At 39.3% G+C, this 61,338-nt stretch overlaps 2 protein-coding genes across 7 annotated transcripts; both read left to right on the forward strand.

The window, feature by feature from the left end:
- Window positions 1-6,265: 6,265 nt before the first annotated feature.
- Window positions 6,266-54,648, forward strand: USP3 (ubiquitin specific peptidase 3). 6 transcript variants are annotated; one of them, XR_012652832.1, is made up of 16 exons: window positions 6,266-6,480; window positions 23,412-23,472; window positions 25,820-25,951; window positions 33,057-33,140; window positions 34,594-34,675; window positions 37,271-37,353; window positions 38,260-38,373; window positions 39,070-39,183; window positions 43,332-43,481; window positions 45,484-45,590; window positions 45,757-45,837; window positions 46,811-46,929; window positions 47,104-47,217; window positions 47,334-47,401; window positions 48,969-49,703; window positions 53,700-54,648. XR_012652832.1 is itself a non-coding variant. In XM_075045528.1 (15 exons), exons 1-15 carry the CDS (start codon window positions 6,390-6,392, stop codon window positions 49,132-49,134), a joined length of 1,566 nt encoding a protein of 521 aa, XP_074901629.1. In that variant the 5' UTR covers window positions 6,266-6,389; the 3' UTR covers window positions 49,135-53,197. The 6 variants fall into 6 exon arrangements, 5 of the variants coding, with proteins under 5 accessions (XP_074901629.1, XP_074901632.1, XP_074901631.1 ...); XM_075045528.1 differs by lacking the exon at window positions 53,700-54,648 and having other exon boundaries at window positions 48,969-53,197; XM_075045531.1 differs by lacking the exons at window positions 6,266-6,480; window positions 53,700-54,648 and adding an exon at window positions 6,914-7,261.
- Window positions 54,649-54,841: 193 nt separating this feature from the next.
- Window positions 54,842-58,902, forward strand: FBXL22 (F-box and leucine rich repeat protein 22). Its single transcript, XM_075045540.1, has 2 exons — window positions 54,842-55,333; window positions 58,143-58,902. Exons 1-2 carry the CDS (start codon window positions 54,999-55,001, stop codon window positions 58,486-58,488), a joined length of 681 nt encoding a protein of 226 aa, XP_074901641.1. The 5' UTR covers window positions 54,842-54,998; the 3' UTR covers window positions 58,489-58,902.
- Window positions 58,903-61,338: the final 2,436 nt, after the last annotated feature.

Here is a 61,338-nt window from a genome sequence, read left to right on the forward strand (position 1 = left end):
AATACCTTTTCCAAAATGTCTACTTCTAGGAACTGGATTTTGCAAGCATGCTCAGCAATGGGAAAATCAAATCTGTTACAATAGACTTCATGGAATACCGGTTTGGAGTCAAGGCCCAGAAAACGCTTGATCTCTTTGGGCAAACATAAACTGTGGAAAAGGACGTGTGACAGTTACACATTAACAAATTGTGCCTTTGGCCCATTCTGACTCATGGGCTTGGAGGAAGAGTGAAACAACCTGTTGATTTCATTTGAAAGAAACGAAGGCAGCTTCTCAGCTAGTCTGGACTCAATAGAACAACTCCAGTGTATACCACCTGGGGAATCTGATCCGTAGTTCTGATTGTGTGAAGGGACATTCTTCTAGAGAAACATATATATATACACACATGCAGAGGAAAATATACAAGGAAAAAAACCCCATATATATGTGTGTGTGCATGTTTGTACACACTCCAGGCCACATGGATCCTATCGATAGCATGCAGTTTCTTTGGCCAGTTTCCTTCTTTTCTGTGTGTTTTAGGGACCACAGCTGCTCTGTAGACCTCAGGTACATTCTTGAATTAGACTTAAAAAAAGGTAATCTTCTGCTCTGATGGAATCTATATCAGCCTAATACAATTGTACTGCTATAGTCAACGTTATTCCCCACAAGAAGCAACTCATTAAGAAATGGGAGATCTGTCCTTAGCACTGAAGAGAACCATTAATCCAATGGAAGTAGAAGTTCACGTAGTGTAAGCAGCGGGGAATGAAGAACACTTCTGTCCTTTGGCACTACCCGGTACCTTTGCACAATACTTTGTGTCACACCGCCCCCTCAAGGTATGTGTACAGATGTGTCGTGGACGTGCTTTGAAGGGAGTCATGCCTATTTACACTCTTTAATCTTATGTTCTAAATACTGTCACAGATGCTTGCTCTGGTCATTTGCCTAGTTCTAAATTTTTGTCCTTCATCTTGGGCATCTTGCCTTTTAGAGAAGAATTTTGAACCTTGTAGAGGGAGTCACTTGTGGTGTTATGATCAAACACTGAATAAGTGTGTAACCTTTATTTTCAGAGGACATGCAGGAAATGGAAGTAGATTTGGTAATGAGACAACATGCTGCCGGAAATGTGCTTGTGGTATTTAATGTGCTGTAGCATAGTTTCATACACAGATGCATGCAGCTAAGCTTCTGTCCGCTGCAGAGATGGTATATAAGTCGCAGAGCTGCTAGGCCAGCCTCTAGTAAAGGTTTTCTTAAGCTGAGACCCTGTATTAGAACTTACATATATTCTGATGCTTTCTGTTGATATTTTCCATGCCAGTTGTCTGCCTCAGAGTTGCATCTGCACTAAGTAAAGAATTCATTTCCTTGTGGTGGGTTTCTGTGTAGTTTCCCTTGTTATCGCCATCATATCTGAATGTTTCACTTTTACACCTTTGGGAAATAAGAGGTGAAAGCCCAGTCTATCAAGTTTCTGCTAGGTCTGCATTGGCATGTAGTGTTTTCTATGTGTTTACTGCTTTGTGTGTTCAGAGCAAAAGGCTTGCTAATATCCTTTCCAGTTGAGTGTTCAGAGCATCTGCCAATCTCATTCCACACATTCTGAGTTTACCACTTAGAAAAGAAAAAACTTGCCATGGGAGATGATATTGTCTCTATGCCTTTAATCTAGAAATTGAGGATGGATGTTTAGCCATAGAGACAGGAGGACTCCAAAAGGTGTGCTCTGAGCAGAGCTGGCCTCTTTTCCTCAGCTGTAGCTGAGAAGAAGGTTAGACTTCTAACTTAAGCAAACAGATCTACTTAGTAAAAAAATCTGTTTAAATAACTTGCCAGGTGGCATGCAAGAATTGTCTGGCAAAGACTGAATTAGATTCTAGTTCTTCAGGCTAGCATTCATTCCACTCCTCCAGCGTCGTCCCTTCTTCATTCCATGCTCTCCAGTTTCTATAGCAAATGAGGAAATCATCTAAGGCAACAAGCTGCTTCAGTTGATCCATTGAGTGCTGTTCATCTAGTGATTTTCAAGGAAGCCAAGATCACATGGAAAATTATGCTACTGCATCATTAGACCATATCACAATACATACACAAGGGAGGCAAGTTAATGTTTTCAAATATTTAAGACCACAGATTTTATTTCTGAGAAATACAGCAGAACTAAAGAACCCTCCAAGCAAACTTCCCCACTGTAAATTGTTAGCATATATGCAAGCTACAAATTCAGGGCCAAAGTGTAAGCTCAGATGCTTTCAGATGGAGCCTATAGCATAGATGGATGACTACATATATCCCACAAGAGGTTGTTGTGTGGAATAGCTCTGTTGTAGTAGAGATGATGATGTGCTATATTAAATAGAAATTTCTTATTTATAATGCTAATTCACAGGCTCCTGTTCTGCACTGATTGCACTCATTGTGAGCATGCCTATAGAATTTATTTTAGCTATCATCTAAATTACTCTGATCTGAGGAAAGATGGGAGCAAGAGATGGGACTCCAGTTCCAAATCAAGGGATTTGTGCTCAAGAAATTGCACTGAAAAAGCAAACTGAAAAGGAAAATTATACCCAGAGCTTCTACTCCAGTTTTCCTCTGCATTCAACATATATGCCTCACTGCAAGCCACTTAAAACTAAACTTGTAGTAGTGCTTTTGAGATCCAAGTGCTCATAGAATTGCATTATTGATCCATTATTTTTCAGTAGGCAAAGAGGCTGCATTACAAATATACTTATTACTCTTCTAAATTGTCCTTATGCATCCTCACATATGTGATAACTAACTGCTATGCATCATGACTCCCTAACAGATTGAATCATCCTTACTTGAGTATTTCTCTTGGCAACCAAAGATAAAAAATTTAAAGGCTACCACATTTGCTGTGGGCATGGCAACTAAAACAAGAAACATGCAAGTGTTTGGACAAAATTACACTTTTAAAAGAGTTTCACTAAACAGCTGTCAACCCGCAAATGAAAGGAGGAATAAAACTCCATTATTATCTTGCAAAGGAACAAGGTGTCACAGTGTGGATGGGTTTGGCCCCTAAACATGAAACATCAGGGATGGAAGATGAAGGGCCTATCTTGGTAAGCTGACACCTTTTTATTTAGTAGTTTTTCACAGCTAAATGCTGCCCAGAGAAGTTATAACTGATGTCTGTCATTCTAGGAAATGCTGGGCTTAGCAGAGTTATGCAGTCCCTCCCAACCTCCTGCAACTCCAAGCACTTTTTTAAAAGGGATCTTAATAACTTCACAGCAGGGGAGAAAGGACATTTTTTCTTTGTGTGTTATATTGCAAGTTGAACAGTTTCATCTTGAAATAAAGGTAATAGATGGTGATCAAAGGCCTCTTAAATTAAACCAAAGTTATGTGGTTTTTTTTCTTTCAGAAGTCTGCAAGTTTGCATCCTTCTGGACTAAAAAGAGGAACTCTAAGAGAAAGCAGTACATAGGCCTTATATCTCTAGACATTTTTGAGGATGTCTTTCACAGTCCGCTATGTTTATTAGAGTTTTACTGCAATGGATCATGCCTTTTCATCTTCATCTTCTTTTAAAGATACTACTAGCACTCCACCCCCCCCCATCCCCACCAAAATAGTAACACTCATTCCTATCTGCTACCCCATTCAGACTGTTATTCTGTTAAGTCCATGAGGGGCTTGGGGAAATAAGATGGCAATCTCCTATTGACTCTTACTTCGTACTTGGATCTAGTAGTATCTTGCCAGAAGATACTCTTCCAACATGGCTATGCTTATAAGAACTGTTCTAATATAAGGTATTGTAGCTCTACTGATTTCAATACATTGCCTTTGGTAGAGATGTAGTAGTTCATACTGGCAGAGGTTCAACTCCAGTGACTGTGCAAGGCCATACTGTTCTTTTGGGACACCCTCAACTGTAAAGTAATGAATGGGAGTGCTAAAATGAAAGCAGATAATTAAAAGTATTTAAACATGTTTATTTTACCATATTTAATCATTATTAACCAGCTCTTTACTTCTGAAAGACTAAATATACTACTAACAATCCACACAGTGAGATAAGAACTGACTGTTTTGGTTAAACTCTGGTTGCAAAAGACTATTGAGAGAAGGCCAAGTGACACTGCTACATAGGGGAAAATGAGAAGGGCAGATCCAGTTGAGGTTTCTTTCTCATCGTTTGTGTGTAAGGATGGGTGGGGCATGACGAGAATTAAATGTGTGCATTGGTTAGAAAAGAGAGAAAGCAACTGCAGTCAAACTGCTGCTTTAATTTAATGTATGTCTTTGTTATACATTGTGGCAGAGGGTGGAGAAGACACAAAAGGACCCCTTGGCTAATATATAAACATGCTAACCTGACCACCTTTTTGCTCCTTAAACTTGTATAAGTGATTCTTAGGTGTATATCAAAGTTGTGTTGTATGAAACAATTTTTAAAATTCTGTCCTCCCAATTAATTTTTTCTCTATTTATATAGTATTTGTTAGAAAACTCTACAAATACATGCTTTCTGTAGAACCTGTAAAATATATGTTGGGAATGTTACTTACCTGATTGATCAAATTGACAGTTTTGAAGGACGGGGAATATGTGAGGAAGCACCATGGTTTTGTGTCAAGATAACATTTGCAGCCATTTAATTCACAGTTTGGTATTGATGAACTAATTCTGTTTCTAACTACACAGCTAGAAATACAAACTGCACTGAGTGTAGTCGAAGTAGTTTCTGATGCTGTGGAAAACTGGATCTTTCATGCTCTCAATTTTCCCCCCTGTAAACACAGTAAAAAAGAACAAAGCGGGTAAAGAACAGCGTTCTGCCAAGTAGATTTGTGACCATGAAGACATCTTTGATATTATCTCATCTGAAAATCCATACAGAACTGTCAATTTCTAAAGTAATCTTCTATGAAATAGTGCTGTGCCATGTAAAATACATGGAGATAGATGCTTTTCCTGTGTATATGCAGATCACACAGTGGGCAAAACTAGTGGCAAAATTGTATTTCTCCCATTAGTTATGGTAAGAGAAAATGTCTAAAACTCCTAATATGCAGGAGGAGTCACAGTTCCTTAGATTAAAAAAATCCCCACTTTTTCAGGTATTACGGTGGTGGCAGACTTTACTTGCTACGTTTGAAAAGGAACTGAGTATTTTCAATACAACATTTGTATTGATCCAGCATAAGCACGCAAACTGCTGAGCCGTACAATTGTTAACTCTACATTGTCTGGAAAAGCTCTAAGACCACATCTGTACTTCTACTGCTGCTGAACTTAAAGGTTACAGCCACAGAGTGGGAAACTCAGTAACAAGCTAAATTCGAGGCCAGGTAACTCTTTAAAAAAACAGCGTGAGGCAAAGGTATTTGCAACTAATCAGCAGAGACACAAGATGACCACGACTGCCCGTTGTCTCTGGGGAGAAGTTAAACCACGGAGCTGCTGAAGGCAGAGCTCAGGAAGGAAGGGTACGCCATCGGCTGTGCATGGTAAGGAACCGATGGCTTGAACACAGCACCTGCCTTACCGCGTACGCAGAGCCGTACCGTTTTTGTGAGCGGAGCGCACGGGAACCCTTGCGGTCCGCCGTGGGGTGGGACGTGCCCGTCGCAGGCAGACCCGGCAGCGGCCGCACGGCTGCCCCAGCCTGCGCTCGGGTCTGCGATTCGTGCCCCAAGTAACCACCAGGAGAGAGCGTGGGGCCGGCACTGCCTTTCGGTGCGGACACCTGCGGCAGAGAGCTGTCAGACGTTTCGGACGAGGAGATGGGAGGGACAGAGCTCCGCCGCACCCCTGGCCTTCGCCAGGACCCGATAACAGCCCGCCGCAGGCCTCCGCCTGGCAGCCCTTTGCTGCCTGCGCGTCCCCTCAGCGACCCCAGCGGCTGCACGCCGGCCTTGCAAGAGCGGGGCCTCTCTCTCTCCCCCCCCGCCCCCCGCCTCAAGCGGCGACCGCGGGGATCCGAGCGCCCCGCCGGGAACGAGCCCCGCGCGGCACCCACAGCACGCGCCCGGGGGAGGCGGGGCGGGGCGCAGCGCGGCGCGCCGGGCCTCCCCCGCCACGCGCGACAGCAACCGGCGGCCGCCCGCTCGCAAGGCTCGACGCCGCGCCCCTCCGCCTCGCCCGGACGGGAGGCGACGGCGGCAGCGCGGAAAGCCCGGCGGGCGGAGCGGCGGACGGGAGGCCGGTTCCTCGGAAAGCCCGGCGGGCGGCGGCGAGGCGGGCTGAGGGAGCCGCTGGGCGCGGACGGGAGGGCGGCTGCCCGCAAAGCCCGGCGCGCGGATCGCGAGCTTGGCCCTAAGATGGCTGTTGTGCGCGGGGCACCGTTGCTGTAGCGCCGCGAGGAGCCGCCCGCCGCGCGCCCCCCCCCCCCCGCCACCTCCTCGCCCGCCATGGAGTGTCCGCACCTCGGCTCCAGCGTCTGCATCGCACCCGACTCGGCCAAGTTCCCGCAGGGCTCGCCCTCCTCCTGGTGCTGCAGCGGTGAGTGCGCCCGGCGCGGCCTAGCCTGCGCCGGCCCTCCCGGCCTGAGGTGGGCCGGCCGCCCCGCGGCCCCCGGCCGCCTCTCGCCGCCGCCCCGCCGCTCCTTTGTTCCCCGCGGCCGGCGCGGGCCTCGCGGGGCATCGCTGCCCCCTCGGCGGGACGGCGCCCCGCGGCCGGGGGAGGGCCCGGGGGTACGGGGGAGGGAGGGAGGCTGCCCCGGCCCCCCCCAGCCCGGCGGGGGCCGCCCCGCGGGATCTCCTCTCCGGGGGCGTTGGGGGACGGTGGGGGACGCCGCTGCGCTGCTCTTTCCACTCCTTCTGCTCCCCGCGGAGCGGCCGCCACATGTCTCGGGGGGGGGGGGGGGCAGCCCCCGCTCCTGCCCCGGCCCTGGCCTTGCCTGCGCAGCTCTGTCGGCGCGGGAGCGCGGCCGGCCGGTCCGCCCGGGGCGGGCAGCAGACTTTGTCTTCGCCGGGGGCCGGCGCCCCCAGCCCCGCCGGGCGCGGAGGAATGCGACATCGCGGCTCCTGGCTCCTTTTGTCTGCCGGAGGAGCTGCGTGCTTCGCCCTGCCCAGGGGAAGCCTGGCCGCGGGGGCCGGGGCGGAGAGGAGAGGAGCTGGTGGCTGCTGCAGCGTCAGTGTGTTCTTTAAATCAGTCTGAGATGACTTTTTTTCCTTAATATACATTTTTGAAAGAGCTTTGGAGAGTGTAGTTGTAATTGGACTGCCGAGGCTGAAGGTGACGCGTGGGCCCCCCCCTCGATCCACGGAGCAGCTCAGTGAAGGTGGTCTTTGGGGGGTCTGGGAGTCATGCTCAGCTACTGTGCTGTGTGGGTCCGTAGGAGTGTAGAGGTCATCTTTTTTTAGTACTTTGCTCACTGATATAGTAATGCAAATTACCATCTTTGAAATTTATCCTGTCTTCAGTAGTGTCCCTCTCATGATCTTGTTTGTTCGGGGGCTTTTTTTTAAATGTGCCATGCCCAAGGTGTTTTAAATTTAGCTTTCTAATGGATTATCGCACGCTTCTGCAAAAATAACTGCAGATGATTGCTGTCATTTTTGGTACGTGTTTTTGTTTGCTGTAACTGTAATGTGTTTAGTTAATGCTCGGTATGGAAGTAGACATGACCAAGTGCGTTTAACATAGGAAGTAGGCCCCACTTTGAGCAGCAGCGTGACTTGTGCCTATGGGCACCGGAGAGAAAGCCTCGTTTGGGAATGACTGATCAGGGAGCACCAAAATCCTAGATTTATTTTAAGGTGTTCCTTTTTTTAAAGGAAAGATGGTTGTCCTTTGTCTCGCAGTATCGGTGCTTTCGTGTGGGAAGGCTGTTGCTTACTTGAGTTCTTCCCTGATTGCAGTTTCCTGGAGCCAAGGTGTGGTAGTGCCACTGCTTCCTTTGGCAAAACCAGTTATTTTACTCTGTAATGCTTTTGATTTTAGAGGGAGTACACTTTACAGTGGAATAATGTGGAGAACGATTAGAAGGAAAGGAGGAGTATAGGAAAATCTGTTGTCCCTAATGTTTCTTTACTGAAAAAAAATTAATGACAAGAAGTCTAACTCTGTAGGTCCATCTTTTATCTTCAGAGTATCAAGGGTAAGCAAAGTTGTCAACCAGAAGCATATGGCAGTAGGGAACCACCCTTTGGAGAACTTTAAAAAGATAAAATTGTCAAAACTAAAAATATATGCTCAGGTATTAATATGACTTTCCAATTTCAAAAATTAGCCAGTTTACAGCTACAGGACCCTGTTAGGCATGCTGCTTCTCAACAAAGAAGTTCAGCAATTAGAACAAATTTTTCTTTGTTGTTCAGAGGTGTTTTTCCCAAAGCAGCACTTACAGGGAGAACCAGTTGCTGAGCAATCAACTGATTTATTACAGGAGCTGAATAGATTGATGAGGATACCATGTCTAGGGCAGTGTCTCTGTTTGCTATGCTTTTTAAGAAAATTAAGATAATGAGTCACACAATACTCACATAGATAACTATTGAATTCTTAACAAGTGGATAGAGAAAAAGGTAGATGCATTGAATTTAGAACATTCCAATGAACAAATAGCAGAGTCTTGTTAATTTAAAGCAAATGAAAATTGTTCTTTTTAAAAATGAATTTTGTGTTCTTACTAGTATGGTAAAATGTAGTGCCTCCCTTTTCAGTTCCAGCTAGTGATACGTGATTATTGTTACATTAACTCCCTAATGGTATATAGAGTACTGTCTCTTGTTGGTGCTCATTTTAGTGAGATTAATCTTTTTAAAGATGTGTAGTACTTGTTTCTGTCAATTCACAATAAATACCATTTCTTATTTTCTGGTTTTGCTGCAACTTGGTAATATAAAATTAAAGAGAGAAAATGCCATGTATATCTTGTCAATTTAATGCATTTTCTGTTGCTTTTGATGCTGTGTTTTCTAAAGTTCTGCGGGCTTAGTTGTTTTTGTTGGTGGTGTTGCCTCAGTTGGAGAAAAATATTTAGAAGGTAATTTTCTGCAGTCTGTAATAATAAGGCATCTCTCATCAAGCACGTCGTCTCAAAATGATTCAGAACTTGTTGTCAATCCTGTTCTGCGTTGCTGCTGACCTTTCCAGAAAAGGAGAGTAAGTGAAGATACTGATACAGGAAGCTTTCTGGCAGTCACATGACCTGCCAGTGATAGCAAAACATTGCAGAATAGGTTGGAGAGCGAGTTCTTGGTTGAGACTGCCAGTGGCTATTTTTATCATTATCTTGCGTTTCTGTGATTTAAGGAGCTGGAATTGTCATGCTGAGTGATGCCTGTTGGTTAAGTACCTTTTTCTCGCCTCTCCACAAAAACTCTCCTGATTGCAACATTAACTTCACAAGGTAATATGGAGGCATTTTGGAATATTGTTTTTTGATATTGAATATTGTGTCATCGTATAATGGAGGGGTGTTGCATTTGATGATATTTGGAAGCTACCTTTACTGAAGTTAGGGAATTGATCAGAGGAGCATGTGCACCAGCCTGAATTGCTCTTTTGGCCTAAATCAGTTCCCCTTGAAGCTATCTGACAAAGTTGTTATGGAGGCCTTATGATGAAGGAAGACTCTTAAGCAGTGAGAGGAAGCATTAACAAGTGTGTTGATCCAAGTATGAATGTTTTTGCTCCAAATTAAAGAGTAATGATGTATGTTCATTTTAATGTGTCTCTAGAATGTCTGTTATGTTACTGTTATGTAGTTTGGAAGCCTGAGAGTTTAAGCACTCCTGTTTAGAAAATGGCATGCTTTCCCCTGAGTATTTAGTCCGGTCAAGCGTGCTCTGTACAGTAAGCGATGCAGAAAGTGGCATGCATTTGCTTTGAGGAGCTCTATCTAAGACTATCAAAAGAGAGCACAGAATGCCTTTTTGCAGATCCAGAGGCAGTTTGTTTTTGTTGTTACTGTAATGGGGCATTTGAGAAGAGAGGAGATGAATATATAATGTAGAAATTGTACAGAAACTGAAAATGGCTTTTAATCAGTGCTGTCACGTGAAATACTGTATGCAGATGTCTGCTAATTCCAATTACAGTGCAGTCTTTCAATGCACTTTAATTTCTGAAGCTTCTGCTGAAGTTGGAAACAGAGTAGCTGGAGGCATTGGCAAGACTGCAAAGTGTCACAGACTGAATCAGTTGAATTTGTATGATGTGCCACACCTTCAGCACTGTTGTGCAAATCATGTAATTATGAAAAGTACTCTGGAACAGCTCAGATGTGGTATTTCTCAACAACTTTTCATAGGCTCATGAAACCGCAGGGATTCATGCCTCACCTAAGTGAGATTGCAATCTTCTAAGCACACCTGTGCAAGTCTGAAGTGTTTTTCCAACTTTTATTTTCTGTGTGGTTGAGGATTCATTAGTTCTCGCTGAACTCATTGATTGTTCACTGTATAATTTGAAGTTCTTTCTTTAGAAGAACAACTTCAGACAGATAGGATTGTGTCTGCTGAAAGGGAGATTTGGTGATTTATATTTTTATTTTTGTAAAGGAGAATTGTACTTCTGAAGTATGCTTAAAACTTGCTTTCCAGCTCACTGTCAGCCGAATACATTTTTTTTTCTTAAATAACATAATTTTGTTAGATATTGAAGAGCAATTCTGGCTGTAGACTGGTATTTCCTGTAAATGCTAAATATATTTGCCTGGCATCTGTTTCTTGCATTCTAAGTTCTGTTGAATAAGAGCTGTAATTTCACAGTTGGTCAGAAACATACATTGTGGCATTTGCAAATGACGCTGGGACCATAAAAAGTACAGAGGAGAGCTAGCATGAGGAAGCTGTTTGAGGCCTAGTGAACGATGATTATGGTGGAAATCCACGTGCTGAATTAATGACATTTTTTCTGTGTTTGAAGTAATGTACTAAATTACTTGGTAAATTCAGTTAGTTCAGAATAACCCTGAATATCACTGAATACTTCATTTATATGTGAGAGCAAATGTTTTCAGCCGAGTAGAACTTTCAAGAGCATGACTGAACTGGGTCAGACTGCTTTTGATGTGGTTTTTTTTTTTTTGTTTGCCCCCCTCCCCCTCAGTTTTTGTTTTTGTTTTCTCAGTTAGATCAGTTACACTGTTCTCTTTCCACTGGGGTAGGTAACAGCATTCTGCCACACTGTGTTTTTTGGCGTTGGACTGTTGCAGTCAGTGCCAAAATAAATACACTGTAAAAGCTCAGGTACACTGACTTTAACCTTCTTGGCTTTCCTTTTCATCTCAGCTCCTCGTTAGTGTTTCTTTTCCATCTCCATGAGTATTTGTCTCTCCTTTTGCTTTTTCCTTTTTATTACTAGAGGCCCTAATTTCCTCTTTCCTTCCATTCTTACTAGAGTAAAGGAGAAGCAGAGACAACTCAGTGAAACTGGAGAAGGGTGGGTAGGGCCTTCTTCCTGTGAAAAATTCTGTTCAGTCAGCTGTAGACTCAGGGTAAGCTCATGGACAGTGTGTGGACCTAATGGTCTGTATGTATGAGGGTTATTTATCACCCTATTGGAAAATTAATTTGGCCTGGAAACTACTAGATTTATTCTGAAATGTAAATGACAAAATAAGTATGTAAAAAAAATTACCTTTTTTTTTTTTAATTCAGTCACTTAATTTCAAAGTTGGGTAGTCTTTCATCTGTTTCTCTGGGTCACTGCAAGGCAGGAATGCTTGTTAGTAACTCTGCAGACTTTATAGGTTGTTATATCTCCTTAAATTAATTCCCTGGCTGTCTTTTTTAAGTAAAGCTTGTTAGATTTGTTTTTTTTTCAGACTCAGCCTTGTTTTCCTTAAAACTGTTGATGTTTTGTTTTGGTTTTTTTTCCCATTTAAATTGGTTACTGATGTATGAGCTAACCATGGGGGCAGTAGTTACCTTTGCCTGTGTGATAGAGCATAGTGCTTTGGAACTGATTCTGTTAGAAGATGCACGCTTATTGAGATGGGGTAAGGGTCTCAATTTCGGCCTCATAAGCTAGACCTAATTGTCCTTTTAATTACAAAAAAAAGGGAGTCTTTGTTTTCACATACTTGGTATCTTTTAAAAGTCAATAAACTTAAGTTGATGGTGATTAATATTTCCTAGATTTTCTCTTCAAAAATATGTTTGTACTTTCTACTCAACAGAATCACAGTCAGTCACAAAACTTGAATGTTAGCTGAGGAAAGAGACTGCTTCAGAGGAAAGTAGTCAGACATTTAATACAGTGTCTTTGTTTAGAAACTAGATCTCATCTTCGTGATGATTTTGAATATAAACTTTGAAGGACAAATTTTATTACTGACTGTTCAAAAGTATTTATGATCTAACTAAAAACCAATGTTTTGAAAATATTCTTCAAAGTATACCATATGGTAAGGAGACAGGATAGTCTGAGGCTTTGTGGAAGTGGGATATATAAGGCACACACAAGTGTGTGGGAGAGAGACTCATGTGCATGGCAGACTCTTGATTTATCCACAGATTAGTGCAAATCTCATTACAGCTGGTTTAAATGTAAGCAGGATAATAATTTTCACCTTCCTTTCCCAAGACCTTCAAGATGTCCAGGTGTTAAACAAGATCAATGCATTATTCTTTGATTCTCTGATTGTTGCAAGGTGCTAAGGCCGACAGAGTTAGACTAGTTAATTTTTTTGTGGCATCTGTGTCTGAGGTTCATAGAGTGAAAGTTTCAGACCCAATGTTTGGAATGAAATTAAGCTTTGAGCTATTTCTCATTTGATCAGTGCCACTCCATTTAGTAATCTGTTCATGCTTTGTTTTCTGTTTTAACAAACGTTTGTTACCTAGGTAAAAAGTGGTTAAAGGCCATTAATTAAAATATTCCATGGAAGTTAGAAAGTGCAACTTAATCAGAAATGTAGATCTGAAAACTAGTTAAGGCTTTTCTGATTTTTATTTTGAGATTATTGGAGGAAACGGTTTTTATTGTAGTGTGAATTAGAATTACATCTGATAAAATATTCATTGCTTTATGGTGTCCTTGTTATGGGAGCAGTGCAAGATTTTGTGTTCTTAATGATTCATTTCTTTGATTATAAGAGGGTGTTTTAAACTGTACATGACACGATGAATACAATCAGCATTCAGCAATCTTAACTGGTATGTCAGAGAAGTCCTCTAGTGGTTGGGTCCCCCCTGCTCCGGAATATCTTGTGTAATTTTGGATCTTGTAAATGTAGTTATGAAATTTCTTTGACAGATTTTATTACCCATTGGAATCCAATCACAATACCCACAGGCAACCTCGCAAAATAAGGTGATTATTCTCGAAGTTAGCCTGCCCCCCAATATTGCAAGCAGACAGCTTTTTAACTTAAAAGTGACATGGTACTATCAGGCTTGGGGATGGGGCTTGGAGGTCCTTATCAATACCAAACAGGCAGATACTGATTTTTCAAGGTAATTCATAGGTACATCATTTAGGATTCTGTGTGAATGTGAGTGTCTGCTTGTCCATGTCAAAATACAGGTGCATTTTCTCAAGATAGCCATGACCCTTTAAAAAGATTTTTTTAAACTTTGGTTCATAAGTTTTTCATTTGGTAATGTTTTTGTCCACTGAGCATTTGATTTCTTTCCTTTTTGTTCACAGGGATGGTTAGTAATGTGCTTTTGCTAGTATTGGGGAAGTAAGAATGAAATAGTGGGGACTCAAATAAGTAGATTAATTACTAGGTTATATAAAGAAAGCAAGAAGTCTTCTTGCTGTCTTTCTCCTCTTTTCCCTTTTATTTCCAGCTCAAATGTTTTGACCTGCGATTGATTGCTGACTGACTCAAGAAGATTCCTTTCTTTAAGGGTTTAAAAATTACGTTACACTGTTGGCTTTGCTGTGTTTTTTCTGGCTGCTGTTTGAAAATGAATATTTGTATGTCTCACTCTAACATAAAGATTGAATAATTTTTTTTTTTTCCCCTTGGCATTCTGCTACTATAATGAGAAACAGTATCTGTTTTGCTGTGAGGACTAGAAAGCATTTAATTTAAAAATATGTAAGTATATATGTGTGTGTATGTATGTATTTAAATTTGGATACTAGTTAGTTATCAAAGTAGCCAAACCACTAGAAATTGGTTTTAGACTGTAAAGATGAAATAGAGGCAATAATTCCTGCTACTGATGTGTTACATCTTAATCTTCCTTCCTTGCTTTCTTCCTTCCTTGCTTTCTTCCTTCCTTGCTTTCTTCCTTCCTTGCTTTCTTCCTTCCTTGCTTTCTTCCTTCCTTGCTTTCTTCCTTCCTTGCTTTCTTCCTTCCTTGCTTTCTTCCTTCCTTGCTTTCTTCCTTCCTTGCTTTCTTCCTTCCTTGCTTTCTTCCTTCCTTGCTTTCTTCCTTCCTTGCTTTCTTCCTTCCTTGCTTTCAGGTAGGATGTGATTTATGTGGTATATGCAGGAAGATCAACTGCTGACATTTCTTGACCTGAAGTTTGACTTGACATGTAGAAAGATGAAATTAGCAAAAAATATGGCACTACTGTAGCCAGAGAGCTAAGCATCTATGTGTGAGATTGGTAGTGCTAAGTGACCTTATTTCTTTACCATAACAGAAGCAGCAGCGCAGCATGCTTTATGTGTCCTCAGGAACTGACATGTCTGTTTACACTGGTTGAAAGAAGTTTTCCTTACCTACCTGTCTGCTTTTCCATTCCTAGACTAAGAATATAGGCAAATAAAAATGCATACTTTTTTAACTTCCAAGTTTTTCAGTGTGGAATTCTGATTGCATAATCAAAATACCGAACTGTAAGCCAATGTGGTTGAGTGTAACTGGGGAGGTGAATTACATGCGGATGAAGCTAATCATGTTGTTCTCTGACAAACTTTCTTCAATGTTAGGAATGTGTTTGGGACTTCAATGACCTATTTATTCTATGAAAAATTGTTTACCTACCCGTGTTTTATATTCATACTCAGTTGTTGTTTAGAGTGTCTGAATTATATATGGTCTTCCATTGCAATAGAGTGGTTTACTGTAACCATCTGTGAAATTTCTTATGTGAGACTGAGCAATGCTTTTTTTTTAGTGACAAAGAGGAGGAAACCACATGTACCATTATGCATGAACACAAATATTATTTGATTTCATAAGATCACTCACTGTCACTTATTATTTGTTTTCTCACTAAAAACTTAATCTTTCTGGTTTGGGTTGAAAGATAATAGAAGAAATAACTGGTTTTTTTCCATAGCTGTAAAGTTAGGGTTGGTTTGTTTCTTTCTTCCTTTCTTTTTTTAAATGTTCTTCAGAGTTTGAATTCTCTTACATTTGAATGTGATTTGAGTCAGGCTAAGACTTGATACTGTTGAGAATTCTGTTCATTGTGCATCTCTTTGTTATGAGGGTATGAAGCTCTGAAAGAATGGTTAACATTTTTGTATTGTTAGTAATGCTTACCAGGAAACTTGCTTTCTTGTAAATTCTCTTGCTTTGATTGAAATGTAATTTAAATTTCATCTTTTCTTATCTTTTCGCCTAGTACGTGGGTGTTAGCTGATTTTGAAACAAAACATTTTAAATAGTATAATTAAAACCCATTTCCTCTTCTGTCTGGTTTCACTTTGACTAGAATGCTCTTTTTCTAAAATGGGCAATAAAGATGTCTAACAAATGAAACTGATTTAAAATATTGTTAAATAGAATATTTATTTTTCTAATATCAAACAGTTTAGAACAAGTGCAGTCCATTTATGAACTCCTTGTAATGGGGCTGAGGAGGAAGAAGGAAGAGCTTTATGTGAAATGAAGTTTGAAAACAAATGGGAATACTCTTTAAAACCTAAACAGTAAAAACAGCTGGCTCATAAGGTGTAGAACATGTCTCTAGTTTTCAAAGCCTGTAACGTTCCTTTTTCCTGCATTCTGTGTTTAGAAAGGGGCTTTAGCCTACTCAAAGGTTTAAAAAATAGTCTTGTAACATTTACTTCCTTTTTCAGTCACCTGGTTTTCATTACAGTTACTCATCTGGAATTGACTAGCCTTAAGTTCTTAAAATGTAGAGCAGATACTTACCAGATGTGTATACAGTTTAAACCCCACCCCACCCCCAAAAAACCCAACCCCAAACAAACAAAACCAACGAATGATCAACAACCATAGATGTTTAACTTGGTATTTAAGTTCTGGAACCTACTCCTAGATTATAAAATAATGTTAACGTTCTGCTTGGAATGTGCTTCTGTATATGTTAATGCCTGCAGTGCCTTACGATTTTACCAACATGTTTAGTTGAGGTACTCATTTGAGTATTTTTGATTCCTCCTGAATGTAAATGGACAATAGGGTCAGATAATAAAGCTTGTGTGGATACTTGTAGCAACTGCCTTTTTAAATACACGAAAGAATTTGAAGTCAAAAAGCAGGAACATGATCAGATGTGTTAATACATGTGTACTCTAGTACCAAGTACCTTATATTGCCTGTTATGAATCTTTACATGTAAAAATACTGACTTAGCTTGGAGGATACCTATATTTTTTTTTAGGCTTCTTTAATTCTGCTAATAAAATGTTTTTTCAGTGCCAGAGTGTCCAATTCTGCACATATCCAGATGTCCTGTAGTCTGGACTGTTCTGTGATGAGTAAGACTTCTAATTTTTACCCTGAGAAGCTGTTTTATTGTCCATGCTGGTTTATAACCAAGTTTGTGGCCCAGAAGGAAAGAATGGACGTGGCTCTGTAATGTTGTGATTTGGACAGTTACATCATTTTAAGTGGAAAATCCTTGGTTCCAGTCTCAATTCTAATGACTGAATGTTTTGTCTGGTGGATTTTGAATATAGAATGCATGGACATTCATTGCTGGGGAGACTGCAGGCTGGATAAAAGCTGTAAATGCTAGGCTTGGTGAAAGTCACGGTCTCTCTTGCTTTGTCTTGCTGTTCCCCCAAATAACTGCTTACTTCTAGGAAGTGCTGGCTTTAACAGAAGTAATTGTCAGTCCTCCCTCAGCACTTAAGAGCAGTCTGGAAGGAAGGTCTTCCAAGGGTAGGAGGTATGTGCATTAAACTTGAGGCATTCACATCTTGAATGAATGGGAATTGCGGAGAAAACTCAGCTGATATAGTCAGTCTTCAAAAAGACGTCATTTGGGCATCCAGAGGGAGTTTTACAGCTGTAAATTCCAGTGGTGGGCAGGGCCTTTTTGCAACCCCAGCATGTAAGCCTGGAGGAGGGACCACATCCAACAAGTTTGTCTCCTTGATATTTCTCCTAGGCTTCAGCAATTCCCTACTTAGAATACTGGCTTTCATAGATGACACTCTCAGATGCCTGATAAGCCCTGGTATATAGCATATGGGAAGTTTTAGGTGTTTAATTTAGAGCTGTTTTGGCAAGTCACCTTAAAAGGTTTGTGTAGAGTGCTAAGTTTTGGGATGCTTTTACTCTTGCCTGCAAGTAAAATGACATAAAGGACTCGCGTCTTAGGGCTAGTAGGCTCAGTTCTGATCTATGCTGATAAAATTCTTGTGGTAAATTATTCGATCTCTCATTCTTCATTTTTCATTCTGTAAATGGAAGTCGGCTCTCTGAGAAACGCTCTGAATCCTGTGACTGAAAACTTTGCATTTGAAATGTTATTACTAAAGGGGTTTGCATAATTTTGGTTAAATTTTTGTGCAGATTTTTGTATTCCCACCACTTGTGATAGTTTCCCAGGATTTTTGCTTGCAAGTTTCTCTCACCTTTACTTCCAGATCTTTGGAGGAGGCACCTTTAAGTCTGGTTCCTTAGGCATGTGTCACAGACAGAAGGGTTATGTTTCACAAAACAGGGGTTTCACATTTTGATATACGGATTGTTGCTTCTTTTTTCTTCACATGATATTAATGGACACTGCCCAGCTCTTTTTTTGCTGCATTTGTCAGGTTCTTTTAGGAGCAAAATGTAGAGTAACATTGTCCTGCTACCAAATCTTAATTAAACAGGGCACTGAGGGATTGTTAGGCAAAGTTAAGTTAAAGGTATGGGAAAGGAAAAGTAAGTCTATTTCTCTAAAATACTTTATAACAGTATTGCTTTTTTTTATATATGCACATTTATGTGTGTGTATACACACATGCATACATATAGCATGGGTATACATGCTACACATACAGCATGTTATACTTATGTAGCATATATATGTTTGTCACCAAGTGCTTATGTTTGTGGGACAATTTGCTCAGCACAGTATCAGTATACCAGTGCAGCTGCAACTATTTAAATACTGTTCCCTGTGCAGATGCTGAGTGAACAGTGGCCTTTTTCAGTTTAGCTTATATCAGTATAGCTGACCCACTATGTCAACATAAACTGAACAGAAAAAAAGGTCACTTAGTCCAAAGACATTTCTGTGCAGGTCATTATGTTACTTTAGTTTAACCATACAATTATACAAGTAGGATAGTAGTGTTGGTACAGCTCCTTTTGAGAACAAAATCTAGGCCATCTTGTAAAGGCTGTGGAGACTACTGGAAAGAGTCTAATGATGCTAATCTTGTTTCCATTCAATGTGCTCTTAACAGAAGGACCAAAGTATTGCTCTTATTGTGTTGATATTTTGTGCCCTTTTCTTTAGTGATGTAATAAAGAACTGTTTTAAAACTTGGATGTAGGCACAGTTCTGTAGTAGCTATGGCCTCAGGTCACTTGTGCTCCTGTGACTGGCAAAGTCACCAGTTTGCGTTGATCACATGGCTGCGCTACTGCCAGTTCTTTGGTGGACAGTGTATCTTGCAGGTTTCTTAACTTGGCTGCCTTACAGAAACTGCTTCCTGTTTGTCTCCTCCTCTTCCTGCTTCTTTTTTCTTTTGCCAGTTTCTAAATTATGCAGTGTGCTATTTAAACAATACTATTAGTTTCATGGGTTGTTTGTATACTTCTACATAGTTGTAACTTTCCTGCAGTGGAAATCTACAGCTTTCTTCTGTAAGGAATACAGTGTTTGCCAGGAGCATTCATGCTTCACAAGACTGCACTTGGAGTCAGTTTTCAGTAAGGAAAAAAAAGAAGGTCAAGATTCATAAGTACACATTTGAGTGATCATGAGGGTAAGATGGGGTGGGGCCCCTGTGATGAGATTGCCAAACTGATTAACCATATCTTACTCATTCTACTTGGCGTAACTTGATGAATGTTATCAGGATGATTTACAGAAAGTGGAAGCTGGAGGGACGTCTCTGAATGTTCCCATAGTTAGGTATGTGTCTGTATGTAGTGGTGTTTGATTGCTCTCTTGGGGATGGATTGATACTCCATTTACAGAGGGCTTTGTAGGCTGTATAACAAATGAGTATTCAGATTTCTCTTAGAGAAAGATAAAGTAAAAGATAGTATTTCCCCTTCCTATTACGTGATGAAAAATTATGTTTCTAAGCTTCTGAATAAGCCAATACTGATGTAAAATGGCAAGTTACTTACTGCTTCAGACAACATTGTGGCATTGCAGATTTACTTTCCCTTTTCTTTTGACATGTTAGTATCATATTTGCCTAACCACTTGAAGCTATTCTAAAAATATAGCAAAATGAGGCAGTTGATAACTGTTGCAATAGCCGCTTTAGTTCAAGCCCAGAAAGCAGCCAGTGTTCCTTAGCCTGTATACCACTAAATAAGGTGTAACAAACACAGATAATTAAGTTTTTTTTTTAATGTGGTTGTTTGTTGTACATAACTTTATTCCAAAGTAGGGGGTGTTAATGTAGTGCACCCCTCCTCTTCTTTTTCTAAACAGCACTAAAAAAAAAATAAAACCCCAAATCCCAGTTGGAATACTCATTATTGAGGGAACACGTACATACCTGTACAAATGCGTCTGGGAGTCTTTCCTCACGATTCGATGTAACTGTCTGACTTGAAAGTCCTGAACACCGAAGTCTGTTTTAAGGGCCAAGTTCCAGGGCTGTGCAATGTGCTCTGAATTGAGAAGGGGTTTGCTATGGATCTGTCTGTCTCTCTTGTTTCTGGTCTACTTTTAAGTCTAGTGCCTTTGTGTAAGTACCATATCTGAAAAGAGTAACATGCACTTTCTTTACAGATGAAGCCAAACTGTCTACCTTTAATTTAGATTATAAGCAGTTCAGGGCAGTGACTGCGCTTCTGCTGTGCTTTTCATGGTGCCTGTCTTGTTAGAGTCCTGACTAATAACTGAAGATCCCAGCCTAATTTAATTTATTAACAGTAAGTAACAGACGGTAACTGCTTCAAGATCTGAATTGAGGAATACCTAGAGAGCCAAGTTTTAATGCAGTTATCTACCAAGCCAACCTCAGAGAAATACAGAATACAATCTTCAGCAGCCTCTAAAAAAATCAGTTGTGTAATCCTCTCAGAACAGAGCAACCGTGGGTCACAAATTTAATATTGGCTTCTGTGTTTAATCTTAGTGGGAGTCACTTCCATGTTATTCGAGTTCTTTGTGGGAGGAGATGTTTGTGCAGAAGATAAACTACACATTTCTAATGTGATGCAATTGGAGCAAAGTTCTTCCTAAAAGTTAAAGCAAACAAATGAGCCATCTTTTCCTATTCCTTCATATGAAAGATGGAAAATTTTAGTGGACACTGTTTGGCATTGTGCAGAGTTGGTGGACTTGTATGCTGGCTTTGTGCAGAACACTTAAACCTGGTGCGAACTCTGCAGAATGAGCACTACTTCAGTATAATTTGTCACTTGACAAGCAAGCAGTGCAGGTATTTCAAATACCTGAATATAAAATTGGAATTGTCTGGTACATGGTGGAAAGTAAGAATAATAGTTTGCATTGTAATGCTTTGACCTATTGGTTGAGAACCTGTTCTGTCCACAAATGATAACATAGTGAAAGCAAAAATGTTATTGCAAAGTGAGAGATTTCTGCTGGGATTTTAATGTCTAGGAAGACTGTTTTGTGTTCCTGGCAAGGAGAGTGTAGGGTAGTGGTTTGTTCATGCAGCACTTAATCTGTGTTTAAGGGCATGAATGGTTTTGGCTTCTCTTTCCTTACCGTTAATTTTTTACATTTCAGTTTGTGTAATTCAGGAAAATAAAATTGTATCAGGTTAAGCAGTGGTCCATTTAGCCCGTTTTTAATTGATGATGGCTATTTAATGTCTTTCTCTTCTATTTGCCGGTGCCAAATGTTGGTTTTCTCGATAACGTTTTGGTCAAACTAGACTAACTTCTTCCACTTTTCTAACTTGAAATGTAAGCCAAAACAGCTCTACCTGGCTGTCTTCTATCTATTGCAAGATTACCATCACAGTTGTGGGAACCCATCAACTTTAGAAATAGGAAAATTTGTTTTTGGAAAACCAAAACCAGAAAACCGAGACATGTGAGAAAATGTATTTCTCAAGTAAAGTAATAATTGCAGCAGTTGAAGAAAACAATTCTGGAGTCTTTGCTAAAGACTTTAAAGTAGTTAGTTCAAATAATATTTCTATGGAATGTGCTTTTTTCCAGTGAACATTGTAAAAGTAAAATTCTTAGTTTTAAACATTCCTTGGATTGGGCCTGTGAATTGAAATACAACAACTATTTGTAATAATGAATTCAAATCCAGAAAACAATTCTTTAAGAAGCAGTGTTAGCTAGTTTATTTTTCTGTCTAATTTTAAAAAGGTGAAATGTAATGGTGGAAAAATATATTAGCTCTTCTAACCAGCTAAGCTAGTCGCTTCTCTCCCAATTAAATATTGACCCCCTCCTTGCCTTTTGTTTTTAATTAGCATTTAATTTGATAAAGAAACTTCTTTGACTTTTGTTAGCTTGGCTTTCTCTGATAGTCTTTGATCTTAACAGTTCGATCAGTTTGATATGTACCATGGTTTGTAGCTTGGTGAACCTATTTTTGAGTTTTGCTAGAAGTCCTGAATTAGCCTGCTCGGGTGATCCTGCCCTGGAGCAGCTTCTGTGCATGCTTGTTTCCTCAGTTCCTTTTTCTAAGGTGTGACTCCAGTCAGGGAAGGCTGTTCTCAAGCTTTTCCACAATAAATAACAATATAAATAATTTACGTGTACACTAGGTTTAATCCTCTTCTCTTTGTCCCTCTTCCCCCTGGCCTTACAGACCCTCATGTTTCTGATGTCTTGTTTTTCTACTGTGACTCTTGACGGGCTGCTCCAAGAAGCAGTTATTTATAGCGTGTAGAAAAATTAGGTGGCATCATACCCTTTTGTATTTTTGGGATAAGCGAAGTTGTCTTTTTATTGTTGTTTTCGCCCCTTGCAGAAGTGCACTTAGCATTTCATTTTTCTTTTCTCATCATATTAGTTGGGCATTTGAAAGTGTAATGCTATTTCTGTAAATTCTGTGGTAATGCATAGTTGTTAACAATTTTACCTCATTCAAATCTAAGTGTTGTATATTGTAGCATCCCTTCTTCAATGACATGATCCAAAATGGAATTCCTCTCAAAATTTGAGGTTTCAATATTGATTTAGTTGTAGTTCCTAAATGGCTGTTGTTTATAAAGACGCATATACTTTTTCTTGACTTGACTAATGGCAGTTTTGCTCTGCTTTTGCCTGTTTTACTGTGTTCTGCCTGCCTGGGTTATTTATTGAGATTTTGTTTCTAATCTGAATTTGCACTCTTTGCTACTGGCTTGGAGTAGGAGTTGAAATATCCTGTTTCTGTGACTCCACCCTGGGATGGTGTTCCATCATTTTCTAGTATCTGTTGTTTTTTCATTTTAAGCCCTTTAGCTTAAAAAAAATCCATGTTTGTTTAATTTAAGTTTTCTAGACTCAGAAGACAGCTAAAAACTTAGATAACATCTTCTGATGTCTTGAATGGATTGAAAAGCACAGCACTGTGTTACATTTTAATTTTTCAGCTGCTTGTGCTTGACTGAAAGGGTAAAATCTTTATGGATAAAGCCTTTACTGCAGCATAGGAATACGTATTGTATAAATGGTGTGTATTATCAGGCATTGCAAAGTAATTCTGTGTGCTTCTTATCAGATTGCCAGGCTTTCTTGCAATATCTTCTTTAAAATGGCTTCTTGTATAACAAGTTTTATGAAATAGAAGTGAAGCGCTGTGGCTTTTTTTTCCTGTGTTCTGTGGACTGCCTTATTAAAAGCTAAAAGAAAGTTTTTTAAACTTTACCAGTGTTTTTGCTACTTGTGCTTCTGATATTTCTGTATTGTATTTCAAAATCAAGTAGACCTCATGTGGATATAATACAAACAAAAAATTTTATTTTTTTCTTGGAAAGTAACAGGTAAACATGTAGCCTGTGACTAAAACCCAAGCCAGAAGGCTAATGTGCTTTAGTGTCAATAGCTCTTCAGTCTGTTAGTTTAGTCCTTAATATAGGTTAATGAACATGACGGGCTCTTTTATATAATTGTACTGCTAAGGTGGAGTCAGCAGAGCTATTGCTAGTGCTCAGGATGTGTTATACAACTGTAATATCAGAGCCAATTCATTTGACACTTTTTTAAAATCTTTTATAGTGTGCCGGTCAAATAAAAGTCCATGGGTCTGTTTGACGTGCTCAAGTGTCCATTGTGGAAGGTGAGTACAAAGTGTTAGTGTGCAAATCTTTTCAGACCTTTATCTTTTTCCTTTGTTGCTTGACTGAGGCAGTTAATTCAAAATTTTCCTGAATGCCTTATATATAATTTCTTGAAATAAACCTTTCATGATCTCATTTAACATTGTATGTTTATACTAAACACACTTCTTTGCTACCTTATGAGAGTCCAGAGATTATACTTGACATAATTTTTTTTTCCCCAAAGAAAAGCATATGGTGAATGTGATTGCTCAGCTCACAAAGTGCCTGGAGAATTGCTCATTCAGTGGATTATTGTAAAGGTCCATTCTGTAAAGGATGTTTCTATTGTAATTAGGTTAAACCAGTAAGAATTCTTGGAAACCCACAAATCCAAAGTGGCGCAGCTTATTTTGAGAAGAACAGCAACTGTCCAGCTTAGACAGAAAATACCTTAAATGTACTGTAGTGTAGTTTTGGAATTAAGTTATTGCCATAACATATAAGGACTAGCTACCATCAGAGTTCCTTCAGAGTACACCTGGTTTTTGTCTGTGTTAGTTGAAGTACACCAAAAGAATTTGTAGAGGCATGATACAGTCAATGCTGTTATTTGCTGCTACAAAAATGTTTGAGATGCACATACTAATGAGAATGCAGTTAGTGTTGACATTTAGACAGTATCTGAGATGTCAACATGTTTTCATCTGTAGGATAGTGTCTGTGCTGGTGTGCTTTTATTCTGGAAAGGCATCATTAAACTTAGTGACTTTGTCTTTCAAAGTGGATTCAATAACTCCAGGTTTTGTTTCTTTGAGCTGGATAGCAGTAAGTGCTACAATTTTAATTGTGTCTCCTATTCAGAGTTTTCAGCACAAACCCCTTTTTATCTCTTTTTATTTATTAATTTATTTTATAAATTTATACTTGGTGAGAGCTAAGAGAGGGGGAGCTACTTCATGTTATGTGACGGTGTGAAATAAATAGTTTGGAATATTTTACTTGTTATTAATTTAAAAAAAACATTATTACTGTCCACATGTGACCTTTCTTGTGTGCAGTTAGTAGACATTGAGTCAGTTATTTATGTAGTTTGTTTTGGCTTTCCAAACTGCTCCCATCCTTAGGATGGAAAACAATTGAATGAGAAGAATGTAATATAGACCTTGCAGTGGGAGCACTTTTGATCATGAAAGCACACGGCATGTTCTTGTGTTCAGATAATGTTTGAAATCAAAGGAAGAGAAAGAGAGCTTTTCAGATCTTCGCTTGAAGTACATCCTCCAGGTAGGGTCATAGGGAACGTTACTGAGTAGCAGAGCATTTCTGGTGGGAGCATAGCTTTATAAACCTGTCATTTGCATTGTTAGGCAGAAAACCAACTCCTGCAAGCACAACTGTCTCATTCGGGTTATGACATAGTTGCTGCAGGACTCTGCCAGCACAGCAATGTTGGTAACCCTGTGGCTTCAGTGCCGTAACTAACACAGCTGCGTTAGCAGAATTGTTTACACCTGCATGTGGGAGAACAAGTGTAGAATACAAAGACCTTCATGTGGAGCATGTGCAGAGTTCCTATTGGTTAGCATTTCTGAGTTCAACAAACAAGAAATGGGGGAGGAGGGAATTCACCTGAGGTCTGGCCATGCACTTCTAAGTGTTAATGATTTTCAGCTGATACTTAGGGCGCTTGCATTTGTAATGACACTTCTTTAATTAAAGATGCTTAATTTCCTACATCTTAAATTTTGAGCATGAAAATGCTCACTATGTCAGCAAAAGAGCTGTAGGATTTTAGATTTCTTTTTTCAGTTGTGTGACCCCAAGCCCTAGAGCTTTTCAAATTCACGAACTTTATAAAATGTAGAACGCTCTAATATTAAATTGTGCTGCAGAATGGGAAAGCTTAAAATGGTTGTGCTTTTATGTAGGGGACAGCACACTGTTAAAGTAATCACAAACATGATGAGTGCTGGGTAGAGAAAAAAGTAGAGCTGTAAGAAAAAATATATGGGAAAGCAATATGGAGGACTAACCACATTACAAGTATTGAAAAAGGGAGCTAATGATTTTCTCAGCTGTGAAGATGCATCAGGCTGTTCAGGTCCCAGATCCTGGGGTTTGGTAGAAGGATGCCAGTTTGTGGTTGCTATGAAGGAGATGGAGAGATTAATTTGGACAACATGGGAGCGTAAAGGGGTAAAAAGTTAGAAAATTTAACCAATGTTTTCACACAGATGAATTGCCTATTTTAATGCCTGTATAAATACTGGATGCTTATTAGGCTGCTTTTTTTCTTATTTTCAATGAATGTTGGTTAAGTAACTGTTTAAAAGTATAAGACTTCTTGTTTTTCATTTATTTTAGATATGTGAATGGCCATGCAAAAAAGCATTATGAAGATGCACAGATTCCTATGACCAATCATAAGAAAACAGAAAAACAAGAGAAAGTTCAGCATACCGTGTGTATGGATTGCAGTAGTTACAGTACATACTGGTAAGGGTTTAAACGCTGTAATTTGACAACTTTTTATGTACTAGAAGGTGGAAACTTTTAGAATCTTCTGAAGCATTATATTTCACATATTTTTGAGCACTTAATCTCTTGATTTCCAGACCTGGCTGTTTAAAAACAGTTGTGAAATAACCCTCTGCTTCTGCATGTGTATTGTAGGACTGGTTGTGGCTAAACTCCCACATTTCAAATGACTTAGCAGAAACTTTTTAAAATAAATGCTATTTATGTGATTTGGAGTTGCTTCTGTTTGCTTTGGGGTATGTTGAGAACCTAACCTTTTAATTGCAATAACTGCTGTTTGGTTTTAGTTGCTCCTTCCATCAAATTGGTGAGCCTTTCACATACCATTTATTTGTCAGAATATCAGAAAGTAAAGTAATACACTATAGATCCTGCCCAAGAGATGTGAACTTGTGGTGTGTATGTGTGTGTTTTGTTTGGGTTTTTTCCAATATTAATCTTTTTTTCTTCACTCTGAAAGAAAGGCTGCTTTTTTTGGAGATTTGGTGCAACCTGTATGAGTTTGGGAAAATGATGGATGCTGTTGGGGAGCAGAATCAACTCTCTAGCAAGATTACATAGCAGAATCACAGAAGTGATTCTTTTAACAGAAGAATGGCCTGGACTGACTTATTCTATCAGTTTCTTACAATGAGATATGAGTACTGTTTAGGAAGGTTTCATAGTTATGCTGGTAATGTCAGGTTCCCTATCTTCCTTGTTCCTCAGAGAGCAAAGACTGGAAGTCTATTGAAAACAATGCTTTTGTGTGCTCAGCATCTTCCACCTCTTCACCCCTCAGCAAAACTGTTGATAGCTGCTTCCCCATTTCCTGTTAGCTTCATGGTTTCCCATGTATGTTGTTACTTGTGCGGTGTGGCAGTGCAGAATTTGAACGGTGCAGATCTCAGGGAAATCAGTGTTATGGTCTTATAAAATTACTGAGTATATAGCTCCACTGATGGGTGTTCTATTCAAATAATTACGTATCTTTTGGGTACTTCATCAGGGAAAAATCTGTTTGCTGAAGTTTGGATATCCAGTTTTATGAGGAATACTTCCGTAACAAATATTTTTTTCCCCTACAAGTGAAACCACAGTTAAGTGGTGTCACCTTAAGAAATTTTGTTTGTAGCAACTAAAAAATTATTCAAGCTGGTGCATGCAGCTGTACAGATGTTAAGCATAGAAGAAAGGTTTGAGTAGCTTTGATGTGCGGCGATTTTGCTTCCATTTACATTTTATTTAAATGACCAGCATTTTTATCTGCCCCTATGTGAAAAAGTTAGAAAACAAAATTTTTCCAAGTGACACGGGTTACCAGCATTGGAACAGTTGTGGGAAGCTAATTCCACTTTCCCAATTAATGCTGTTAACCACTGAGTTCTACGTTGTGGCTTTTTGTTTTGTTTGAAGTACAACCTGTCTTCTAGTCACTCTGAAGGTAATAATGTGTGGAGGAATTTTAGCAGGGTATTTGAAGTCTTGATTATAGCTCCATTTACTATGACAAATAGTATGCCCAACTTGCTGAGGCTTGATGAATTATATCAGCAAGTCAGAGCACTCTGCTGACCTTATTCCAAACCCAACATGGGCATTGCAAAATGATGACAGCCAAACTGAGGACTGTGGGATCTATTACTGAAGCAAATTGTGCTTATGAGGATCAGGTAGGCACACACTTAGGAAGCTCACTGGTGTTTCACAGCATATTTGTGGTAGGACAGATGAGAAGCAGTTTAGCATGTGATGTCTTTTCTGCTGTAATCGAAGTAGAAGGCCGAGTCATCTATGGATGAACTGGAACTAATTGTAGAGAGCTTTGCCTTGGGGAGTTCCTGTTGCATATAATTCACTAGCAAATTGTAACTCTCCCATGCTAATGTGAAGCTGAACAAGTTTCAAAAGCAGTGTATCTTTGCTTTCATTTAAGATATTTCAGTTTGTTCCCACCTGATAATCAGAAAAAGATACCTGGATTTGTTACTGCACCCATTTTTTTTCAGTGGAAATGAGCTTAGATGTGTAAAGATGAAGTAGAAAGCATTCAGGCCAACTTCTGCCCCTTTATTTCAGACAGTACTGCAGGGGCTGCTATCTAATAGTGCTTGCCAGTTAAAGCAAATAGTTGGGTGAATTCAAGTCGTAACTATCTACTCTGGAGATTGAATTTTGAATTGTTATTTGTTGGCTTCTTCAGTGTAGACATGAATCCAGTAGACAGTGCTATGTTTATGCAATGATGTTTCTTTTAAGTGAACTTTTATTTAAAGAATAATATTTTATGCTAGCAATGTGGGCATCCTCAATAATTTGAAAGTCAAGAAAATACCATTCTAAGACTTAATTGAATTTTACTTCTACTGTAAAAATAATGGACGTATTTTGATGCAGTGCTGACTTTTATATTTCTATTTGCCATTTTGTTTACTGCACAGAGTTGAGTAGAATACTCTTGTTCCATTTTTATCCTATGGATCCCAATTTACTGTGTTTCTTAGCTTGCATGATAGTAGCAGCGAACAGGCCTGTATGGGCTCTTTTCGAAGCAGAAGACGTTTAATCCTTTGCTTTTCCTTGGCCTTGTCATAACCTTTCATGCAGTCATGAGAGCACAGTCCAGGGTTTGCCTTAGCTATTCTTGTCAGCCCAAAGGGAAGAAATACTATGTGACTGTTGAACCTACTTTGCTTTACTGAATTTTGTTTATAGTTCACATGCAGTCTTGCTGTAAACCAAAATGAGATCAAGTAGTCTCCTGTAACTGCATTTCAGCGTGGAAGATGTTTTCTTTTACATGATCACAAGCTTTCAACATAGCTTTGAAAAGAAAATGTTTCAGTTCTGGTGGGATGGTGGTTAATTTTTATTTTTTTTAATTTGAGGTGAGGTTTTTATTGTATTTATGAATTGATAATGTTTTTCAAAATACAGGCATGCTTGAGGTATCCTCAAGTATTAGGCAACTAGGGATTTGCTTTCCAAAGGATTTTGATCTTTATTGTATGTCCTATTCACCTGTTCAGTCTTCACAGTGGAAAAGTTGAGAGGATGTTAATCTTTTATTTATTATGAGAGTACAATTCTCTTGATTCTTTGGTCACTTTTGAGACAGTAGATGCAATACTAAATCTTCAGACTGAATTATGTTTGAGACCCTAAGCACTGAGAAAAACAGACCCCTGAATTCCACTTGTTGGAGGTAATCAGCCTTTCAGTTAGTTCTAAAGTACTAAGCACAAAGAGTTTGCAAGAAGTACAGATCTTTTTTATCTTCAAGCTATCATATGATGCTTTCTCCTGCTGTGTTAGTGGTCATTTTTCTGCGCACAAGAAGTAGAATGATATGTATAAGAAGCCTGCTTTCAGAAATATGTTTCCTGAAAGAGGACTCTTGTAAATTTGTTTTCTCTGTGCTAGTGCAAAGACAGTTGGTTAGCAGAGAAGAAGAAAGGCTGCCCTGTTTATGTATTTGCATAATATGTTTCCCGTGTTCATTTAATCCCATACACAACTTGCAGGTCAGATTTCTGACCCATTAGCCTCCTTAAAGGCACATGGTTGTGCAAATGTCCTCATCCAGTCCTGTGTGCCCCCCAGCCCCTGTGGGCTGATGTAAAAATAACTAAATGCCGAGGACTTTAAAAAATTCTTTTTTAGTCTTTCTTTTTGTGGTGGTGGTTCTATTTAAAAAACGGACCTACTGTGCTAGTGCATAAGCATCTGAAAATGAGATTGTTTAGGACCATTATTTTGCATTCTACAATCAGTGGAAATTAAAGAGATTAAAAAGCTTTTTATCAAGACAGTAAAACTTGAGTTCTTAGTTTATTCATGTAAGGAGTTAGCACAACTAAGGAAACTTGGATTTTCTTAATTTTTCTTGTTCTGTAATTCTTCAGTTGGCTTTTAAACATAGCATGAAATTCTGTAACCTACTGAAACAGCCAGAACTAAGCATAAGTATTCCCCAGAGCAGTGCATACATTCACTGGCTTGCTGCCACGTTAGCAACAAAGGAGGCCCAAAAAGACCAGGCCTTAGAGGTGGCAGAGGTGCTAAAAATAGAAAGTGTGTAGAGAGGAAGATATTGTGCTAATCCATATGAGGGACCCTCCTTGAAGTATAGAATTTGTCCCGTACAATTGCTGTTAAAAGCATATTGTAGAACTGCTGTATTCAGAAAGGTATATTGTTAATTTGTGATAACCCCGACGATCACAAATTAAACATTTATTTTGAATGTCAGCTTCACATATAGGAAGTAATCTCTCAGTTTACCTTTAAGGTGTGTGGGCTCAGTAAACTTTAAGCTATTAAAGCATAAACTATGTCCTGTGCTGTTTACTTCGTTTATCCAAAATAGATTGGTTGTAGTGCTGTTATTTCTAGTAGTAGTGCTAAACCCTCAGTGTTCCATGGAAGGTAGTTTAAAAAACCTGCCCATTAAAAAGAGAAATAAAAGCAGCTTGTCTTGTTTTTAAGTGAATCTTAAAATTACTTTTCCACTGTTGCAAGGACCGTGACATTTAATGACGTATTTAGTTTTATTCCTCCATCTTGGGGAAAGTGCTAACTTGCAGTTTTATGTAAAGATGTAACTGGAATGTAAGATCAGACTAAAAAAAAGGTTAGCATGATCTTTAGGGCACAGGAGCAAGTATTAAATCATCTTTCAGCAATAAGTTGGCTTAGAGGCTTTCGGTGAGCTTGTGTCTGCTTTCATTCCCTGTTTGTAAATGTTAGTCGCTACACAACTAGAGTAGCAATAAAATTGTGCTAGTATACCTGGGGGTGTGGACACATTTGGTATTGAGGAGGAGTCGGACTGTACTGCATCCACCTGCACCCTATTTACCTCTCAGCAAAGCTGGGCTGGGTAGTTTGCTCTGATAGTTGTCCTTGAGGTGTGGTGTCCTGTGAGAGTGGCAAATGTAGGAACACTTCATTAGCTAATTGTAGGTGGTTGATAAAGCTGAATAGGACTACTTAAAACATGGCTGAAAAATAAGCATGTTTACAGACTTCTTCCCCCTCCCAGACTAACGAGGTCTGTGGCAATCTTTTGGGGAAAAAAAATAATCTGGCAATAGCTAACTTAATAATTTCTAGATCTTGTGTAAGTATCCACAACTGCTGTGTTCAGTGTTTGGAAATCTTGAGTGTTGTATTAATTTCTCTTCTTGGAGGCAAAAATCAACAGAGATCCTGGACGGACTGGTCTTACAGACTCCTTTTGGTGGCAAGGGCCTTTACTTTCTCAACTCTGTAGTCTCCTCAAGAATTCAGTGTTTGAATTAACACTAGCAATACTGTTGCCTTTGAACTACATCACAGACTTAGCAACAAAGAATGTTGTAAATTGCAGTTGTGCCTGAAGTTGATAGCTTCATTAATTTATGAAGCACAGATCTGCTCCAGCAAAGGAGTAACCTGAGATGATGAGGATGTATTTCGTTTTTGAGTCAGTGCTGTGGCAAAGGGAAAGGAGAGAAATAGCTACGGTTCTGATATTAAACATATCCAAAGTAAGTTAGCTTTCTTCACAGGAAGCGTTCAGTTGCCTGACAGAATTTGAAGCTGCAATTTGATGCTTCATAGTAAGCACAGGGTTGGCTGACAAACACTGCTCAGAGCTGAGTTAGCTTTGTGGGATGTGGGTGAAGGGAAGTTGTGACAAGTCTCTGCTCCCTTTTTATCGCAGTGCTCTCAAAAGAGCTGGTACAAGTGGTGTTAAGTCTTTTCTTACCTTCCTGTTTCTCATGCCAGAATATGGGTTATCTAGTTCTTGAGCTAGCTCTTGGCTAAGCCTGCAAGAGTACTGTGAAACGTCATCTGCAGCTCCTGTGCATAGCAGTAAAGCTTCCACTCTACTGACTGCCTCCTTTGAGAGAGACTCAAGCAGGCTGCACAGAATTCTTGGTTTACTGATGTGCAGGTGTGGATTCTGCAGGGCTGGGCTTCCTTACTGACTGCAGCATTTGTGTTTCTTGGTTTTAAGGGATTTTTGTCCTTCCTTCTCCTCTCCTTTCTACTATCCCACCCCTATATACAGGTGTCATCTTTCCTTCACAAATGGAAGACAGAGCATGGATAAGAGGGTCCACATCACTCTGGGACCTGTATTTGCTCTTGTGAGGGCAAGAAATGCAGGGGATTTAAAATACAGCAAAGCAGCAGAAGTTAATTCCATCTTGTTCTCCTTATGACAGTTTTCTTTGCTACTCTCTCATTTCTTTAAATCGACATGTGCCGTGTGAATTTAGATGTACTCAGGAAAATAGTGAAATAAGGTGTGGGGTTTTTTTTCAGCATTCCCTAAAGGACCCTCCTCCTCCCTCTTCAGAAATGGTCTGTAACCTTTGTCTTTGTGCACTATATGAGGTGTTAGAAGCCCAGAGTTTGAATATTAAATTGTAATTAACATCTTTGCTTCTTGGGAAATGTGAGATCTTTGTCGAACATTATAGGATTGTAGACTTTTGTAACCCTTGCTTCTGCTGAGAGGACATTTTGATTTGCCTTCACTTTACATTTGCTGTGAGGCAGTGGGGGGGTCAGCTCCTCTCTCTTTTTCAGCTCAGTTACTTACTTTTGCACGCTTAACACTGGAAAAGCTTAACACTGGAAGAGCTTCTGTATATATAAAAACTATATGAGAGATTGAGTGATATTTGTGGTTAAAGCACGAGGTGCGAGTTGCCACAGACTTCTGGTGTGACTTTGGATAAATCTGATGAGTCTTCTATGGATTGTCTACTGATGCTGCTTTTGGTTACACTGTATGTTTGAGCTTTTGTTGAACTGGAATTCTGCATTGGGACAAGCAGTACGTCATGCTTCCGATTCCTAATAAAGAACTGAGCTAGAAGAAAAAACATGTAATAAGATAGTGCCTGTACCTTCTCTTGCTATAGGCTAGTTTTCAGAGAACAAAGCTCAGTATGTAGGTGTGCTCCCCTGTTCCCCTCATAATCTTCCACTGAATCACTTCAGTGCTTGCCACATGTAGGCTTGCATGATTGTTTTGGAGTACTTCATTGAAATCCTTTGTACATTCTGATAAATGTTTTTCTTGCAGTTACCGCTGTGATGATTTTGTAGTCAATGATACCAAGCTAGGCCTGGTACAGAAGGTCAGAGAGCACCTACAGAACTTGGAAAAGTAAGTAGTTTGTTTATATCCAGACTGCTTTGGGTGGACTTGTAATATGGCATAATTTAAGTGGCATTTCTATGTATATATGTATTTAATATATATATTTTGGTGCTTCTATGTGTGTGATACTGTGTATGTTTAAATATTGTTTTCATCACTGAGAAGCAGAGGTGCAGAACAAATGAATTTGATCTCATACATTTTGTTTCTTATACAGTGAATCTTATTAAAAGTAGCATATGGTGATGCAGGAATTTAGATACCTATTAACTTTCTTGGTACCTAGCCAGTAATTATGGTCTTTTTCCATATACGTGGGAGAGAATTTCAAGAACAAAATCATAGTTTTGTCAAAACTAGAGTAGGTTTCTGGAGCAGAGACATTGAAGTGAAAATGCAGGTGGAAGTAGTCTTCATACTAATTGCATAGTTTGGTTTCCGAACAAAAAGATTAAGAAGGCTTATGAACTTGGAATCGTACAGAAGAGACATGTTTTTCCTCTGCCTTTATCTGGTGCTATTCCACTGAAAAGTTGATATTACAATCTTTTTCACTTACTCTGTAGGTAATATTAACATTTTCGTTATTTTCCCTTCTCTTTTTGGTGGGCTTCTCACGTATGTAATGAGAAGTAAAGATGTTTAAGCATAATGAGAAGTGCACATTAGTATTTTGGAAAGGTCCAGGAGATCTAACTTTTTGGGAGGTAAATGATACCATGGAGGCTCCTGTTGTGTGTAATGACAGCTTTTGAATGTTTGGAGGGCTTTTCAATTAAAAAAAAAAAAAAAAAAAAAAAAGACACCCCATTCCCCACCCCCACCCACCCCCCGCAAATCTGGAAGAAGTTATGGTTTTGCCATTAGATTAGAGAGAAATCATAAACTGGTAGAATTGAGGGGCCAGTAATCTCCAGTGATGTGGAGAAGAATAACTAATTGTTCTTCTAACTTTGTATTAGTATTACACAAATGTTATAACCTTATGATTTTTACTTAAGTAAGAGAAGTCAGCTATAATACATAAGTGCTAGCACTCGAGATATTTTTGATTTTTGGTAACTTTACTTTGTCCTGATTTTTTGAAATTGTCTTTCTAAAGGCTTAGATGATTCTTCTGACAGAAGTATTTTATGGAAAATTCTGCACTAAGTATTCCTTTGATTAAGGAAAAAGATCAATATTTTAGATGAAAAGAAGCATGCTAATAAGGCCACTCTTCAGGGCACATACTGTAGCATGCATAACAATGTCATTAATTCGGACATTAGTGTTGAAAATAGGATGTGTGTCTGTACTCTGAGGGAGGTGGTGTCTATTTCAAGACTATGAAAAGCATATGTTGCAGTCAGGAAGCTCTTTGCTGTCTTAATGACAACTGATGGCAGGTGTAGTCTGTCCATTTCACACAGTATTTTGTTTTTATAGTAAGTAACCTCTTTTAATTACTTTCCAACAGTTCAGCCTTTCCATCAGACAGACATAGGAAAAGAAAACTATTGGAAAACTCATCTCTGAACAGCAAGTTATTAAAAGTAAATGTAAGTACAACAGATCCGGTACAGTGAGTTTAAGGGTTTTTTCTAAACCTGTGGAGGCTTATAGTTGGCCTAGACTTGAAATATGTACAGTCAGTTACCCAAATTCTGCTTGGTGCACTTTGTCTTTCTCATCTCCTGAGCACGCACCTAGAAATGCCCCATCTCACAAAGGAACATTTGATATTCTGCTGCATTTCTGTTGACCTAGACTTTGAGCTTCCCTGTACTTAAGAAGGGTTTCATGTCAAGATGGAACTTCAGGGCAGTTTGAGCTTGCTAGGATCAGTATTGGAAGGAGCTAGTACCTATTGAGATTAACACAGGGCTAGACATAAGACTTTTCTGAGCAGACAAGGAGTTTTTGTCTTTTTGTTTGTTTGTTTTTACAGTACAGAAGGCAAAGAAGCAGGTGCACTGTCTTTTTCTAGGGGCATAAGAGAGTAATTGTTAGGAAAAGTAAAAAAACAACAAATTTTTGGAAGACCTTAGTAAAACTTGCTTTGAAGATGAACTGTGGACTATTATTAAAGTTTTTCTCACTCTCATCTCTCATCTTCCTGCTATTTTAACTTCACATCTGCAGAACAGCACCCAGGAGAGGATGATCCAGCCCTTGCTAGATGGCTGAAAGGGCTGCATAGTTTCTTCCAGACAAAGAATGCCCCAAACCAAATGTCTCTGTTTTCCACAGTTTGGGTTGAGGGAGTTTCTAATCTTCATAATTTCTCCCAGATTTTTTCCCTCTCCCAGAGAGGGAAGATACAGACCCAGTTGTATGCAACTGCTTCATTTTCACCCTTGGCCAGAAGGAGTGGTAGAGCAGAGCTATTCCTCCTTGGCCCTTGCGGCTGCAGGACAGCAATGTAGTCAAAGGGAGCTGAAGTAATAGCTGTCTTCAGCTATGACAAACCTGATTATGAAGAGAAAAGTTCTAGGGAGGAGTATGAATGGAAATAAGAGGGTGGGGTGGGAGCAAAGCAGCCAGTTACTGTTTTGCAAAGTCTCTAGGGCTTTAGTTACTTTAAAAATGTGCTGCGTACAGGCAGTTTAGGGTCCTCTGAATGTGCTGTGTATGCTTTCTGTACTGTCCCGATCTTGGGGTGATTGAGGAAGCCTCAGAGAAATAGTGGGGTTTTTTTTGCTATGGCAACACACAGCATCATTGTCTGGAAAACTCAAAGCCAGTAAAAACCAGAAGGAAAATTCTAGGCAACATTTAGATATGGAGAAGACAGAATTAGAAAGCATGAACTTAATGTTGCTTTTATTCTTCATAGTCTGTGCTGTTTTCTCAGTTTTATTAATACTTAAATATTGCCTGTAGCAACAGATGATGTTTTTATTGTTGGCACACTGGTTCCATATCTAGAAAAGAGAGGGCACTGCCGTTTGCATTAATACCATGCTGTCTCCCCCTGGGCAAGAGTGAGAAAAGAATATGCTAAGGACACTGTAGTGTTTGTACTTAAAAGTTTTCTTCCTTTATTGGAAAACAGGTGTCTCTGTAAATAATTCTTACTGAATTGGTAAGTTGCTTATGTAAATAATGCTACTTTTTTTTTTTAACAACATATACACAAATATCCTGCTGTCAGTTCTTCACCAGAGATGATGTTTGTCGTAGATTTGGGGAGGAAAATAAGTTTTATTGGAACACTTTGAATACATATTTAGTAACCTGGATTTGCATGCAGTCTTTGGGGTCAAGGAATACATTCATTTTGAGATACTACTACTAAAAGATAGTCTAGCTTTTAAATTCCATTAAAACAATGAATAATGCCCCAAAATTTGTTGAACTTCCAATGTGATATTTTGTAGACAACAGAATGTGTCCAAGTGTTGCGGATTCTAGAAATCATAAATGCAACACTGTCAACATTTCTCTTCCCTCTCCTCCCAGCCCACCTGGAAGATTATTTGGTGAAAAGCAAGCTTATCTGTGGGTAACATTGCTCTAACCTGTTGAAACTCCTAGACTGTAAATGGTGTATATTTTTGCTTCTCTTCATTCAACACATTGCTTTTTCTTTGCACAGTCTAACTTGACTGCTTCTTTCCCAAATAAATGCTGTTGTCTGTCTTTCAAAAATCCTCCTGGCCACCATGTAACCCCACTAAGACAGCAGGCTAGGGCTGGTGACTTAGCAACAACCTGCAGGCTGCCACGCTGTGCATATTAGACATGGGACTAGATGGATAAGGATTGGTATTTTCATTTTTCAAAGGCACTTTAGGGAAATTGCTGTCCAGTTCTCACTGAACATTATCAGAGTGTGATTATTTAACATATATATCCACAAATACTTTTCAATAAAAGTCTGTGATTAACTCTGTGTTGTCCTATTCTAGATTTATTTGTACAGGAAAAGGTTTCGTAGAGTTTTCTGTTGACAGGAACGAGTAAGAAACAGGTTTCACGTCAAGATGGAGCTTCAGGGCAGTTTGAGCTGGTGAAGTGGTTGCTTTGGCTTTGAAACTGCACTTTTCAAACAATAGTTTAAATCTATGCTGATACACCAGTAACAGCTCTGTGGGGAGAAAGTGGGGGAGCAACGATAAGTCTTTCTTTAACTTAATCATTCTCATTTCCAGGGAAGCACCACTGCCCTTTGTGCCACAGGCCTTCGGAACCTGGGGAATACGTGTTTCATGAATGCAATCCTTCAGTCGCTCAGGTACCTCTGAAGCTTTCCCCACGCCTCTGTGAGAGTGGTTGTGTGCTGTAGCATCAGGCAAGTGAATTTGGCAAGTTACCACTGTACATAAGAGTACCTGGATTTGCGGGAACAGGTGTGTGCAGGTACCATAAAGTTGCCTTGTATTGTGAGGGACTTCCTGTGATGCAGTGTTCCAGAGGAAGCCTGCTGTATCCTCAGCAGAAAAGGAGACTGCCCTTTCATTGCTGAGGCTGTTGAAACATGTTGATGCTTATGGTCACCGTGAAAGCAGAGACAGTGCTTTGAGGGATGGGGTCTCATGGAAGTGGGTAGGAGAACAGTTTCTGCAGTGCCGAGATGTTAGGCTTCATTTCATTGCTGCCAAGACCACTGCTGCTCTGGAATTGCCCTTTTGCATTTCTGAATTTGCCTACTTCTCTCGGAGACTACTGAGTCAGGCTATAGCAGGACTAACTGGTCTCCATTTTCTTTTCCATCATTCAGGGCTCACTGGCAGGAGTTGAGGCACATGCTTCGTATGGTCCATTACTGGGACTGTGGTAGCAGAGGTTAGAATTGATAGGTGGTGGTAGACATGGAGTTAATCTCCTCAGCAGATGCAGTCTGGTTTGTTAGGGAATGCCTTCTGATACTTCAGTCTGTCATGGTATCTCTTAGTGCAAGCAGAGCCAAAATGTAATTATTTCAGGTAGTTGGGATGATGATGATATTCACAGATCTGCTCAGTCATTTACAGAAGATAAGTATTTGCTACAGTATTTCTTGTACCTTCAACTGTTGTGATTGCCATCCTCTATCACTGCATGAAGTTGTGTTTATGCATTTCAAAAAACAGGCTCCAGAATACATAATACTCTATTCTCTGCCCTTTAAGGTTTTCATTCATTTTTCCTTTTTCTGTAGTAACATTCAACAGTTTTGCTGTTACTTCAAAGAGTTGCCTGCTGTGGAGCTGAGGAATGGGAAGACGGCAGGCAGGCGAACTTACCATACCAGGAGCCAGGGGGATAACAATGTGTAAGCTGCATGTTCCTTGTTAGCACTGAACTTTACAGAAAACAGCAAATGCTTAGGTAGTAGAGCCACTATAGGCTTTCAGTGTTGCAGAATCATAGAAAAATGATTCATGGGGAAACAGAGCCACAGAAAAATAGTTGGCTGCACAAAAAAAGAAACTTGTGTCACTTGTAGTTTGCTTACATAGATCTGGTGCTGCAGGGGGAAGCAGTCAGATACATCAGAAAGCACTGGAGTGTAACTGCATTTAAAGTAAGGTTAAGAAGTGCTAGTTATATGTACTCCAGACATTACGTTACTTAATTCCAGCTAAAATACGGTCATGGGAATGTGTCTGCCAGTGAACATACAAAAAAAAAAAAAAAAAAAAGGCAGAGTAAGCAATTTACAATCTGTAGCTTGTTTGAGCAAGTGTTAAAGGGACAATGTTAGCAAAGTCTATGGTAGAATGGTGAAGCACGGATGGATTTCCAGGTGATTCCTCAACATCTGAAATGTAATTTTCCTAACCTGTGTCTCTCTGATGTTATGGGTAGGTTTTTGGACATAAAATCTTTGAAGTACTGGAAAGGATATTTACCCGATCATTACAATCTTAACCAAAGTAATATCTGATATTTCTACCATTGAGCTAGTAAACTTCTAAGGGTTGTGACACAAACCTATATTAATCACTAGCTTTTACTTTCTTTCCAGTTCATTGGTAGAAGAATTCAGAAAGACGCTCTGTGCTTTATGGCAAGGAAGCCAAACTGCATTTAGTCCAGAGTCTTTATTTTACGTTGTTTGGAAAATCATGCCAAATTTTAGGTAAGTTTTGTAAAATAAGAACAATGTTCTTGATTGCAGCCTTGTATTGCTGGTGTCCTACCCTAAAATTTGCTGAATCCATGGGATGCACGCTATGCAGTTTTCCCATATGCCCACAAATATGCTTTGAAAAGGATCTTCACTTTGATGGACAGTTTTGTGTTCATTAGTAGTGCTCTTTTATTTTTTTTTCCTTCCCCCCGCCCTTCTACCACATGCTACGTGTAGCAGTGTCAGAGAGGACAAATATCTCAAATACTAAAATAGTAGTAGTTGCACCTTTAAGCCAGTGCTCCAAAGGGCAGAAGAATCAAGATAATGACTGGTAGGCAAGTGCCAAGTGCGTGGTGTTGACAGAACCCAAGCTTGGCTGCAATAAGAAAGAGATGTAGTCAGATTAAAAAAGGTACAGCACCTGCAGGCCTAAATGCAAACATACTGGCTGAAACTTCCTTGATTCTCTCAAAATACTGTAGTCACCAGCTGCACATGAAATAAGGGCTATAAGAAAAAAATCTTGTGCATAATAGGCGTTTTGTGCCCATACTGACAAAAAAGACGATAAAAAGAAAGGGAAAAAGAAGGTTACCCAAGTAAATCAAAGTATCATTCCTCTCCAAGGTCTCCCTGTCCTGGCCCCTGAACCTCTTTCAAAGGAGCACTGAAACCTGTTAGGATATATTGTGATGAAGGTAAGTTGCTCCATGTTCTCAGGTAGTAAAGATGTTCTGTTATCTGTTACATCTCCAGCAGTGCTGAAAAGATGCTGTGAACACATCTGCTCAATGAGTAACCCGAGTAACCCAAATCTATTTCTTCTATTCTTCACACTGCCTAATATGTTTCACTTGGCTTATGAGAATCAAGGAAGTTTAATACCAGTAGTTGCAAGCAGCGACCAAAACATTATAGGCAAATGAACATCATCCATAATGTCCTTGACCAGTTTTTCCTATTACAGTCTTCACTATAATTCTTGTTAGACTAAGTGAGAAATGAGTTCATTAAAGTTCCTCAAGCAGATTTTCAGCACTGTGGGTTCTGTTACAGCTTTTAAAAGTGCTGTTTGTTGGGGTTCTTCCCCTTTTTATTTCCAGTTAGCTGGGAGCATGTCCATGATTAATTCGTAAGAGAACTCATTAAATCACATGGAGAATAGAGTCAGCTGCTCAGTAGATCCCTGCTCCCACATGATCCAGGGAGAAAATCTGAATTTGTTGAGTGCTTAATTGTACCTTGTAAAAGCTAATGATGCTACAATTCTAGTTCTACCTTGTGTGCTTCTTGTGAGATTGGGAGAAGGTGGATGGACATACATGTGAAAGACAGCCAGAGCCAGTAGCATGTGAACAGCAGACACTTTGGCTTGTGCTTATGAAGCCCAAAGTGATGGGACAGGCGGAGGAAACACAGTTTAATTGTTTTAGCCCAGAGAGATTTCAGTTGTTAAAGGCATGTCGTGCCTGCCTCCAAGGATTGCAAGTGCTAAGGTTACAGAAAAAATTGCTGCTGATGCACTCCATGGCCCTCTGTCTTCTGTTGCGTACAGGGAGTAGAGAATGGAATTTATAGTTAGTATAAGCACAAGTGGATTGCCTCTGGGCTCTAACGCTGCTGTGGAAGTCCTGCTCCTTGACTGTTGGATAAAATCAGCATGCAGTAGAATGACAGCAGCAGAGATAGCTGTAGCCTCACACTGAGTTGCAAGATGTGTATTTTGCTGATTTATTGCTGTATAAATTTATTGCTGTATAAATTTATTGCTCTATTTTCCTAGTAACTGTTCCTGTTTATATCCTACCTTGTTGTCAGAGGTGGGCTCGAATCGAATTGCTTCGAGTCAATGGAGATCAGTTTTATTACACAAGCTGACTATCAGAGAAACTATGCTTTTTGCTGAAGGGCTTTAAGATCATAGTTTATTTTAAACAGTGCATCGTCTATATCGTCATGTTCTTTTAAAGATCTGTATCTATACTTATGCTTTCTAACAAATCCAAAGAATCTTTCCTCTATAATTAACGTATTTGTATGCAAGTATAAGCACATGAGCACAACCAACAATGTGGAATGATTCCAAAGGTTATTTAATCGAATTTGTTGCAGAGCAAGTGTGCCATATACCTCAGAGATCTTTTATGAGGAATTTAATGTTGAAAAGGTGTTTGAAGCAAAGACTTTCTATAAATTTCATCTCCAGCTGTTTATTATGATTGCTTATGTTTATTAAATTGAAGACACCTGTATTCAGTAAACTAAGCAAATCCTGTGTTATCTCAGCAACTTCAAATTTATCCTATAGCGTGCACAGTTAACATGCAGCTTTGAAGTTGAGTTCTGTTTTACTACTTTGTTCCATAATAATGTATAATTATTTTGCAACTTTGGTAGAATAAGTCCTATTTTTGGCTGTACGGCACTCTGGCCTGTTGAAGCACAGCAGTGTTTCTGTGTGCCAGTTTTTCTGTTGTAAAAGGTAGGTAGTTTTGCCCATGTTTTTCAGGGTGCTGTAAGATCTACATACAGACTCGGTGATTTCTTTTAAAGCTGCTAGTGTGGAAGAAAACATTACTGTAATTCTACAAGATGAAAAGGCTTTATTTACCTCCTAGCAATACTTTTGTAGGACATACCTATGTTCTTCACTGAGCACATTGGCCTTACATTGCATACTTCTGTTGCACCGAGTCTGTTCTCATTTCTCTTCAACTCTGGGTACTGTGCCATAAGTCTTACGGACATTTTCCCTCCCCTGAGCAGCAGCATAAAAAACCCCCATCTCTGTTGCTCTTTCCCAGACATTCCTATGTGACAGTCACTGCCACTACTTATGTGGAGTAGCAAGCAGGAAAAGGGGCAGGGGAGGCATGATAAAGCAGCTTAAAAGAACGGAGAAGAGGAAGAGGGGAAAGCCAACTCTACTGTGTAGGGGTTTTTGTAACTAGGCCTACAAAGACTTGCATAATTATGTCAGCGTTGCGCAAAGCTTTTGCTGTTTCACTATGTATGCTTTCCTACTTCATCTCAGTATTCATCTTATGGCAAATGAATAGTTGTTTGTTAAATTTGATGTGTGATTTAGCTTAAATAACTTAAAAGGCATATTTTACCCTGATGGCTTCTCTGTTCCCTTCAATTAAGTTTGTTAGTGGTGAAATAATAATGGTGACTCTCTGAGCAGCATTGCTGCTGACAGCATGACACATCTGAGACTGGAGCCCTATCCTACCAAATCCAAATGCTCAAGAGATGCTCTGGATACCCCACCATTACCTCCCTCTCCCAACAAATGGTGTGTGGGTTATGTAGGGGAGGTGTGCAATTCTAAGCATGGCTATAGATCTCATCCTAGAAGAGGAAAGAAGTCTCTCTTTCATCCTAATTATTATTTCAAACCTTATACTGTTGCTGAAGGATGCATGTGGAAAACAAACCCAAAGATTAAATTTCTGGCTTTGGTGGGGAGGGGAACAAACAGGCAAGCTAACACCTGGAACTACTAAAGTGAGCAGGATCAGTAGCTGAATGAAAACCACTCAGAAATAGTAACTCTGAATCCCACATGAACAACGCATTTTGTGGTGTCTTTCTTTTGAATCTTGTCAGGTTGTCAATATATTGACCATAATTTACAGTAGTTTCAAAGTAGGGATGAATAGTGGGCTGCCTGAACGTGATTAATAACAATTCTGCAGAACTAATCAAATAACAGTCAATAACAGAGAAAAAGGAGAAATGCTTTGTGTAAGTGAGGGGAAATCACTGCTACCATTGTGTACTTTAATGTGTGTGAGACTTAGGATGTTACTAGCACAGACTGAGTTTGGGTGAGGCCAGTTAACATGGCAGCAATGTATGTGAGCAAATGTATATTCTTCAATGTTTCTCCATCCTCAAAAAGAGATGTGCAGAGAGCAAGCGAGCTGCAAAGGACCAAAACTGCTTAGTTTGTCTAGACATAGCTGTACCTTTCCAAAGGCTACTTGGAAAACTTTTTTTTGGTACAAAATACGTATGTCTCTGTAAAACCTGCTCAGTATTACTAAATAAGCAAAGGTTCCTTCCTGTGACTCTGGTGCTCTCTGTGTGTTGGCACTAAAGCAACCCGTATATATGGTGATTTTGTTGCTGTTTCCTTTTCTCTTAAGGGGATACCAGCAACAGGATGCCCACGAGTTCATGCGTTACCTTTTGGACCATCTACACCTGGAACTCCAGGGTGGCTTCAATGGTGTTTCACGTTCAGTAATTTTGCAAGAAAATTCTAGCCTATCATCTGCAAGCAACAAATGTTGCATGTAAGAAGTGTTTTTTAATTTCTTCAAAACGTTAATGCCTTTGTGTTGGGTCTGTGTGTGGTGGATCTGAAATTTCAAATTCATGGTTCCTTGTTTAAGTGTTCTTTAGTGCCTCTGTAATGTTATGAATTACAAAGCTACAGGTCATAAAGGAATAGCATCCTGTAGGATGTGCTGCTTCTGTTCAAAAGGAAGTGTCTTAGATCAACATTTTTCATAGGTGTGAGTGAGCATACAGGCTAAAAGTTGTAAACACATTTTTAATTCATTACTCTTTCAGAAATAAAAACCAAGAACTCTGTATATTCTGTTCTATATGCATATAGAATTCTTTCTTCTGTTCAGACAATCTCATTGTCTTTGGGTGATAGATGGCCTGAATGGTACAGGAGCAAAAAAGATGGCCAAGTATTTGTGGGTTTAAAATGTCAGCACACCTGGATTAATGACTAAGCAATGCAGTTACAGTTTGAAGTCAATTTTCCTGCAGATGATCTTGCTATATTTGCATATCACTCAACACAGCTAAAGCTGTTGCTTTTTTTTCCTGGTAATTTTGATTTTTCGTGTTACTGTGTGTCTTGAAATAGAATTAATCCATGTGTTTCCCTTCTCTTTCTGTACTTCTCAAAATACTGTTGTTTCTGAATTCTGTCCCAGGTGTGTTTTCTCTCGGACTGAAACTGTCACAGAGAGAAAACATTTTAATTTGCTTCAGGAAGGAATGTTAAGTCAAGTCAGTTCAGCCTGCACATTTGGTCCCTAAGTCCTTGGATTCCCTATGTAAGAGTTGAGTGAGTTTTCCCTTCCTATACTGATTAGGACATAGTAAGCAGGTCTGAGGGATCTGGATTTTATAGATGTTTCATTAGGGAAAGCCTGGAGTTCAGACTGTACTCTTTACCACATTTGTATTGCTTTGCTGGTGCTTAAAAATCCCACAAAAGAATCTTAAAAGTGTTCTTAAAATTGAAGTGTATTTGAAAACTAAACCAATTTTGTTTTGTCAACATTCTGAATGTCAAAACTCAAGGAGAATTTAAACTTTGTTCACATATCTACTGTAAATTTGTCTTGAGAATGGCTGTTCAAATGCATGGTGAGGTGGAGTAAGCTGCCTTCTGTCAAGGGCAAATTAAGGTCACATACACTTAAATGCCTACATTAAAATAATAAATATGCTGTGAACGCTCTCTTTTTGAGTGCCAGTTTATTGGGGTAGCCATTTCCTTCTGCTCAACAAGAAGCATTCAAATTAACTGTAAAGATGTATAGGTGGAGTGCAGATAAGGAACACAGGTTTCTGCAGGCTTGTAGTGTCAGATCTGCAAGCACAAACTAGCAAGTTTAGAAGTTGTGTAATAATATAAGTAAGTTAGAATTTTTTTTTTTTTAATTGGACTATGAGAAGTAAGTCCATTACATAATCTGCTCAAGAGATTAAGTAAAAGAGTACTGAAAGCATAGAGAACAATGATGATGATGCATATTGTTTCTCACATCTTAGTGCAACTTAAGCTGTCTTTGGAAGTGAAGTGCAGAAATATGCTTTAAGAAGTCAAAATTACTTGTAACAAAGGGTGTAGAATTAAAATAAAAATATGCTCAACCCACCTAAGAAGGAAGAATTTTTGTTTCAGAAACAACCTCAATTACAGGGTTAAAATACTGTACCCCTGTGGGCATCGGCTCTCCACTATAGAAATGCAATCAACCAGAATACTTTCAACACTGAAATTTTCAGCATCTGCTTAGAGCATGCGTGGCTCACAATTTCTTTAGATACAAGATAAAGCAAAAGTATTTCAGTAGCTAAATACTTGCACTGTACAATTCTGGGGTCAATGAAATGCCTGGTGTTTGAACTCGGTCACTGTTTGTTACACATCGACAAAACCGCTCTGCCTAGTAGCAGTGAGTTGTAAGCAGTAAACATATAAGAGATACTGAAAATTAAGCTCAGACATTCTGACTGACTTTTTCTCTGATGTGGTTTGTCTAGAAATGGAGCGTCTACTGTTGTCACAGCAATATTTGGAGGCATTCTTCAAAATGAAGTCAACTGCCTAATATGTGGGACTGAATCTAGAAAGTTTGACCCATTCCTAGGTAAGGTGCCTCTTGGTTTCAAAATACCAGGTGACTTCTTAAGGCAGAAAAATAAATCTGAAACTTGATATATTTTGATGTCACATGACTGAACCAGAGTTTTAGCCTGAAAAGATAGGGCATTGTTTTATTCAGCCCTAATTTTTTTTAATCTTTGTTTTCCTAGACCTTTCACTAGATATTCCAAGTCAGTTCAGAAATAAACGTACTAAAAATCAGGAAAGTGGACCAATGTGCACACTACGAGGTAAGAGTGCTTGGATAATGAAATCCTTACCAGGACTAAGAGTATATATACTCTTCAGAGTATCTACTTCAGAGGAGCCAGGCTTTCACCTAGGGTGTGACTTGGTGTGCATGCCGTCTAATTTTATGAGACTCTGTGGTAGAAGGTGCCAAAATAATTTTTCCATGCAGGTTTTACCCCAGTCACTGTGTATTGACATACTACTTTGATAAACTGGGGCTGCAAAGTGCTTCAGGAGGTCAGCTAAATATCAAGGAGGATTCCAGCAGAGGTTTTTCTTTGTGGTCAGAGTATTTCTAATGTATGCCAGTCTTTCCAACCAACACTCATCTGCATTGTTGCCTGTTGGCATTTGCTTAAGGCTCTGTGCTTAGAAGTATGCACCTTTGCGCATAGTAAGGATGGCTCTTGGGTGTTCTGCTTTTTGAACAACATAAACACAACCCTGCAAAGTTGGGCAGTAGTGCCGTTACTGACCTTGTGTTAAAGAATGTTAATTTTTAAAGATTTGTGAATATACTTGCTGCAGATTGTGAAATATTAATCAAAACCCCATTATTTTCTGTGTTCACTTTGTACCCAAGACCAAATCACCTTTAAAAGCAGAATATTCTTTGTTAGAAAGTAATTTCATTTCTTTTGAAAATAATTGTGCTGAATGTCAGGACAGAATCTTGTTTGAAAGATGGCAATTTCGTGAATGCCTTTTTTTCTTTTGAACTGCTTATAGCTGTGTTTTCAGGAACAGGGAATGCTGGATGTTAAAAAATGTTATTGTATTAAAACACATTATTACACAGCTTTTTGCTGCACAAATGTATATAACAACTAGAATGACTGCAGTAGATATGCACACCTTTTCTATATTGCTGTATTTGTTGTATTTCACGTTACAAAAATCACTTGATGTCATCTTGAATCAGGTTTCTTTGTGTGGGTGTTTTGGTTTTTTTGTATCTTGTTCTTTTTTTAGATTGTCTTCGGAGTTTTACAGACCTGGAAGAACTTGATGAGACAGAGCTGTATATGTGTCACAAATGCAAAAAGAAACAGAAGTCCACCAAAAAATTCTGGATTCAGAAACTACCAAAGGTTTGTATAAGCATGAAAAGTAACAGTGTGACAATATGTCAAAGGAAATAATGATTCAACCATTTACAGTAGACCAACACCTAAACCCCTCCCGTAGGCAACTGCAGATGTCTAGCACTAAGTTCAACCTCTTTCTCTAATGAATGTATTTTTTTATTTTTTTTAATTTTGTAGGTGCTATGCTTACACTTGAAACGATTTCACTGGACAGCATATCTGAGAAATAAGGTTGATACCTATGTTGAGTTTCCCTTACGAGGCCTAGACATGAAATGCTACTTGTTAGAGGTATGAAGACTCACCTGTACTTTCTGTAGAAATGTGTTAACTGACCTATGCCTTTACTACAAATTATATAGTAGGTGCTATTGAGATTGAAGAGTTTTCTGTCTTTTTAACCACAGCCTGAAAACAGTGGCCCAGAAAGCTGCCTGTATGACCTTGCGGCTGTTGTTGTGCATCATGGTTCAGGGTGAGTACATGGATTAAGCCTGCTTCTTGGCAGAGACCTCCTCCCCACTGAAGTACATGCAGAGTTAATTAAGGTTTTTCTGTCCCTAGTGAATGTCTATGTTTTTACTGTTGCAAATAAGCAGTAATTTATAAACTGACATGGAACTAAGCTAATCTGAATTAACTTCAGATAGATCTATACAGTTACTCCTATGAATGCCCACTGGCAGTCTTTGGGGGCAATGACTAGACGTGTGAGACGGAATGAAAATAGTCTAGTTCCTCTAGGAATGGAAAGCCCTAAACCAAAAGAGTGAATCAAGGAGCCTTCCAGAAGTTAGTGCATCATTTTGAAATCCTTAGTATGAAGCAGAAATGTTTTTTCCTCACTTTGAAAGGTGCGTGTATGTTTGGAACAACTGTAGGCTTAAGATTAGCCAGTGAAAGTAATTACCTGTATTTACCTTCTCTCCTACAGGAGTGAACACTAATAGGCATGCCACAAGGCTGGCTAGCCTTCATGTATTGAAGTAAAGTTGTTGGGTGTGGTTTTTGTGTTTTTTTTTTTTTCCCTTTTCCCAGCCCTGGTCAGATCTGTTGAGAGTAACAGTAGTAGGGACAAGAGAACTGTTTATTCTGAAAGAAACATGTTCTTGTTGTTTAGGCAATCACTCTATGGGTATGAGCTGTGAAAGGTGTTTTCTTAAAGAAACTAAACCCCATTAATCAAAACCTTGCTGGTACCTGAATTTAATTCAAAGATACATAACCAAAAGTTCTGTCCAGAAAGCCCCTCCTTTTGCTTTCTCTAGAGGAATGGTCTGGACTCTTTCTTAGGAACATCTGACTACTCAAGGCACCCCTTGTAGCACCACAGCACAACTGACTGGTGTGTCAAAGTCAACTATGGACAGCTGGTCATGATTAGAATGGAATTAGATGGTTTGAAACATTGAGTGCATGTTACAATGTGTAAGCAAGTGAAAGCAGGCCTTATCTTGGGGTGGCAGGGTAATGAAAACTGATGGGTTTGTAGTTCTGGTATGTTCTCAGATTCAAGAAATATGGCTCCAAGTCATGGATCTGTTTAAGATGAACCTGAAAAAATTTCTTTGTATTCTGGGATTAGTTTTGCTGTGAGTGCTTTTGATTGTATTTAGACTAATTGACTCTAGACCTAAATGGAGAAGATTTCTGAAAATAGAGCATAGCAGAAATTATTATAGCTAATGCTTCAATAATAACAGATAATAGACTTGATTTGTATGTAGGCAAACATGGAAGTACAGTGTTACAAGAAGTCTTGCTTGCACACAAACTGGGATGCTAGTAAGTTTGTATCAAAAAACCTTTCAACTCACCCCAGGAAGTGATTCTTTTCCTTAACATAAAACTTTAATTTGGAGAACTCTGAGCCCCACAGATTAAGAAGGGAAGCATCTTACCAACTGTTGTGGAGGGCTGACAGTTTCTTTCTTCCTCTGGTTCCTGGAAGTCTTTTAGCCCTAATAGAAAATGCATCAGAGAATGAGGTGGTCTGTCTCCTTCTGATTGTCCTTTCTTTCCCGCCTCCCCCCTGCTGACAGCGTTGGCTCTGGACATTACACCGCATATGCAGCTCATGAAGGCCGTTGGTTCCATTTCAATGACAGTACTGTAACTTTGACCGACGAGGAGACTGTGGTAAAGGCCAAGGCCTACATCCTCTTCTACGTGGAACGGCAAGCCAAATCTGGATCAGATAAACTTTAATACCTCCTTTTAATTCTTACTTATCAAGTCCACCGGACAAAACATTTCCATTTTTCCATAAATACTTGATCCAAGACTATTAATTTCATTGTGCACTTTTCAATTTCCTCTTGTGGGTTTTAGTTTTGTTGTGTCAATGGTAGCATTTGACTTACTGAACTTGGACACAAACTAACTTTTTTTTTTTAGTTATACCAGAAAACCTCAGCAGATTTTGATTTGCTGCTTTAGTTGTGATAACTCAATTTTTATATATATAGTTTCATGAAATACTTAGTTATTTGACTTTTTTATATTAATGTTTTCAGTTCTCACTTTCTAAAGGCACATTTACATCAGAGAAGCTTTCTGTCCTCCTTACAAGCAAGATAAATGTGCTTCTGATTATGAAGAGCAATACAACTTCATGCTGTTCTCACAGCTGTTATGTAGCTAGGATTTAATCTCTTTAAATCAAGGAATTGTTTGCACGTACTATTTTCCCTCGTGCAAGAAATTAAACAGCGACCTCTGAACAATCATTCTTTGTCTGCAGAAGAGAGGAGATGTGGCATCATTAAATAGACCAGGTAATTGCTGCTATATTGGTGTGTATTCAGGCTGCTGACTTTCAGGACTCATTGTAAATAAACACTTGGTTCAATTGTATCAATACTGCAGTTTAATTCAAGTATTCCTCAAATATACTCTGCCTTCCAACCCTTCAAATTTAAAAAAATTATTTTAAAATATATACATGTCTAAATTGTATTGAGATTTATGTTTTTTTAACTGAACCAGAATTGCTTTAGACATCTCCTGGTTTAGACTGTCATCCTGAAATTTGATTGTGAACACTTACTTGCTTGGAGACTTCCTGGCAATGGGACCCCAACCCTCCTTCCTGGTGGGAATTGGGAGTACAGCCCCAAAGTTTGGGGTTTATGAGAACAGTCTTAGGTCTAAATATATAGCTCCTGTCCACTAAATGGCTGCAGTTCACTTAAAACTGAAAGGAAGTGGATGGTGTTGCAGATCCTTTGCTTATGACAATTGTTTTATCAGTTTAAATGCAAACTAAAGGGAAGATGCTCAGTTTCACAGCACAGCCTGCCTGATGGGAGATGATGAGCCAAGACTGCTTGTTGACTGGAGCAGACTCGGGTAGCTGTAGTATTTATGCATTGGCCCAGTGCAGGATCTTTATTTACAGTCTCTTGATGAACAGTGGTGGCATGATACAATTTCTAAAACTTGGCTATGTAATGGAGAAAGACATGTTTAAAAAAAAGTAACCACATTTTAGCTGTACTGCTGTTCTGGAGAGTGGAAGTCAGCTAATATGATTTTAAAAAGGTGGACAGGAAAACCAGTATTGCAAAAGCCAGAAGCACCCAAAAAATCTGAAATTTGACAAATGCTGCATTTCATTTCTCTTCCCCTAGCCCATCCTGTCTAGCTAGCCCCTGTGTGCCTAGCAAGGAACTGGACACTCCTAAAATCTTAAAAGCACGGTAGGGAGAGTAGAATTTACTTAATGTAGAGTCACACAATCAAACAGCACCTTGTAGTTGTGATAACAGTAGAAGTCATCTGAAAACACATAAGAACTCAAGTAAAATGTGATTACCCTTTTTTAGTTAATGCTTCTGAAAGACATCATATAGCACATAATAAAAATTTCCCTACAGATTGTACCATAGCTCAACCTGGTGCACATGGAGTATCTCTACTTTCCTTGCTGTGGGTTACCTGCTAGCTGTACGCTGACATCAGTCAGATGTTTCCTAAAATGTCCTCTTTCATAGCTTTTTCACAGCATATTAAACCAGGCAAGAGAGAAATTGGCTTAATATAAAACTGCAGAAAGCATTCAGCATTGCTAATGGTATATGAATATATAAACTGTACACTAGTTAAAACCTATTGTGATTATTATTTGATACATTAAGTGACATATATATAAGGATGTTTTCTTTTACTCAAGCTGAACAATAAATAGAACTATTCATTGCTTTAAATTGTAGATAGTTTGTCACCTACCATTTCTCCGTTTCTTGCAGCCACAGCCTTTCTTCTAATCAGAATAGGTGGCTGTCATCATTTATACAAGGCAGAAAAAGGTATTTGACTGACTTCATTGGTGTGCGGGGCAAGTGAAGTATCTTACCACACGATTATCCTGAAGGGCAGGCAGCCTTACTGCTCACAGTTAGTTGGGGAGTTAAGTAGATTCCATCTATAGCTGCGTTTTGTCTGCATGCTACTTGGACTGGATTGCTTTAGAATTTTAGTTTTGAGAATACAAAGCTTAAAATACACAACTAGCTATGGGCCAGAAGCAGTTTAACTTACAGTAGTCAGGTGTATGCAGTGTTCTCGCAAACCAGTGATGTAAATGTGCCTTTCTTTACTTGTAGAAACTTAAATTTGTAATCTTCAGCAACATTCATTCACTTACTTTAAGCAGCTTCTACTTCTCCAGTAAATTTCTTGGGTCAGAGTTGTGTTCTCACTTCAGTATTTCCTTTCAGTAACATTTGCTCTGTGACATTAAGGTCTTGGGCAATGGTATCTATCCAGCATAGTCCATTTGAGACACGGCCATGGGAACACAATGCAATCACGTCAGGTTTGTTCTTGCAGCATGTGGTGGTAACGGCTCAGCCGTATGTTTTGCTGGAACAAGTACACTGTAAATCCTTTCCTAATTTAACTTTCTCCCACTGCAAACCCAGATGGACAGTATGAACAGTTTGTTGTGGCAACACAAGTATTTCTCTTCCTGGTGGAGAACTTTGCTTATCCACTGTATTCTATTCAGTGTGGTGTCAAAAGAAAAAAAAAAAAGTAACTGAGCACTGAACCAGTAACATATACTGCACCTGGCCTAGTATTACATTTTTAACCTTACTTGTATATCCTATATTTATCTACTAGCTTGGGGGGAGAGGGAATATCTCATTTCATTTAAGCCAAATGTTTCTTTTCTACTTACTGCTGATCATAGTACACACTAACTGGCAAGAATTTTTTTTCTTGCTTGTGATTGCTCTGCAAGCAACAACTGCGCTCTACAGTTCAAAGACTTGCATATTTTTCACCAAAATTTGTCTCATCAAAGGTTGTCCTTTCATTAGTAACTGTTTAGCCACGTATACAACTGGAGACAAGATTTATGTAAAACAAAACTGCAAAATGTCCAGCTCTCAGAATACTTCTGCTTTAGTGTGTTGTATAGTGAGCTAAGTGCAGCATTATGCGACGCTCTAAGGCATGCATTACAGAGCTCCTCATTGTATACTCAGAAGGTGCTTTCCGGGTGGTAACAGATGTCTGCCTGAGAGGAGAGTTTAAAACTTTCAGACAGGCAGGGACAGTGGACTTGTATGAAAAGCAGGAGGCCATTTACAAGGATTTTACTAAATCAATGGAAAGTGTAACACGTGGTGTTCAAAAGTTTCCCCAACAATGTTTCATTACTGATGTGTCTGTGTCTTACTGATGAGGTAATCAGCACCTTGAAAACTGATTCCAATGTGCTTTAGGAGATCCTCAAGTACTGTAGTGCCATAGTTGTAATTGTTTACCATTAAAATCTAGTGTGTAATTTTCAGTGAGGATAACTGACTGTGCTCATCTTGTGTGTTTCTGGGCGTTTCCAGGTTGAATGTGAATTCTCTCTCATTCACAGTATGTTTATGGAAAATGTGCCATTAAAGTGTCTCCTTTCCTTAGAAAATGAAACTCCTCTTGTCCTTCTACAGGCTTGCAGAATATCATTAGTGTAAATCCTCTGCGGAGTGGCAGAGTATTTTACCTTGTTCAGGGGAAAACAAAATAAAGCAGATAGATTGAAGGGTTCCTACTATTTTAAGACCTCTACCAAAACTTAGCCTCTAAACCCAAAGACGACCTGCTGTTCAATTTTTAAGGCTGTTAATTTTCATGTCAGAGTGTAGTAAGAGTCCATCCTAGTGATGGTAACCTTGTCATTCAAGTTTGCTCATTTGTTGTGTTTTTGGTTTTTGTTTTTTTTTTTTGTTTGGGGTTTTTTTTTTAATAAATTATATTCCTGTGTGTATGTACTGCAACTCTGAGCAGTCTTAACTATTTAAACCTGCTCAAAAATTAAGGTAAGTTCTGAAAAGGATGAAGGGACAAGAGTTGAAAATGCTAGCATGAGAATGAAGAACAACAACTGCTGGTACACCATTTAAGCTGCTGTTTTCCAGTGACCGGCTTACCTGGTATGTGAAATCATCTACTCTTCTTGTCCCTTTTGTGGCTTCATAAAGTACTTGTGCCACTGTCCATAGCCTGTTTTTGAGTGTGGGTGGGGAGCAGAAATCTCCTCGTTTCAAGGATAATATTAAGTGACAAAGGATATGAAACCAAAAAGACTGGCAACTGTTAAGCACTGCTTACCACGTATAATAGAAAATTACTAACTCCAAAGAATTAAACAGATCCATAATTGTCATTTTTTGGAGTCACTGTGTGTAAGCATACACATTACTCAAGCACAGATAGAAGCTAAAATAATTGTTGCAGACTGCAAACAAATTTTAAATCTTGTTTTTCAGAGTTGAATTTCAAACTACATTCTCGGGGTAAGAAGGAAAAGATGAACTTTGGTCCCACTCAACCCTGTCATATATTGAAACAAACCCAATTAAAATGCACAGGTACATAAAATCTCCCAGCTACTAAAATTGTGCAAGCCACTTCAAAAATTCCTGCAGGGATGTTTTGATGTTAAGATCTGCTACTTCACTGAATGTATTATTTTCCTGTATCGCCATCAGACAGAAGATGGGCATAAACTACCTTAATCTCGAGCATTTTTATTTCACAAACATGAAAGTTATAGGGCTGTTGTTGTTGCTTTTAATTCCAACCTGCCATTTGCTGTAGCTTTATTTTTCTTCTAGGAGAAACTTTCTGCTACAGTTTCTCTCATTACTGGAAAACACATGCTTTTATTCCTAAAACCAATTCTGTATATCCTTTTCCCACCAAAACTGCCAAGTCTACAGTAATAGAACTAAGCCTACAAAAACATAAACAACACAAGAAAACTTGTAAAAGTCAAGCTAATAGAAGACATCTATTAAAAGCACAAACCTACAAACAGCTAAACATAGACATGCTGTTCCTGCGTATCATTACTTTCCTCCATGCAAAAGGCAGGGAACCAGCTAGCTTTGTTTATTCAAACAACAGTGTGCAGGAAACTGCCCTAAGTCTGAGGCTTGTAAATTAAAGCTGCAGACTGTGTACACATGTTAAAGCACCCAGGGAATTTTTCAACTCATTTTACAAGCTGTTCATGAAATTTCATTATCCAGTGTAAACAGTCATTGAACATGAAGGAAAAGTGCAACCTTAGAAAAATCAGTGAACAAATCAAGGCTAAAATTGTACACTGCAAAAACAAACTTCTGCTCTGAAAGCCAAATCCTCCAAACTGGAGAGGCTGGCAAAGCTACTCCTTGCAGCTGTAAGCTACCACCCACCCCCGTCCCGTCCCGCCCCCCCACCCCCCCCACCCCCCCCCCCCAGTTAGGAACTAACTTTGCTAAACTTAAGGAGTGCCTACAAGGAAAGAAATCCCTTTTAAGGAAGCATTTCATTAAAGTCAAGTACTGCTATTCTACATGCCCATTCCATTCCCTTGTAGAAACAGAACAAGAGTTTCATGCATGCATGTGTCTTTTCCTTTCGCTGTTCTTAGCTTCTGCAGCAGTTGTTCGCCAAAAGTAAACACCATTCCACAACCATATATGTGCAACAGCCTTCTGGTGATTCTGAGCCCCCTCCAGCACTGCCGTTATTCTGCAAGGCCAGGAGACTGTCTTCTTTCTCCCACTCTCTGACAGGCTATGCATATAACCCAGCTGAATCGGGAATGCCTTTTACATCTATTTTCTTTTCTGGACAAAAATAGTAGGAAAAATTTAGCAAAAACATGTCACAAGTTGCTGGAAGTGTTTCAGGATCCTTTACTGTGGTCTTTGTTACACTTTCATTCTCCAGCGGAACTAAAGAAGGATAATTTTCTCCTGGGACCTGCTTTAAAATACTTATCCATCTGCTGGTATTCAGAGAGAGTCAAGGTGTGTAACATTGAGGACTGGATGAAAAACAATTTCCAGAAAGACTTCTGTAACAGGCATGAAAACACTGTCAATGATTTTTTACTAGAAGTTTGCAACAGGTACGTTCTTCGGGTGTGAACTTTTACATCTACTGTAAAGGTTAACTGCCTTGAAATGAGACCAACTGTCAGCTATTTACATCCTATTTATCTGAAATGGAGCATTAATTACGTGAGTGCTTTGACTTTGCAGTTTTAATATAGCGTTAAGTAAGTTGGTTTTATAGTGGCAATAGCATATACTTCATAGACTTTCCTTAAGCCTATTTCCCCCCCCCCCCCCTTTTTTTACGAGTTAATAATTAATATAGAAAAGTGCAGTACTGCCTACTAAATTGCTGCTTAACTGAAACATACCCTTCTGGCAATGCAAAGCATTGTCCTGGGGGGGAGGGGCTACAGGAAAGAGGTGCAACAAAACCGAGTTCATTAAACACATTACTAAACACCAAAATTTGTTTCATTCTAATAAGTAAGCATTGCTTTTGTACTGAAATTTAACTCTTATTATCTAAGCTTTTTATAAACGACAGTAAAGGAAAAGAAATACCACTGTGGAAAAGCACCTCTGGGCGCACACAATTTCTTACGACAGCTTTACTGCTACAAACCCACTCTTAAGAAAAAAAAAAGTTAAATTACATAAGGAGGAACAAATGGGGTAGAGCCAATCCTAGTGTTTAGTAACATCGAGGATAGTTAGAGCTGAAAGGGGCATGTCAGTACCTGTCCTGAAATGGCACACCTTTGTGCCACAGCCAGCCCTCAGCTTTGTGCCACAACATGGAAGGCAGAAAGTTCTATGTGGAAATAACAATTTAAAAAAATCCAACAAACTACAGGATACTGACAGGACACAGTGTCTTTGTGAGAACCAGCAACAGTGCAGTCTCAAAACAAGGACTGAAATGTAGGTTCAAAACAGAACGTTAAGTTGCAAGTATAAAATTTCAGAAGTAACTGTTCTAGAACAACTGATAAAAAATGTGGATTAATTAGCAAAGTATCATTAGGGAAGCACATCTATGCCTACAAAGGAGGGCGTAGAAGGAAGTATTCTCTCATTTTGGCACTGGAATGTCTACCATGAGGCCACTCTTATTTATTTCCATTTTTTTGCCATCACAAATTAGGATTGAGAAAGAGTATGCAAAACCACAGCTCTGCAGAAATAGTTTTAAGTGCCTTTTTCCTCGGCAGAATCCATAAGCCCAAACTGGTTCCTTGACAAAATTCAAAGCAAAGCCTGGGTAGTAAGCAATCTCCAAGTCCATAAAAATTCAGCAAGTGCCTTTCAGCCTTACATAGATTCATTTCCACAAGTTAAACTGAACTCTTATAAATGACAGTTTATTATATTGACACTCACCCCCCCATCCATTTTAGCCTTCCTAAGACAAGTTCCTGCCTTTTTTGCAGCAACCCTGTTGAAAGAATTTCCATCCAAACAAAATTCCTAGCATTCTCTGCAAAGAAAAATGGAAATTAATCAAATACACAGCTTTTCTCCCTGAGTTTGGAGTACTTTTATTCTGTTGGCGAAGCCACAAGCAATGGCAGGTCAGAGCCTTTCTTGTTCTTGCCTGCTTTAAAACATTTGTTCTCCTAACTGTTCATACGCATAAAGGAAAAGAGTAAAAAAAAGATGACGCAGCTGACATGAACATAATTACCTCTGCTCAAAAGGTGAAGTCAAGCAGCAGCAGGGGGGATGGGGTGGGCTGTAGAGAAAGAGGAATGTACAATGTACCAATTTTTAAGGACAAAAAAAAACACTGCAGTGATGGCAGAGCCCCTTGTTTGCCCCCACTGCTGTTGTACACCTCAAACCCTGATACAGGCTGTAGGCACAAATGTTTATATGGAAGTGCTCACAGGCACCATATCGTTCTTACAGGACGGAGGCAGGCTAATAGTTCTGTCCAAAGGTCTCACAAGATCAACATGAGCATTGCTGTAACCATTTCTCCCCACAAGAACAGAGCCTAAAGTCCTGTGCTAATAGAGAAACATGAAGCTGCGTTTAGCTAAATTGATGGATAGCGGAACTGCTTCTCCCTGGAGAGAGGTGTAAGCCAGAAACCAAACACTTTGTACAAAGGGTTTGCAGGTTAGTGCACAAGGGTCCCTGCAAACATGCCTGGTCAGTACAACTAGTAATAACTGGTCTGCTCCAGTTTTCTACACAAGGATAGTTAAAGTCATCAACACACTGACTTGGAACAGGCCTTTTCTGTACTTTCCCAGGTCTACCCAAGCAACAAAAAAGAAAGCTCTTAATATGATGCGTTGTTGTTTAACAGTAGAGTTCTTATCAGTTTCAATGACTTGAAGGAAGGTTTAAGAGTTGTGTGGGCTTCAAACATCAACACTCTTAGGTTGTAGCTGGCATCTCTTCAGTAAATCCAAGGAGATGAAATACACCCATTAATCCCTGTACAGTCAAGAGTGGGAGTGTCTTACTTGCCCATGCTCAGCATGTCTACACAGCAGCCTCTTCACTCAATTGTCCTCAAATTCAACCTGACTTGAATCTCATCTCTACTGGATCTTCATTCGCTGCGCTTGTCCAAGCGCAGCACCATGCAACTCCTTAAGAAAAAACAATGCAGCTGCAGCTTATACAGGCATTCACGTCCCCTTCTCTACTATGCCAACTGAGCTATAGATGTTGCTACCAACAGAAAAAGAAGGTAAGTTTTGCGATTAGTAAAGCTGAGCAAAAGATCTACATATACCCCCACCTACTCATGCGTTCTTGCCCCTCCTGTATTTTTCTAACTTGCATATTATTCTTAATGATACTAGCTTCTCCAAGCTCTATTATTTATTTTCCCCCTCATCTCACCTGTAACGATCATGTTTTCAGATGTCCAAACCTGCTGTCTCTGACCCTCTCTGGATGTGGCCATGTTACAGACGATTGCATCTTGCTTCTGCTCAAGAACTGCCCAAACCTCAAGACACTCAAACTGGAAAACTGTGTGCGGATCACTGACCAGACACTAGAAGCAGTGACCCTCTATGGGGGATCACTGCAAACGCTCCATGTGGATTTCTGCCGGAACATAACACAAACTGGTCTAGAGAGAGTCAGGGAAAAATGTCCTTCGGTAATGCTGAGAGCAGAGAGAAGTGCTAACATGATTCCAGACAATAAGCCAGAAAAAAAGCTGATGCTTGAAAAAGCATCAAGACAATGGGTTCAGCTTTAAGTGCAACAAATTGTATAAACTCAGTCAATGTGGGTTATTTTACTTCCACTCTCCTCTTGGGTTGCAATGCTTCAATGAACTGTGGCTACTTTCCTGTATTCTGGTTTAAGTCCAAACACATGGTTGATATGTTTTGTAAAGGCTGCACTGGGAAAAGGCATACATCTCCAGCAGGACAGTCTTAAGAGAAAAAACCTGTTTGCTTTCTGTTGTTCCCTGAAAGTGAGAAACCCTGCATTGCTGTCACAAAATGCTAGACCAGATTAAGGCTGAAAACTGCAATTTTGGTACCCTCTTGTCACAGATGAGTGGAATGCAACTCACTCAAAAGAGAGAAGTAGCAGTATGTTTTATTGAGGTAAAATAATAATTTGACAGATTTCAATAAATTTGATGGAATTTAACAAAGTTTAACAGTGGTTTGACAAAGTTCAGTAAGTTTGAGGGCAAGGTTCACCTTATTAATTACTGCATGGAAGAAACATGAAGAAAAAATGAGTTAGAACTGAGAATGATTCACACAGAGACCAGAGACACAAAGAATAAGGGAGACCCTCCCGTTGAGTCACAAGGTTCAGAGTGGACCCCCTTGCTTTCTAAACTCTATAGAGCCTAGGTGTGGCTGGATCCAATATTAGACTTGGTCAACGGTTTGAGTCTAACGGAAGAGATACAAAGAGTAAGGAGGACCCTCCTGTTGAGTCACAAGGTTCAGAGTGGGCCCTCTTGCTTTCTAAACTCCTCATGTAATGGGAAAGGGCACGAAGCCACAGCAGATAGAGCTTGGGTAACTGTATGATTTACACAAATTTCAGGAAAGGAGTGATAAATTTCTGTTATAGGATATATCTGTATGGTCGTTCCATCCACTAAGGGTGGTAACCACACCATGTAAGATCCTCCTAGCGAAAGCACAGTACCTGACAACCATCACTTCCTCAGTGATTAACATCTGTAGCTGATTTGTCAGGCTTATTTATTAAATAAGGGATGCACGGCAATACATGCAAAACACAGTTTGACCCTCTGCATAATGTACTTCGACAAGATACACCAAGTTATTTTTTAAAGTTGACACTAAAAGAAGCGCAATATGAACTAGCTGACAGTACTAACCCCACAGGAAAAGACAGTGACTTAACAACCCATAGCTTTAAACGCTAAATTAGGAACACACTACAGTAGAGATCTTTATACCTGTTTCTCACTGCAAAGGAAAAAAAAAAAATAGCAATTTTCATCCCAAACCACAAGGCTGTCACTTTCCTGCATGCTGCTCTGCTACATGGAAGTGAAGCTTTTTTTTTGTTTTGTTCTTTTTTTTTATGAAGGGTTGCTATGGCATCATCTACAAAATTTGACACCAAAGGTTGGCACAGTTTTATTCTGCTGTATAAACTGCCTTGATACAACACACTGCGATTTGGTCATGGTATCAAGTACTCGGGACTAGTAACATCACATTTCAAGACTCTTTACGCACTTACAGATTTTTGCCTGAGGAAAGGTAAACGTTTCTGGGTGCCACCTTACTATGTCAACTGTACTGCAGTAACCTGTCAAAAGTTTTATTTGTCGAGTCTGTTTCAGTATAACAATACAGAAAAATCACTGTGATCATCCAGTTTGAATTATTCAGGCACCCCATCTCAAACTTTGTGCTTTACTCTATGTGGGAGCACATCCTCAAGTTCTGCTTTCCGTTATTTTTCATTTTGGTCAGCAATATGAAGTCAGAATTCTGACTCCTAGAGAGCACACCATAATATATAATCCTGCCCATTCTTGCTGACTCTGCAGCTGAACTTGTATTTACCTTAAATCTCTCTCTCCCATTCAATACAATCCACTGAAGAACTTTATACTCACTAAGAATGACAGATAGTTAAATCTGGCTACCGATAACTTAGTTTCCCCTAGAGGACCAGATGTCAGTTCAGCTTAGCTGTCAAACAGAAGGCTGCATAACAGACCAGTTTGACAAACTATGGATCCTGAATAGTTCCAGCTTAAATCACAATGAAGTCTACAGCAGCTTAAATTTAATTTTAAATTAAAACCTTACACAGAGTAGGAATACCTGAGTGTGTGTATCCTTAAAATTCAAGCAAATTTAGAAATACTAACTTTTGGAAATACTGTTCTGTCGCATAAAGACAATCAACATTTCTGTTCCATTACATAATGATTATTCAAGACTGTCACTACAGCAATCTATGTACATATACCATAGTAAGCCTGTTTCTCATTTACATGAGGGGCTCTGCAATTGTTGATAATTAATCTTACTGAACTGGTAACAGAACACTGATGAAATCTGCTAGTTAAAAACACATGAAATCGAACTTGCATCGCTGGAATTCAAGTATATCAAGACTATCATGGTTTAAAATAATCCAATAGCTTTGTTGCATTTTAACAGTAGCTTTGCACACTTACTACTTGTCTACATTTTAATCTTTTATATAACTGGAAGACTACAAGAGCTAGCTTTTCCTCTAAGGATCAGAATTTGTGACTTCTTAAATTGCTATTTAATAAATTATTAAATGTTGTCACAAATGTCTAACATGATACATGTTCTTCTTTAAATTTCGAGAACAGCGTGACTGTATTACCTCTCTAAAACAAAAAGAATGTTTAAAACTACTACTGAAGTAAAGCAGACCTTGCTTGGGGTGTCATAATGGAGAGCTTGGCTCCGATGCCTCAGGTAGTCTTGAAAGATTTATTCCAACTGATACACTGTCTTTTGTTCATGTTTGAACAGAAAGAAACACGCTATCAAAATTCCACTTGAAGTCAATTGTTATTGCAAGAATAGTACTGTAAATTGTATTTCCAATCAGT

The sequence above is a fragment of the Buteo buteo genome, chromosome 13 (genome assembly GCF_964188355.1).
Source record: "Buteo buteo chromosome 13, bButBut1.hap1.1, whole genome shotgun sequence".
Classification (NCBI taxonomy): domain Eukaryota; kingdom Metazoa; phylum Chordata; class Aves; order Accipitriformes; family Accipitridae; genus Buteo; species Buteo buteo.

Bases quoted from the DNA above. Each gene is read 5' to 3' on its own strand.
- FBXL22 (XM_075045540.1), top strand. From the start codon at position 54,999: ATGCATATAACCCAGCTGAATCGGGAATGCCTTTTACATCTATTTTCT. The intron at 55,334-58,142 runs GTACGTTCTTCG...TCATGTTTTCAG, and splicing joins TTACTAGAAGTTTGCAACAG to ATGTCCAAACCTGCTGTCTC.
- USP3 (XM_075045533.1), top strand. From the start codon at position 11,785: ATGTTTTGTTTTGGTTTTTTTTCCCATTTAAATTGGTTACTGATGTAT. The intron at 25,952-33,056 runs GTAAGGGTTTAA...TTTTTCTTGCAG, and splicing joins AGTAGTTACAGTACATACTG to TTACCGCTGTGATGATTTTG. The intron at 43,482-45,483 runs GTAAGAAGTGTT...TGGTTTGTCTAG, and splicing joins GCAAGCAACAAATGTTGCAT to AAATGGAGCGTCTACTGTTG.